At 41.4% G+C, this 72,089-nt stretch overlaps 1 long non-coding RNA gene across 1 annotated transcript; it reads right to left on the bottom strand.

Annotated features, from left to right (window-relative positions):
• Nucleotides 1-18,699: 18,699 nt before the first annotated feature.
• LOC132820882 (uncharacterized) lies at nt 18,700-51,610 on the bottom strand. Its single transcript, XR_009645253.1, has 3 exons — nt 51,580-51,610; nt 20,622-20,673; nt 18,700-18,734 (listed from the first exon to the last, which is right to left on the bottom strand). It is a non-coding gene; the product is annotated as an uncharacterized LOC132820882 (long non-coding RNA).
• Nucleotides 51,611-72,089: the final 20,479 nt, after the last annotated feature.

Here is a 72,089-nt window from a genome sequence, read left to right on the forward strand (position 1 = left end):
AAATATCCATTCTTTCTATCATTCTTCCCTCATCTACATGTTCCCTTGGCAACAACATCCACATATTTGGGTTCAGTTTCCACATGCCATGCCAATAAGAGTCAACTCTATCTCTACCTCTGACCTCATTCCATGTTGTTAGTCTGCTTGTCCCATATCTAGTGCTGAACACACAGTAACTTCTTTCAGCACATCACTGAAAGACTAATATCATCATATCCACCATAAACACCATACTGCTAGCACTGTCTCATGCTGAAACAGATTGTTCATGACTTTCGTATCCTGGTTGACCCAGAGCTGCTTCCAACCCATATGCTTTTGATCATCATAACTGAGGTAGGAACTAAGTTGATGAAGATTTCTTTTCAATAATGCTTTAAATTCTTCCTTTTCTCCAGTTGTGAAAGTGATGACTTTTCTTCGATTTGTTCCTTGTACTGGCCCTTACCAGACTACAGATAACACAAGTATAAGCTGACCACAGCAACCACTACCCCCTCACCTCGTCTCCCACTCCTGAAAGCAGAATGGTTATCCAATTCAATTTCACACTGTCATTCAACCTGTAGTATCAAGACAGGTTTAGCAATGCAGGATAAATCAGCCATTAGTATTTGAAGCAATGAACAAACTCTAACATTGCTAATTGTAAGTGCATGAAGAAGTTGTATTTTAATATTGTCCATAGTTGCAAGCTGAAAGAAACACACATCACTGGAAGTTGCTCATTATCTCATTAACTTTGCCATAAAGACCAAATAAAGCTGTGCTGAAAGTGAAATAGCCAAAAGACCATTTTCTTGCATTTAAGCAGTCACAGCTTTTACTGAGGCCATACACGTGAGATATATCAAGTTATGATGGGATAAAGCTAAGAAAAACCATTTGGAAATAAACATATTTAAAATAATTATCAACTATTGTAGCTAATTCAGTTCACAAGCTGGGCTGCCTACACTCTGGGCTGCATATGGTTTCTGCTGTAGTGACACATATTGTCATCTTGTCAGCTGTAACTGGAGATTGATCATGGCAGCAAAGAGGCCCAGCACAGATACACTTGAAAAAGATCATTCCAAATTTTGTTTTGACTCACCACAAATCCACCACAGTCTGGTTGGACTGGACCTGTAGGACTGAATTTGGCCCACTTCTTGGACTGTATTTATATGGAATCTTGATTGTCCATGTGCCCAACTGAAAGTGTCTAATCCCTTGGATCAATACTGGATGATTCTTTTGACTTACTGTGACAGTACCCTCTGACTGATGACATTCCCTTGAATTGCCTGGAGACTACTTGCATTCCAGAACAAGCTATACCCTATCAAAGTTCCAATACAGTGACAACATTAGCACGTACCTGGCAATGTGGAAAATTGTCTAAGAATTCCCTAATCATGAAACCAGGAAAAATCAAACCCAGCCAATTAGCACTCCACTACCCTACTCTCAATCATCAGCATTGTGTTGCAAGGTGCTATTGGCAAAGTTATTACCAGTGACCGTACAGTAACTTGCTCACTGTGACTCAGTTAAGGTTCTGCCAGGAACCCAGCTTGGACCTCATTACAGCCTTAATCCAGACATGGACAAAAGAGCTGAACTCAAGATGTGAGGTGAGACCAACTGCCTTTGACATAAAGATAACGTTTGACTGAGCATGGCATTGAGGAGCCTTTGCAAAACTGAAGACAGTGTATATTTAGGAAACTTCCCTGCTGCCTAGAGTTAGACATAGCACAAACGACATGCAGGCCAACAATTCAGTCCCGGTCAGCACAAAAGGAAATCTCCAGATCTCCTACTGGCATATCAATGGAAAAGAGTGGTCAAAGGAATTGGGTCAGTTAGGGATGATAAAGACGGTTAGGGACGATCACGCATTGAGGTAGAGGATGTAACTGAGGTATTAAATGAATAGTTTGCACGTTATTTCCAAGGAAGCTCTTTAGCAGGCGAAAGAGGAGGTAATTCAGACATGAGAAGGATTTCAAATTAATGAGGAGAAGCTATTGGATTGGCTGTCTGTTTTCAAAGTGTCTAAGACACAAGGACCAGATAAAATTCTTTCAAGGATTTTAAGGCAAATGATTGTGAACATTGTGGAGAAACTGGAAATCATTTTTCAGGCTTCTTTGGGTGCAGGGGTGGTGTCAGAGGACTGGGGGGGGAATTACAAACATTACACCCTTGTTCAAAAAAGGTTGATTTAACTTTAATGGTGGGGAAATGTTTGGAAACAATTATTTGAGGCAAGGTTGATTGCCTTTTGAACAAGTATGGGTTAATAAAGAATATTGGTATGGGAAAACTTTGATTCAACTAACATGCTAGAGTTTTGTTTTAAAGAGGTGACATGGGGATGATGGCAACATTAATGTGAATGTGGTGCACATGGACATCCAAAGGATACTTGATATCATGCCACACAATAGCTATAGCTCATGGAATAAAATGGCAAAATAGATACAGACTTAGCTGAGTGACAGGAAACAGACAGGGATAATGAATAACTTCTGGACTGGAGGTAGATTTGAAGTGGAATTCCCCATAAGTCAGTGTTGGAATCCTTGCTTTTTCAAATATATAGTAATAGGCAAGACACAAATTCAAAGTGGAAATATTGTGAACTTGAGGAGGCCAAAGACAAGTTGGAGGTGAAGGTGGACCAGTGGCAAATAAAGTTCAGTATGTAGAAATTTAAAGTGATTCAGTGTAGTAGAAAGAATTTACTCACTGTCTGACACTTTTGATCACCTGCAGAAAGTTATTATTCAGCCTATCAACACTCCGCTCACACGATCTTTTGACCTCTCTCTCAAACTGTGATGATGGAAAAGCACAGCCGGTCAGGCAGCATCCAAGGAGCAGGAGAGTCGATGTTTCAAATATAAGCTCTTCATCAGGAATGAGGGTGTGGCCCAAGAGGGCTCAGAGATAAATGGCAGAGGGGTAGGACTGGGGAAAAGGTAGCTGGGAATGCAATAGGGAGATGGAGGTGGGATGCATTGGTGATAGGTCAGAAAGAAGGATGGAGCGGATAGGTGGAAGGAAGTTGGACATGTGGGACAGTTCAAGAGGGCAGTGCTGGGTTGGAGGGTCGGATCTGGGATAAGGTGGGGAAGTGGAATTAAAAAAACTAGTGATATCTACATTGATCCCATGTGGTTGGAGGGTCCCAAGGCAGAAGATGAGGTGTTCTTCTTCAGGGTGTCGGGTGGCTAGACTTTGGTGTGGAAGTGGCTTAGGACTTGTATGTCCTTGGCAGAGTGGGAGGGAGAGTTAAAGTGTTCGGCTACAGGGTGGTGGGGTTGTTTAGTGCAAGAGTTCCAGAGATTTTTGCTGAAATGTTCCACAAGTTGGCGTTCTGTCTCCCCAGTGTAGAGGAGACCACACCAAGAGCAACAGACACAGTAGATGACATGTGTGGAAATACTGGTAAATCTGTGTCGGATGTGGAAGGATCATTTGGGGCCTTGGACAGAGGTGAGTGGAAATATGGGTACAGGTTTTGCACTTCTTGCAGTGGCAAGGGAAGGTGCCGGGAGTGGAGGGTGGGTTATTGGGACGATGGACCTAACCAGGGAGCCGTGGAGGGAGCCCCACTCCACTCTTATTTATCTCTCAGCCCCTTAAGCCACCACTTCTTTGCTGATGAATAGCTTATGCTCGAAATGTTGATTCTTCTGCTCCTTGGATGCTGTCTGACCAGCTGTGCTTTTCCAGCACTACACTTTTTGATTCTGATTTCCAGCATTTGCAGTTCTCCCTTTCTCCTCTTGATCTCTCTGCCTGTAGATTCTGTGCCTGTGTGCTTTTCTTCACTTCACCTGATGAAGGAGCAGGGCTTTGAATATAGAACATAGAACATAGAACAATACAGAGCCGAACAGATCCTTCGGCCCTCGATGTTGCACCAACCTGTGAACTATTCTCAGCTCGTCCACCTACCCTATCCCATCATCATCCATATGCTTATCCAAGGATTGTTTAAATCTCCCTAATGTGGCTGAGTTAACTACATTGGCAGGTAGGATATTCCATGCCCTTACCATTCTCTGTCTAAAGAGCCTGCCTCTAATATCTGTCTTAAATCTGTCACCTCTCAATTTGTAGTCATGACCCTGGTACAAGCTGACGTCATCATCCTAGGAAAAGTACTTTCACTATCTAATCCGCTGATCATCTTGTATGTCTCTATCAAATCCCCTCTTTGCCTTCTTCTTTTCAATGAGAACAGACCCAAGTCTCTCAGCCTTTCCTCATAAGACCTTCCCTCCAGACCGGACAACATCCTGGTAAATCTCCTCTGCTCCTTTTCCAATGCTTCCACATCCTTTTCAAAAAATGGCAACCACAACATTCCAAGTGTGGCCACACTAGCATTTTGTATCGTTGCAGCATGATATTGCAGCTCCGGAACTCACTCCCTTTACGAATGAATCCTAACACACCGTATGCCTTCTTAACAGCACTATCTACCTGGGTGGCAACTTTCAGGGATCTATATACATGGACTGCAAGATCCCGCTGCACTTCCACACTGCCAAGAATCTTTCCATTGGCCCAGTACTCTGCCTTCCTGTTATTCTTCCCAAAGTGCATCAGCTCACATTTAGCTGCATTGAACTCCATTTGCCACCTCTCAGCCCAATTCTGCAGTTTATCCAAGTCCCCCTGCAACCTGTAACATTCTTCCAAACTGTCCACTACTCCATCAACTTTATGGTCATCTGCAAATTTACTAATCCATCCACCTATGCCTGCTTCTAAATCATTTATAAAAATGACATACAGCAGTGGTCCCAAAACAGATCCTTGTGGCACACCATTAGTAACCAGACTCCAGGCTGAATATTGTCCATCAACCACCACTCACTGCCTTCCTTCAGAAAACCAGTTTCTAATCCAAACTGCTAAATCACCCTCAATTCCATGCCTCTGCATTTCCTGCAACAGCCTACCATGTGAAACTTTATCAAAGGCTTTCCTGAAGTCCATGTACACCACATCAACTGCCCTACCCTCATCTATGTGCTTGGTCACCTTCTCAAAAAACTCAATGAGGTGTCTGAGACATGACCTACCCTTGATAAAATCATGTTGATTATCTAAAATCAAATTGTTGCTTGCTAGATGAGTATAAATCTTATCTCTTATCTCCTACAACAGAAGTAAGGCTCACTGGTCTATAGTTACCTGGGTCATCTCTACTGCCCTTCTTGAACAAGGGCACAACATTTGCAATCCTCCAGTCCTCTGGTACTAAACCTATAGACTGTGACGACTCAAATATCAGAGCCAAAGGCCTTGCTCTCTCCTCCCTAGCTTCCCAGAGAATCCTCCGATAAATCCCACCCGGCCCAGGGGACTTGTCTCCTTTCACTCTTTCTAGAATTGATAACACCTGTTCGTAACTAACATCTAACAGTCTATTATCTCATACCTCATACTTCTCCTCTACACCATTCTCCTTTTCCTGAGTGAAAACCGAAGAGAAATGTTCATTTAGCACCTCTCCGATCTCCACAGGGTCCACATTCAACTTCCCACTTCTGCCTTTGACTGGCCCTAATCCTACCTTAGTTATCCTTTTATTCCTCACAAACCCTAAGGAAGCTTTAGGGTTCTCCTTTATTCTATTTGCTAAAGACAGCTCGTGTCCTCTCTTTGCTCTTCTTAACTCTCTCTTTAAATCCTTCCTAGCTGATTTGTATCTCTCTATCAGCTCATCTGAACCATCTTGCCTCATCAACACATAAGCCTCCTTCTTCTGCTTAACAAGAGATGCAATTTCTGTCATAAACCACAGTTCCTTTACCTTATCGCTTCCTCCCTGCCTGACAGGGACATACCTATCAAGGACACTCAATATCTGTTCCTTAAACCAGCTCCACATTTCCATTGTCTGCATCCCGTGCATTTTGCTACCCCATTCTATGCATCCTAATTCTTGTCTAATCGCACTATAAATGTCCGTGCCCCATCGATAACTCTTGACCTGTGGCATGTACCTATCCCTTTCCATTGCTAAACTAAACATAATTGAATTATGGTCCAAAGTGCTCACCTACAACTAAATCAAACACCTGGCTTGGTTCATTACCAAGCACCAGATCCAGTATGGCCTCCCCTCTTGTCGGCCCTTCAACATACTGTGTCAGGAAACCCTTCCGTATACATTGGACAAAAGCTGATCCATCCGACGTACTAGAGTTATAGCATTTCCAGTCAATGTTGGGGAAGTTAACGTTCCCAAAAAAGCTTATGGATTCAAATAAACCTGTTGGACTAAAACCTGGTGTCATGTGACTTCTGACCAGGTAGGAAGAAAATTCAGACACAATTTAAAACAAATGGTACAATTTGAAAAGGGGCATCAGAAACAGAGGGACTGGTTATTCAGTGCATAAGTCATTGAAAGTGACAGGACAGGTTGAGAGAGTAGATAATAAAGAATACAATAACTTAGGCTTTATTAATAGAGTAGGGGTTATAAGGGTAAGGACATTACATAGAATTTACATAAGCTATTAATTTAGCTTCAAATGGAGTACTGCATTCAGTTCTGGGTGTCAGCATGTTAGGAATGATGTGAAGGCATTTGGAGAAAGTGCAGCAAAGCTTCATGGGAGTTATTCCAGGGATGAGGAACTTCACTTATGAGAAAGGTTTGGAGAAGTTACAGCTGTTTTCCTTAGAAATGAGGGGATTAAGTGGAGGTATTGAAAATCATATGGGTATGAACAATGCCGACTAAGAATGAGTGGACACACAGTTGCAGTTATTGGTAAGAGAAGCAAAAGTCAGATGAGGAGAAACATTCTAATGCAACGAGTGTTTAGAGTCTAGAATAGACTACCTGAGTGTTTTAGTGGAAGCAGGTTTGACAGAAACATCTCTTTGGGAATTAGACTTGTTAAAGTCTGTTTTGATATAATGCGATCCCACGTTATAAGAAAATAGGGTAGTAACAGCACCATTTAAGGTAATGAGACCGGAGTCATGTTATAATCAGTAGGGGTAAGGAAGGGTTGCATTCTACAAATAATGGTCTAAATTTTTCAATCACTTTCCAGCCAATTCGTGTTGAAGAAACACATGTTTTAGCAGAACCAACTGTATCTGCAAACGAAGGGAAAAGGTAGGAGAATGGTATTATGTGAGTTGTTCATTTGGAGAGCTGGTACAGAGATAATGGTGACTATCTTTCTTCTGCACTGTAGCTATTCTGAAATTTGGTGATTTTGTTATCCTTCAGTCTTGATGTACAATGGCAACAATGTGCCTCATCTAGATGATGCACTGCAATAATTTACCTGGGCACCTCTGATTGCATTTTCTAAATATACAACCTCTAACACCAAGAAGGATAAGGGCACCAGGGAACACCACGATCTGCAAGCTCCCCTCAAGGCACACATCATCCAGACTTGTAAATACAGCACTGTTCTTTCAGTACCTCTGGGCCAGAAGCCTGGAACTCCCTCCCTAACTACACTGTAGGTGTACCTACACAACAGGGACCACAGCGGTTCAAGGAAATTATTCATCACCACCTTCTGAAGGCAAATTGGGGATGAGCAATAATTGCTGATTTAGCCAGCAAAGCTCTCATTATGTGAAAGCAATAAAAGGACAAATTGCCTAAAACCTCAAAGTTTTAATAAATGACACAAAAGAGATGAATTACAAAGGCAGAGAGGTTGAGGTGAGGAATTCAGAGCACAGCCAGCTGAAAACATAGCTGCCAGTTAGGAAAGGATTGAAGGCCATTATTGAGGTAAGAAAACTACTATCAACTTAAATATTTGCAACAAGATTTATCAGTGCCATTAACTTGAAAATTGTAATTGTGAAACAAGGATATTAAATTAGTTAAGTTTCTTTAGCTGGTACTAGAAGCAAATGAAAACAACTTATCATGAAACAAAACCAGTATCATGTAGTATGAACATGTTTAAACTGAGATGGTGGTGGCATAGTGGCTCAGTGATTAGCACTGCCGCCTCACAGTACCAGGGACATGGGTTTGATTCTATCCTCAGGTGACTGTGTTGAGTTTGCACATTCTCCCTGTGTCTGCATGGGTTTCCTCCAGGTGCTCTGGTTTCTTCCCACAGTCCAAAGATGTGCAGGCTAGGTGGATTAGCCATGCTAAATTGTCCAGGGATGTGCAGGCTAGGTGGATTAGTCATGCTAAATTGTCCAGGGATGTGCAGGCTAGGTGGATTAGCCATGCTAAATTGTCCAGGGACGTGCAGGCTAGGTGGATTAGCCATGCTAAATTGTCCAGGGATGTGCAGGCTAGGTGGATTAGTCATGCTAAATGCAAGGTGATAGGTCTGGGTGAGAGGGTCAATGTGGGCTGAATGGTCTACTTCCACACTGTAGGGATTCTATGATAAATTGAAGCTCTTCTATACGAGTCAGAAGAACTTAGTCTTTTTTTAGAAAAAACAATAAGATAACAAATTACAGGGTACCCTATGGTGCCATCTGTTGATCGGCAGAGAGATCTGGAAATCATTTGTCTGCCACAAGGAGGGAGTAAAACCTCTGAAGTATGGGCCTGACTAAGATCCATGAGGCTTCAGGGAACACAATCCTTGGGATGACAGGAAATCCACAGTTTTTAGGCTGCAGAGCTTGGATTTCCAGAACAAATCCTTATTCCATGGTGGACTACTGCTTGGCTTGGAAAGCACAATAAATTTATTTTCTTTTTGGTATATAATAAAAAATGCATCATATATGCAGATTTTTCTTGGCTACAACAATCCAATGCAGCTTCCAGAGAAAACCCATCAAATTCCATTGACTTCTCGTGAAAAGAAAAGATGAGGATTATATTTCGTTGGATGGAATAAGAAAATGTACATTTCAGACTGAATACTTTCACTCTCCAGCCATTGTCTTACCCTATGATATGCAGTAATGCAATACCTCAACATGACAAGAAAATTCATTTGTAATTGTCTGTTTTGTGTGAATCTATTCTATGTACAGCTGGACTATTGGAGCACGATTACTTGGAGCTGTTTTAGTCTTTGTGACATGATAATTTCAGTCAGATGGATCAACATTCCATGTCTGTTAACCAAATAGTTTGAGATGGAAATTCCCCATTTCCAAAATTAAATTTTTGTCCATCTTGCTGTATTTGAATGGAAGAAAAATATTTTCATGCAGCAAATGGTTAGGATTTAGAAAGCGCTGCCTGAATTTGGTAAAAGTATATTAAATGAATATGTTCAAGAGAAACTGGATTGTTTTCCAAAGGGGAAGAATTACTTGGTGACAGAGATAAGATGGAGGAGTAGCACTGTGTAAATTGCTCTTACAAAGACCATTATGCCGAATGTCCTCCTTTTGTGATGATTTTGTTATTCATCATTCTACAAATACGCTAAATAATCTAGGAAAAAATTCTGTTTGATCAATTTTGTCACCCCCTCAACTGCAATTACATGCACACAATAAATTTGTGGGTGGCATGGTGGCTTACAATGGCAGGGACCTGGGTTCGATTCCAGCTTCGTGCCACTGTCTGTGTGTAGTTTACACATTCTCCCCATGTCTGCATGGGTTTCCTCCCACAATGCAAAGATGTGCCTGGGGTCGGGGAGTCCAGAACTAGAGGGCACAGGTTTAGGGTGAGAGGGGAAAGATATAAAAGAGACATACAGGGCAACTTTTTCACACAGAGAGTAGTACGTGTACAGAATGAGCTGCCAGAGGATGTGGTGGAGGCTGGTACAATCGCAACAGTTAAGAGGCGTTTGGATGTATATATGAATAGAAAGGGTTTGGAGGGATATGGGCCGGATGCTGGCAGGTGGGACTAGATTGGGTTTGGATATCTGATCACATGGACGGGTTGGACCGAAGGGTCTGTTTTCATGCTGTACATCTCTATGTCTCTATGTGCAGACCAGGTGAATTGGCCGTGCTAAATTGTCCATAGTATTAGGTGCATTAGACAGGCGTAAATGTAGGGGGGGTGGGTCTGGGTGGGTTACTCTTTGGAGGGTCATTGTGGACTTGTTGGCCAAATGGCCTGTTTTCACAGTATAGTGAAACTAATCTAAAAGTTTAAATGAATACTTGCAAATAATTCACACAATTTTACAGCAAGATAATTAGCTATTTAAATCAAATACAAAGAAAACAAGTAACTACATCATTATCTCAGAGAAGCAACATTTCTCTGCTGCTGATGTAAACTAGTGTAAAAATCCCTCTAAACATTGCATTAGTCTCGCTACATAGCTAACAGCTGGGAACTGCTCTCCCTCTCACAAAGGCTCCCCCACAGAATTTGTTTGTCTCACATGTTTTCTTCAAAACTGCATACAGTTCAGCCTTGACCCTCCTCTCACCCAACAACACTCAGAAGATATAAACACGTTGGTACACATTTAGGAGGCTGTATGCCAACATGATGAAACAATGAAGGGATAACCTAATATCCAGTCTCCAGTTATTATTTCACAGTGTGAATTGATTCTGTCTGATTTCAATCAGAAAATAGTTGATGCCATTTTATCATTTACATATTTTAGAATCTAGGGTTCTAAGTTACTAACATTGTTGCTCTTGTCTGGCCATCAGGAGATAGATGAGCATCAATCTGCTATCAAAATATTGCTATCAGATATTTTCTCATTACTGAGGCTGTTTGCCTGCTCTCAGTTTGGCACCTCATCTTACATCCTCCCAAAAGAGTTGGGGGATTGAGCAATGGGAGAATCAAATACATGTTCTGCTGTTCTGTGTGATCTACTAATAATTGACACAAGTTCAACAGTCTATTCACATGTCCAACCAACAGCCAGATCCATCTACTCTACCTTAAGTATTTTAAAATAAATTTATTTGTGATTTTTGAAGAGATTACCAAGAAGAGAGATGAGGGCAGAGTGGTAGACATTGTCTTCATGGATGTTAGTAAGGCCTTCAACAAGATCCTGCATGGTTGACTGATTGGTAAGGTTAGATCACATGGGATCTAAGAGAGATAGTCAATTTAATACAAAATTGGCTTAAAGGTAGAAGCCAAAGTGGTCCCTTGATGGTAAGGGTTGTTATTTGGAGTGGAAGCCTGAAACCAGTGGTGTGCCGCAAGGATCAGTTCTGGGTCCACTGTCGTTTGTCACTTATATCAATGGTGTGAATGAGAATATACAAGATAAGGTTAGTAAAATTGGTGGTACAGTGGACAGAGAAGAAGGTTATCAAAGCACACAAAGGGATCTTGATCAGATGGGCTAATGGGCTGAGAAGTGGCATTTTGAGTTTAATTATGATAATTACAAGGTGTTGCATTTTGGTCAGGCAAACCAGGACAGGACTTACAGAGTTAATGCTAAGGTCCTAGGGAATGTTGTTGAACAGAAAGACCTAGGTTAATGATTCTTTGAAAGTTGTGTCACACAAAGGCTTTGAAAGCCTTTTTTGATTTGATTTGATTTATTGGAGTCACGTGTACCTAAGTACAGTGAAAAGCTTTGTTTTACAAGCAGTAGAGACAGATCATAACAAACAAGTACATACAGATCATAGGGTGCTTAGACAGAACAAGGGCATAAAAGTTTGCATAGGAGTGCACAAAGCAAGATCAACATTAGCAAGATTAATATTATTTGAAGTTAGAGAGATCCATTAAGCAGTCTAATAACAGCAGGGAAGAAGCTGTTCTTGAACCTGTTGGTGCATATGGTCAAGCTTCTGTATACTTTGTCTGATGGAAGAGTTTGGAAGAGAGCATTACCGAGGTGGGAGGGATCTTTGATGATGTTGGCAGACTGCCCATGGCAATGAGAGATGTAAATGGAGTCCAAAAGATTCAAGGTTGGCTTCCATGATGGTCTGGACTGTACACACAATTTTCTGTAATTTTTAATGGTCCTGGGCAAAGCAGTTGCCATATACACCTGGATAGTATGCTTTCTATGGTTGATCTGTAAAAGTCAGTGAGGGCCCTTATGGACATGCCAAATTTCCTGAGCTGCCTGAGGAAGAAAAGATGTTGTTGTGCCATCTTGACTGTCACATCTACGTGGGAGGTCCAGACAAGATTGTCAGTTGTTGTCACTCCTAAGAACTTGACACTCTCGACCCTGTCCACTTGAGCTCCGTTGGCGGAGATAGGGGCATCTCCTCTTCTTTTCTTTCTGAAGTCTTTTAGCTTGCAAACATTGAGAGAGAGATTGTACCATCACACCAAGCATTCTATCTCCTTTCTGTATTCTGATCATTGTCTGATATCCATCCGACCATGGTGGTCTTATTAGCAAGCTTACAGATGATGTTTGTACAGAACTTATCAACGTAGTTGTGGGTATACAGGGAGTACAGTACAATGCATCCTTGCTGTGTGCCAGTGGATATAGGTGTCCTTGTTGTCCAGATGTTGCAGGAATGAATGTCAGATTAGGGAAATGGTGTCTGCTGTGGATCTGTTACATCAGAAGGCAAATTGCAGGGGATTAAAACAGGCCGGGAGACTGGAGTTAATGTGGGCCATGACTAGCCTTTCGAAGTGCTTCATGATTATGGAGATCATAACCACTGGGTGATAGTCATTAAGGCACATTGCGTGTGCTTACTGAGATAACAGTTGTCTTCTTGTAACAGGTGGGGATTTAAGGTTGTAGCAAGGAAAGGTTAAAGATGTCAGTGAATACTTCATCCAGGTGGTCTGCACAGAATCTAAGTGCACAACAGGGAACTCCATCTGGGCCTGTTGCTTTTTTGGGTTGACTCTCAAGAAGACCAATCTAACATCTGCATCGGTGACCGAGGGAATAGGTGGGTCTGGGGCCGTTGGAGAGGTGACACCATGCTGCTGGGTATTCTCCTCAAACCAAACATAGAAAACATTGAGAGCATCAGGTAAGGGTGTGTTTTTGTCAGCTATGTTGCTCTATTTCATTTTATATCCTGTAATGTTGTGTAGGTTTATTTGGCACACGCCTACATTAATCAGAACACTGAGTATAGGAGTTGTGACACATGTTGTGGCTGTACATGAATTTGGAATTCTGCTTCAGGAAGGATGTTGTTAAATTAGAAAGGGTACAGAAATGGATGTTGCCGAGACTAGGGGGTTTGAATTGTATGGAGAGGCTGGGTAGGCTGGGACTTCTTTCCCTTGGAGTGTCAGAGGCTGAGGGGTGACCTTATAAGAGTTTATAAAATCATGAGGGGCACAAATAAGGAGAATAGCCAAAGTCTTTTTCCCAGGGTAGGGGAGTCCAAAGCTAAAGCACATAGGTTTAAAGTGAGAGGGGAAAGATTTAAAGGGGACCTAAAGGAGTAATTTTTTCAGTAGAGGTGCTGAGTGTGTGGAATGAGCGGCCATACTTCCATGAGGAGTAGGCCCCTGGAGACGGCAGCGTGTATGGGTTGGGAAGCCCAGAGCCGGACTTTGGCAGCAGTATGCTGTAGAAGCAGAGAAGGAAAAGTTGGACCATCTTTAAGTTACCTTTTTGAATTTTATTCGTGAATAGAACTTACATACAAGCAATGGCATACACTTTTCACTGTATTTTACATTGAATGCATGTGACAATAAAGGATATTTATATTCAAAGGAAGTGGTAGAGATGGGTACAATTTCAATATTTAAAAGACATTTGGACAAGAACATGAATAGGAATGGCTTAGAGGGATATGGACCGAACACAGATAAATGGGACTATTTACATTGGGGATTCTGGTCGGCAGGGATGAGTTCGACCGACAGGTCTGTTTCCGTGCTGTGTGATTCTATGATTCTACTAATCTCGAGTCCATCTTTGTTCTTGTCTTTTTTTTATAATGATTTTAAAATTTCTCTTGTGGAATATGGCCACTTAATTGTCCATGAACAATGGGTTCCTTCTTCAAACACTGCATTTCACCTCGTGATAGTCTTCATACAGCATTCTTAGGTAAAGTTTTCTGGACTTTAACCCAAAGCTGGAGGAAGAACAACATGTTAAGCGACTAAGAAGGGATCGTGTAAAAGGTGATGATCCTGTACACTTGCTGGCTTTGTTCTTCTAGCTAGTGGGAGTAGCAGCTTGGGAAGTGCAATCAAAGAAGCCTTGGTGAGTTGCTGCAGTGCATCTTCTGGCTGGTGCCCATTCCCACCATTGTGCATTGATGCTGGAGAGAGTGAATATCTGTAGTGGTGGGTGCAGAGCTGTTTAGACCTAAATGGTATTGTGTTCCTTGAGTGTCCTCAAAGATGCAATTCAGGGCGTATCATGAGGATGTGCGGATTTGATATTTCATCTGCTGGATTCACCATGTCAAAATATATTTGAGAAAAAAGACATTTCATTGAAACAAAGTACATCATGTGTTAAGCATTCTGGTTGTCCTTTGGATCCCAGAGGCTGGAAATAGTCATATTTTAAGCTGGAAAAACTTAAAGCTCTTTGTCTTTAACCAGTTTGCCATGCCTCAGGCGACTGACTGTGTGGAGTTTGCACATTCTCCCTGTGTCTGCGTGGGTTTCCTCAGGGTGCTCCGGTTTCCTCCCACAGTCCAAAAATGTGCAGGTTAGGTGAATCGGCCATGCTAAATTGCCCGTAGTGTTAGGTGAAGGCGTAAATGTCGGGCAATGGGTCTGGGTGGGTTGCGCTTCGGCAGGTCGGTGTGGACTTGTTGGGCCGAAGGACCTGTTTCCACACTAAGTAATCTAATGCTGCCTGGTTGGATACAGCTTAAGCTGGTGTCATGTTACATAATTGCTGGCTCTCTAGCACAGTGCCCTTGTGACCCTCTGAACAGTTTGACTTGACTGGAACACAAGTCTTCAGCATTTTTGGAGGACAGTTGCTGGGATCCAGAGGCGTTGCTGTTACGTCATGCCATCAACCAGATTCAATCAAATTGCTGATTTCTATGATGTTTGGGACTCAGAATACACCAAGATGGATTATCCAGTCAGAAAGCCTGGCTGTAAATGTTTCAGCTTTGTCTTTGAATTTACATGTTGGATCTGTTATCTTATTTTACATTCATTCACAGGACGTGGGTGTCATTGGCTAGGCCCACAGTCATTTCCCATTTCTAATTGCCCAGAGGACAATTCAGAGTCAAGCACATTGCAGTGGGTCCAGAGTCACATGCAGACCAAGCCAAAGGAGGATGATAGTTTCCTTCCATGAATGTCATTAGTTGAGGACATGGACCTCCGGAGGTAGCACAAAATGGCAGGATATGGGCCTCTGGGAGGTAGGACAAAATGGCTTCTGCAACTTCTGCATTATTAAATTAAAATTACTCTGAACCAGTCAGAAATAAGAAACCGCAGACTGATGTAATTCCAATAATAAAAACACAGAAATAACGACGGAGGTAAGGCAAAATGGTTCCCTGCATGGAAATCCTACTGTAGTCCTTAAAACCATATAAATAACTAACCACATTTGCAAGCTGCGAGATGAGGAAATACTAACTATACCTACAAACGGCGGGTCTATGTTGAGGAAATACTAAACCACATTTTGCAAGCTGTGAAAAGGTGACATAAGCCATTACAACTTAATCATTGGTTCAAATTACTGCCCATAAAGTACTTATAATTATTCATTGGATTTAAATATGCGATCATGCTCCATGTCTGATTAAGATTAATGTATTTAAACTTTATGCAAACTCCGTAAGGTTGTTGGATTCTTTTGATTGCCAAGAAGTTTTCCTACTTCTGGGCAAATCAGAGTCTGCCAACCCAGCGCTGGAACATACAATAAACGATTGTTTGCATGTTGGACAAAGAGTGGTTTACAGGTGTGTTAATTGATCGATTGTGAAACCGACTTATAGATCCTCATAGTGAGCTGGATGGGGTTTTTTTTCCTGATAATTGACAATTGTTTCATGGTCTTCACTATTCTTAATTCTATTTTTTTTAAATTCAAATTCCATCATCTGCCGTGGTGGGTTTTGAGCCCATGTCCTCAGAATATTACCTGGGTCTCTGAATTAATAATTTCATGATAATATCACTAAGCTATGGCCTCCCCACCTTATGGTTGGAGATGTTTATGGACACTTTCTCCCATTAGTTGTTTCTAACCACTGACTTGTTGTCTGCTGTATGTTACCTAATCCTCAATCCATGCTGATACTCCCAATACCATGAGCTCCCAACTTGTGCAATAACATTCTATGTGGCAGCTTATTGAACATTTTCAGGAATTCTAAATACACTACATCTACCAATTTCCTCTTTATCACTCCACTTGTTATATCCTTGAAGAACTTGGATTTGTCAAACATGCCTTCACTATCAGAAAACCAAGTTGATGCTATTTGTTTGTGTTAAATTTTTCTGTCCTGCTATTTCCTCTTTAATAACAGGCTGGTACATTTTCCCAATGACAGATGTCAGGCTAATTGGCCTAAAGTTTTCTGCTTTCTGTCTTCCACCCTTCTTGAAAAAGGGAGTCACATTAACAGTTATCTAATTCACCGGAACACTCTTAGAATCCAATGAGTTATGAAATATTTTAACCAATGCCTCCATTACCTCTGCTACTACTTTCTTTCAAATCTTTGGAGCAGGCCTCCAATACCTGGTGAATTGTTTGACTTCAGTCCTATTGGCTTGGAGAAAGTGAGATGCTGGAGATCAGAGTTGAGTGTGTGGTACTGGAAAAGCACAGCAAGTCAGGCAGCATCTGAGGAGCAGGAGAGTCGTGTTTCCGGCATAAGAGACATTCTAAGCTCTTAAATAATTCAAATTGTGCAAATACAAAATCTCTAACTCAAAGGTTCTTGTTGAACTGAGCACAGATTACTGTAGAGACCTATGAAAAACAATCAGTACCCTAGCTGCAACAAGAAGGTGCAACATAAAGTATTACCATCAACAACGGATCCAATCAAAGCTCTGCAATGTTTCATGAATGTTGGTGGTTAATGGAACTTCTCCAGGTTGGAAGTATGTAAATAGTGAACCCTCACAAAGCTCAGACATTGGGCCTCAATTATTTATTATCCAATTAATGAATTGGAATGTAATGCGTTCATTGTTTCAAATAAACCAACCCAAGGAGTTAATTAATTCTGCTAAGTGATTGTTTATTCAACCATTATTAACATGGCAAGGATTACAGATCTTTTTATTCTGGATTTGTTAAATCAACCAACTGGATTTAAGCATAACCTGGCCCTGAGGAATTTTGTCTGCGGATCATTAACTTAGGTGCCTGGACTACTAATTTATGGCACCTTTCCCAACAAATTAGTTTTGATATCACAATCTCTACAGGTCAAGTATTCTCCTAGCTATAATTAAAGTCCAATATAATTATGGCTCTCCCTTTCACTATTGTACTTTTTATTTCTTCAAATAAAGCCATTTCGTTGTCTTCTTCTTGTCTCTTTGGTCAACAGCAATTCCCAGCTTTTAATTTACTTCCTCGTGTGTCGCATCCAAACCAGTTTGGTGGAAATCAATGGCTCAGAGGGCTAGGAATTCATAATTAGAATTATTGAACACCAAGACAACAAAATGAAATTCACATAGAATTATTTGAACAAATAAGAAAGGGCTTCAGCAAAATTGTGGGCAATAATTATAGTGAATTTAATTAACAGAATTAGATGAAAATAGGAATGTCTACTGGCAGAATTACTTTGACATGACAATGCCAGGAAAACTACCATTTCATTTCACTCCAACCAAATCATTACCTGTCATAACACACTCTGGGACTGTATGCTGCTATTAATAGGTTAATTAACCTTACCATGGGAACAAAAGCCCTCGCAGTCTTATGCTGCAGACACTCCAACATCACAGACAGTGTTAACAGGATTTCAAACTTCACACTTTCACCAGCACTGCCCATTAATATATATGTTCCAGCCTGAATTACCATTCATGGAGATACAGACTCTGGGAAGGAGCGTATTGAGCACTTTAGTGCTTGAGATCCATATCTAAGCGTTGATATGGATGTGGGTTTTGTGTGGGGAGGTTGAGGGAATTATTATTACCTCTCAGAATTTAATTGTAGAACACATTTAAATTTAAGTTCCAGCCAGTGGGCATCACATGTCAGGTGGGAGGTGGTTTGGGTGTGAAGCTTTCTTCTCAGGACTGAAATCTATGAAACAATTAAATGGAGGAGTGAGCGAGTGTCATTGGGGAGGTCGGGTGGGTTGTCAAATTGTTGAGGGAGGACTCAGTATTGGTCGGTGGGGAGGGGTGGATGATAGCCGCACAGCATTGTGACTGATTGGGTGGAGCAATTCTCATGATGGCCAGGGAGGAAAAGTTCATGGTGGGTAGGGTTAGACGGTAGCTAGGATCTGATCTGGGTGGTCATGGGTGGTTATGTCAGATGGTTGTTTGAGATTAGGAACAGAAATTTTGTGGCTATTGGTGGGATAGCTAATTGCACAACGTTTTGGATTATTAGGAGTACTCCCACTCATGGCCCACAAGCTGTGCTGTAAAGGCACTTTTACCTCATGCACTCAATCCTTTCTTTCTCCTTTAAACTGCCTAGTATCCCAAACCCAAGGCAGCACCTGGAGTTAAAATAGAATGGCTGTGAAAATAACAAACAGCTACAGAAATGAACTCACCTCCCACAAGCTGATTGCTTGCCTACTCCTCACCCAAACTTCATTAAAGCTGGAAGTGGGTGTCTCGAGGCCAGGTGGGATCCTGTTTTAGATTTCGTTCAATTTAGCGTCTAGTATGACAGCCAACTCACCTGCATTTGGAAGTTACAATTCAGATTCAAGATTGGAGAAATGGTGTCTGCAGAGTCCGCTAGTTGTAAATGTTCTATAAATTTATCCAAACTCATCACAAGTGAATGTGTCAAACTTAATGGAACATGACCTATAACATAGATGTCCTTATTTTTGTGCTGATTGACATCTTGTTCAGAAAGATCACTGTGGAAACGAAAAGCAAATGCCATGTAAGTGCAGTAGGCTAACTTTTCTCAGACAGGGCTAAAGAATTTGATGATCTACCAAAATAAAACGAGACATGCTTATACCACACCTATGAATAGTTGAGGACAATGAATGCCTGACATGTGAAGAATTTCTTTCCCACCAGGATTCAATAGCGAGAAAAGTGTGTTGACATTGTGGGCAAGCAGGTTGGTTAACAATATGCTAATTCTTCCAACACATTCAATATGTTTTCCAAGGTTCAGAGTTCAAGCAATGATGTGACTCACTGAGGTATATCTGTGAGACAGTGAGCTAAGTTCAGAAAAGTGGTCACACCATAAGGCAGAGCAAGTGGGCAACTAGGGGAATGGGTGATTAGGCAGTCCAAGATAAACAGGCAGATAGTGCTGGAGTCTCCAGAAATTCCATTCATTAACCAGTTTGTCATTCTGGATATTAGTGAGGGCATACATCGAGGAGTGTGGCAAACTCCAAGCCCATGGCAATGTTGATGGCCCAGTTATATGGCACAGGAGGATGAAGATCAAAAAGGCAGTACCGATAGGGAATTCATTAGTTAGGGGAACAGTCAATCATTTCAACATGACTCCAGGCTGGTGCAATGCCTCTCTATCAGGATGTTCTTATGGTGGAGGATGTACAGCCAGAGATTGTGGTCCACGCTGGCACTAATGAGATAGGTAGGAAAGAGGACACAGTACTGGGACTGATTCTGGGGGAGCAAGACACCTGGACAAGGTGAACAAAGTTGGGACTGAGTTTCTCGTGGGGTGTTTTGTCATGTTGTCTTAATTAAAAGGCATTCAGAAAAGATAGGAAAACAAAAAAGGAAGAGGGGTAACACTTTTGATCAAAATATTACAGCACTGGAGAAAGTGGATGTTTCAGAGGGTTCAAGCACAGAATCAATTTGGCTGGAGTTAAGACATAGGAAGATGTAGTCTATAATCACCAATTAGTGGAAAGCATGAGAGAAACAAATCTGCAAGGAAATTACAGACAGCTGTAAATGTCATAGAGTAGTTATAATGGGCGGCTTTAATTATGCATTTATAGACTGTACAGTGGTAATCATAGAATCCCTACAGTGTGGAAGGAGGCCATTTGGCCCATCGAGTACACACTTCCTCTCCAAAGAGTATTCCAACCAGACTCACACCCCCAGCTATCCCCTAAAGTCTGCATTCCTATGGTTAATTCATCTACCCTGCAAATCCATGGACACTATGGGTGACTTAGCATGGCCAGTCCACCTAACCTGCACATCTTTGGACTGTGAGAGGAAACCAGAGCACCCGGAGGAAGCCCATGCAGACACAGGGAGAATGTATAAACTCCACACAGACAGTTGCCTGAGGGTGGGAATCAAACTCGGGTCCCTAAAGCTGTGAGCCACTGTGCCACCCTGTGGTAATGTCAAGGGCAGTGAGTTCCAGGCATTCCTGGATTGTGTTCAGCAGAGTTTCATACACCAGTATGTGTCAAATCCCACAAGAAAGGAGGCCCTGCTAGAGCTGGCTGTTGGGAATGAGGTGGGCCAAGTAGATTCAGTACTCCTGAGGAACAGTGATCATTGTACTGGAAGGTTTAGGATTATGATGGAAAATAACATTGGTTGATCCAGAGTAAGAGTAATCAATTAGCATAGGTTAGTGGGAGAAATAGTAACTCACCAATGTTCTACCTTCAAAGATGGGATTATTTGTACACAGTCAAAGTTTATTCCTGCAAAGGAGAATAAACAAATTAGGATCAGCAAAACCAGAACCCTCTAGATGACAAAGGAGATAAAAATTAAGTTAACAAAGAAAATTCAAGGTGGAAGCTCTTCTCTCAGAGGGTGGTGACTCTGTGGAATTCTTTATGCCAGAAGGCTGTGGAGATCAGGTCATTAGATTAGATTCCCTACAGTGTGAAAACAGGCCCTTCGACCCAACAAGTCCACATCGACCCTCTAACTAATGCAACTAACACTGTGGGCAATTTAGCATGGCCAATTCACCGGAGCACCCAGAGAAAACCCACACTGATCCAGGGAGAATGTGTAAACTCCACACAGATAGTCGCCCAAGGCTGGGATCGAATCCAGGTCCCTGGCGCTGTGAGGCAGCAGTGCTAACCACTGAGCCACCTTGTCACCCCAGCATTCAAGAATATTCAAGTTTTGCATACAGAAATTTTTAATCAGTAAGGCAATCAAAGGTTGTAGGGAAGAGTCAGTGAAGTGGAGTTGAGGATTATCAGGTTTTATTGAATGGCAGAATAATTCAATGGGCTGAATGGCCTACCTCTGCTCCTATACTTTACACTCTTACAGCTATAACTACAATTGAGAACCATGTTGGATACAGAAGGAGGTGAAAATGTAAATACAAGAAGCAAAACGGGATTATGAGAAAACACTGGCAGTTAACATAAAAGGGAATACCCCAAATCTTAATATTGACATCTTATGGAAAAGATTGGTTAAAAAAGAGTAGGGTCCAAAAGGAAATTTTACATGCAGGGGAGAAAAGCATGAGGTAGATGCTGTCTTGGCTAAGTCGATAAAGGAGCAAACTCACTCATAAGAAGGCTGGCTTAAACTCACCTTTACCATGCTTCCCGACTGTGTATTCTGGATCATTTACTGTGTGAAAATATTTTCCTCACTTTACATTTGCATCTTTTTTCAAAACAATTTAAATTTGTGCCCAATCTTTTTATGAGTGGGAATAGATTCTCCTTATCTGCTGTGTCCACCCCCTCATGACATTGAAAACTTCTGACAAATCTCCCCTCAGCCTTCCCCTTACCACTTTACCAAGGAAAACAGTCCAAACTTCTCAAATCTAATCTTATAACTGAAGTTACTCATCCTTGGTGCTGTTCCTGTGAACACTTTCTGTCCTATCTCCAACACATTCTCATCTTTTCAAAAATGTGGCACTCAAAACTGTGCACAATACAATCTAACCACTGTCCTATATAGGTTCAGCATAACCTCCCTGCTCTTATACTCCATGACCCTATTGATGAAGCCTAGAGTACTGTATGCTTTACTAACAGCTCTCTCTTCCTCTCCTGCCACATTTCATGACCTGTGCATAGGTCTCTCTGCTCAAACACATCCTTTAGAAAAGTACTCTTTAGTTTATATTTCTCAAAGTCTTTGATACCAAAAATATATCATATCACACTTCTCCACATTGAATTTCACGTCACCCATCCATCAATTTCACCAAAGTGTGGATTTTGCCCATTGAATTACTCTGCCATTCAATAAGACCTGATAAACCTCAACTCCACTTCTTTGACTCTTCCCCATAAACGTTGGTTGCCTCCTTGATTAAGGAGGGCATTGGATGAGTATTCACACAGAAACACCATGCAGGGTTATTGGGAAAAGGAAGATTTTTACCACTAAGTCAAAATACTCAGAAAGTTGCTGCAGACACAAAGCACTGAATGGCCTCCATCTGCATTGTAACAATGCCATAATTCAGAGATGTGATGGAAACAATTGGAGCCTCCACCATCATTACTCATAGCCCCAGTGTACAACCTGGGTTTTGTGTGATCTCTGATAATGGGATCATTATAAGATCGGTCACTCATAACATAACAACGAGAGTGGCAATTAAATAGATTATTTATTTCCTGGCCTTGAAATTCCAGAGCAATGTGAACAAATGCAACTTAAATTTGAATGTAAAAAAAAATCTTACAAGGCCTAAAAAAGGGTGGCATGGTGGCTCAGTGGTCAGCACTGCTGCCTCACAGCACCAGGGACCCAGGTTTGATCCCTGCCTCGGGTGACTGTTTGTGCAGAGTTTACACTTTCTCCCTGTGTCTGTGTGGGTGTGCTCCGATTTCCTCTCGCTGTCCAAAGCAGGCCAGGTGAATTGGCTGTGCTAAGTTGCCCATTGTATTAGGTGCATTATTCAGGGGTAAGTGTAGGAAATGGGTCTGGGTAGATTACTCTTGGGAGGGTCAATGTGAACTTGTTGGGCCAAATGGCCTGTTTCCACACTGTAGGGAATCTAATCAAACCTTTTTCTTAAATACTACATATTAAGGCAGAGTTCATGACTTAAGAAGCAGAACACGAAGATGGAGATGTAGGTCTTGATTTTTTTTTGCCAGCTTGGATACACAGAGGTGGAAGAAATCCAGACTCCACAAACCTGACCTTTAAAAATGGCCACCTGTAATCTATGACTAGAAACGGGTCATGGTAAAAGCTAAGGAGGTTGAGAGTTGCTGAGACAGGCTGGACCAAAAGCATTCCTCCAGCCCTCACCCCTCACACACCGTCACTTCCTCAGCCATCTCACACTCCCCATGCCCCAGCCTCCATGGCCCTTCATACACTTGAACTATTCTATTCCCTCTACACTTCCCCAGAGTACCTCAGAATCTTGACAACATTCCATGTCTCCTCCACCCATCCCATAGAGTCCCTCCTGATACCGATACCAACTTCAGGCCCACTCATGCCAATCTTTCACTTAACAGGAGATATTGGAACAGGTAAGCAAATATTTGGTCAAAGAAGTAAACTCTAAGGATGAGTGAGCACAGAGAGTTTCACCGAGAATTCCAGACTTTGGAGCCCAGGCTGAGGGCGCAATTGCTTAAGGTAGAGAATTTTAAAAATCAGGGATACGCAAATGGCCAGAATTGGGGAAGTGCAGAATTTTCAGAGGGTTGTAGTCCTAAAGTAATTACAGAAACAGGGAGAGCCAAGGCCTTTGAGATTGGGCATTTCTAAAACACGGATAAAGATTTTAAAGATTCAAGAATTGCGCAGTCGGAAGTCAATACAGGTTAGTAATCACAAGGATGTTGGAATGACAGGACTTGCTGCAATTTGGAAACAGTGCAAGAGCATTATGTATGTGTTTGAGTTTATGGTCAGTGCATTTGGAAACCCAGTGGAGATGTAATAAAGTCATGGATGAGGATAACGGCAACAACTGAGAAGTTGACTATCTCAGAGACTATAAGTCTACCTTTGTGTTGTGATTAAATCTGTAGGTAAAATCTGTCTTGTGTCATACCTGAACTAAGAGTATTTAGGCTTGATGCCAAAAGAGGAAGAGTATTCATTTACTCAGCATGTGATCAGTGTAAATCCCCAAAACCAATCTGTGTTCCTATCAGACTATCAACAGAGCAAACATACTGTAACAATGAAATCTTAATATGTCTGGCAGCTGCCAGTCAACGGATTATACTAAATGCTCAGGGACAAAATTAGAATTAGGTTGTCATTCCAATCCAAATGTGCGTTTAAATTGTTTAATAGTTGGGGATCATTCAAGACAATGAACTGGAATATCATATTAGCATCACACCTGAAGCCAAGAGAAAGCTTCAGAGTCGCAATGGGTCATATTATTATTAATAAAAAATAAATAATTTCTTTTTTTAAGAATTCCTATGGTGTGAAAACAGGCCCTTTGGCCCAGCAAGTCCACACTGACCCTCCGAAGAGTAACCCACCCTGACCCATATCCTATTGTCTCCATATTTACCCCTGACTAATGCACCTAGCCTACATATCCCTGAACACTATGGGCAACTTCGCATGGCCAATTCATTCTAACCTGCACATCTTTGGATTATGGGAGGAAACCGGAGTCACCACGCAGACACGGGGAGAATGTGCAAACTCCACAGGCAGTCTCCCGAGGCTAGAATCAAACCTGGGTCCCTGGCACTGTAAAGCAGCAGTACTAACCATTGAGCCATCGTGCCACCCTTCAAATATTATATGTTAGGATTCCAGACTACTTTGTTTTGCACTTGAGATTATTTTCTCCAGTTGGAAGTCCATGATACAAAACCAACCATTGAATTTTACTTCACATATTTCTAATTTATAGCGGAGATCATCAGCATCGAAGATAATCTTTCAACCATTGTCAAGATTTCATCTTTTAAGCATTTCTATTGTAGTTTATTAAGCCTTCAATTAGAAACTTTATACAAACGTATGCATCGGGAGCAGGAATAGATCATCCAGTCCCTCAAGCCTGTTCTGCTATTCAGTAAGACCATGGCTGATCTGATTATACCCTCAAATCATCATTCCTGTCCATGCCTGATGACCATTCACTCCCTTGCTTAACAAGAATCTAAGAAGGGGAATTTCTTCAGCCAGAAAATTATGGTGATCAAGTCATTGAGCACGTTTAACAGAGAGATGGATAGGATCTTGATTAGTAAAGGGTTCAAAGATAAAGGAGAAAAGGCAGGAGAATGGGATCGAGAAACATATCAGCCATGACAGAATAGCAGAGCCGACTTCATGGACCAAATGGCCTAATTCTGCTTCTATATCCTATGGCCTACCTATATCTTATTCATATTCAAAGGCTCTGCTTCAGCAATAGGAAGAGCACTCCAAAGACTCACAGTCATCTGAGATAAATGTCTTGGTTCACTCACATTACTTACAGTGTGGAAACAGGCCCTTCGGCCCAACAAGTCCACACCGACCCGCCAAAGCGCAACCCACCCAGACCCATTCCCCTGCATTTACCCCTTAATTAACACTACAGGCAATTTAGCATGCCAATTCACCTAATCTGCACAGTTTTGGACTGTGGGAGGAAAACAGAGCACCCAGCGGAAACCCACGCAGACACAGGGAGAATGTGCAAAGTCCACACAGTCAGTCGCCTGAGGCAGGAATTGAACCCGGGTCTCTGGCGCTGTGAGGCAGTTCTAGGATTCCCCATAAGAGGAAACATTGTCTCTACATTTACCCCTCAGGATCCTATTTGTTTCAATCAAGTCATTTCTTACTTATCTATATTGCAGGAAATAGAAACTTAGCTTGTCCAACCTTTCCTCATAAGACTAGCCTCTCAATCCAGGCATTACTCTGGTAACCTTCTCTGAATTGTCTCTGACCCATTTATGTCAGAGAACACACACCGGATCATCAACGCCACACTCACAGGAATCCGATTCACAAGAGAGGAAGAAAAGGACAACCAGCTCCCATTCCTAGATGTGATGGTACAGAGAACACCGAATGGAGAATTCACCACGAAGGTATACAGGAAAGCCACACACACAGACCAAGTCCTGAACTATGAAAGCAACCACCCCAACACACACAAACGAAGTTGCATCAGGACATTATTCAAAAGGGCCACAACACACTGCAGCACACCAGAACTACAAAAAGAGGAAGAAGAATACCTATACAAGGTGTTCACCAAAAACGGATACCCGCACAATTTTATCAACAGATGCCTAAGGGAAAGACAATGAAATGAGGACATGCCACAACCCAAAGGACTGGCCACACCACCATACATCAGGAGCATTTCTGAACTGACAGCCAGACTGCTGCAACCTCTAGGACTCATAACAGCACACAAACCAACAGCCACTCTCAGACAACAACTCACCAGGACAAAGGACCCGATACCCAGCATGAGCCAAACCAATGTAGTGTACAAAATCCCATGCAAGGACTGCACAAAACACTACATAAGACAAACAGGAAGACAGATAACAACTCGCATCCACGAACACCAACTAGCCACGAAACGACACGACCAGCTATCCTTAGTAGCCATACACTCAGATGACAAACAACATGAATTCGATTGGGACAACACCACTATTATAGGGCAAGCCAAACAGAGAACAGCCAGGGAATTCCTAGAGGCATGGCACTCATCCACAAATTCTATCAACAGACACATCGACCTAGACCCAATATACTGGCCACTGCAGCGGACAGCAACTGACAACCGGAAGCGGCAGATTCAAACCACTATAAATGCCGGAGGAATCAGCACAGAAGCACTTCACAGGAGGCTCCCAAGCACTGAGGATGTCACCTAGAAAGGGGACTGCAACAAAAACTCCCAGCTCGGCGAACAGAACCACAACAACGAGCACCCGAGCTACAAATCTTCTCCCAAACTTTGAATGTCCTTCTTTAAATACTTATGCAGTACACAGAGATGTACTCTAGATGGGGTCTTCCCAGTGCATCTAATAACTGAAGCATAATCTCCCTACTTTTGTATATAATTATCCTCTCAACACGTGATAATATTCTATTAGCTTTCCTAGTTACTTGTTGTACTTGCATACTCACTTATAGCAATTCAAGCAGGAGGACACCTAGATCTCTCTGCACCTCAGAGATCTGCAGTCTCTCACCTTTAGATAATATCCTTTTCTAATTCTTCCAGCCTAAAAGACCTTTCACATTTTCTCAAATAATGTATTCCATTTTGCAGATCTTTGCCGACTCCATTACCCTGCTGTGCCCTCTTCACAATTTCCTTTTATGCCAATCTTTGTGTCATCTGCAAATTTACCAACAACATCTTCCATCCCTTTGACCAAATCATTTACATAAATTACAAACAGGTGAAGTCCCCAACTCTAATCCCTGTGGCATATCGAACCAATCTGAAAATATGCAATTGAGTGGGGTCGTAACTTGACCTCTGAGAGGAGGCAGCAAGTCTCATTGATGTGAGGCCATTTTAAAGGGAAACATTACACATAGATACATGTTGTGTAAGGGGCATAGATCTGTGGAGTTCCTAATTGCTGACTGTTCTAATGCATTGGTCCTCTGTTGCTGCAAATCTCCCGACCTCAGACATTGCTAACCAACTCATTTGCAACAACACTTTTGGACACAGATGTCAGGAGAAAAAATAGGTATGTTGTACAAGAGGGACTAATGATGTGAGCAGGGTCCATTGTTCTGTACATGCCTTGATCCTCTTGCAAATGCTGCAGCTGGCTCTCAATACAGACATTGATCCATGAAATATCCTGTGGGGACATGGAGTTATACTTCATACCGGAACTGTTACATTCAGGGGCATTCAATACACTGCAGCTCAATCAATAAGAGGACTGTTGTCCAACAAAAGTTTCATTTTTAATTCAGTCCTATTGGAAATGTTATTTTCTTTCTTGCTGGCCCATTTTGTACAATGTACAGATGGAGGTTTAAAAAGTGTCATTTGCCTCTTTTTACCTCAGAGGTGGACATATTGTTCTGATCCCAGCTGATATTTTCACTGGACATGTCAGTTCTCAGAATAGATAATATTTGGTTTTATTTTTAATATACAAGATGGTCTTTCACTGAAACGCAAGTCCAAAATAGATTTGGTTTCAGCAATAAAACAGAAGTTTATTACATAAAATAAAGAGATTAAATAGAATATACCAAGTTATTTACATATAACCCAATTTTCAAATTTTGAAAACACACAGAAAATACAATATTCCATCGAGCACAATCCCTTTAATATTACTTAAATACCAGAGAGAATTCCAATTCTTATCACGTTGATAGGTTTGACTTAAGTGTTACATTTAATTTCCAGTCTTAAAAGTTTGATGGCCTTCTCCATGGGGATTCATACTGCTGATCTTAGACTCACTCAGCTGTGAATAACCCATTCAGAGTTCTAACCAAACACTTTTGATCTGGAATATTAAGGCTAAATCCTTATATAGAGTTAATTTATTTCTAACTTGTCTGACCTAACTCCTTGCTCCAAGAGATATTATTTCACATATCCAGCTTCAACCAAGACGTCTGCAAAATAAAATGAAAAGATTTAGAAACTATGGATGCTCTCCTAAGCAAACAAAAATTAACTCTGAGTCCTTCTAACTGAAAGCTCTCTAATACTGTTAAATGTTTATTTTGTCTGCTCACAAAACTATCCCAGTGCAAACAAATTCCCATGAGCACTCCACAAACTCTCTCTAATATACTGGCTTTTAAAAGTGGTTTCAAAAATACTGACAAGCAATTCATTAAACTCCCTCACAAACACAGATCAAAACCCGCATGCCACTTGTTTAAAATCCAAACTCTAAAATAAATGATTATACAATGGCTTCCTCGGTACCCACCGCTATGTCCCTGTAAAATCCAGTTACAAACCATGAAGACAATAACATGATCTTTGGTGCAGTGGAAGTTGATGTCTAAATCAAATTTCAAAGACATTTTTTCAATAAGATGTTTCAAGTTCATGAGCAAATCATACCTTTTTAACTGAGGAATCAAGTTAAATTAGTTAAATAACTCTGACTGTTATACTAAAATAAATGAAGTGTTCAAAGGAACTTTACACCCTTACACTTAATGTTTGTTCATGCTGGTGATGATAACAGTGTTTATTGGAATATTTGGTTTGAATTAAAGCAAACATTTGATTCTTATCCAAAGCAGATCTAAAGTATGTACACTAACTGCCTGTGTACCTCAGAAAGCACACAGTGCAGTGCAAGCTATGGTCATACATCTGCTGTATCATGAGATAAAGTAATGAGACCTGGAGGAATGCTCTGTCATGTACAGACAAATAACTGGAGCTTCACATTTCACAGTTTGCAGGACTTCAGGAGCAACTAAACAAATACACCTGGCCTTTCCAGCTCATGTAGATCTACATTGACAAATATAGCCTGCCTGCCAGTATATTTTAATCAATTATAGAAGCTTTGCTGTTTTGCCCTGTTCATCTGTAAAAGATTTCTTCCCTGTTTCAAGCTATCTCATTTCAATCATAATTGGGCATAATTTCCCATTTTTAGTTTATATGTCAACTGATATAGTGGCCTGGTCTGGAATAGCTTGGAAGCCACTTTCATTCAGTCATCCATTCTTCACTTCTTTAATTACGCAATTGGCCTGTTGGGTGTTTTTCTCTGGGAATCACTTGGCTGGAGAAGCTAAAGTGCGTGTCATTTTTGGGATCTTCCAGCATTCACAACTCCAGCACAATATTAAAACCCCAGCACATACCAGTTCAGACACTGCGACTCCCTCTCAAACTGTGCTCTTTGACCATTATTACCAAAACACATTGCCCAGAGGAAAAGCAAGCTATCTCCCCACTACATAAACAGGGACCTCGAGGTGTCGGAGAGTCATAGAGTCATAGAGATGTACAGCATGGAAACAGATCCTTCTGTCCAACCTGTCCATGCCGACCAGATATCCCAACCCAATCTAGTCCCACCTGCCAGCACCTGGCCCATATCCCTCCAAACCCTCCTATTCGTATACTCATCCAAATGCCTCTTAAATGTTGCAATTGTACCAGCCTCCACCACTTCCTCTGGCAACTCATTCCATACACGTACCACCCTCTGCGTGAAAATGTTGCCCCTTAGGTCTTTTTTATATTTTTCCCCTCTCATCCTAAACCTTTGCCCTCTAGTTCTGGACTCCCTGACACCAGGGAAAAGACTTTGCCTATTTATCCTATCCATGACCCTCATAATTTTGTAAACCTCTACAAGGTCAACCCTCAGCCTCCGACACTCCAGGGAAAACAGCCCCAGCCTGTTCAGCATCTCCCTATAGCTCAAATCCACCAACCCTGGCAACATCCTTGTAAATCCTTTCTGAATCCTTTCAAGTTTCACAACATCTTTCCAATAGGAAGGAGACCATAATTGCACACAATATTCCAACAGTGACCTAACCAATGTCCTGGACAGCCACAACATGACCTCCCAACTCCTGTACTCAATACTCTGACCAATAAAGGAAAGCTTACCAATGCCTTCTTCACTATCCTATCTACTTGCGACTCCACTTTCAAGGAGCTATGAATCTGCACTCCAAAGTCTCTTTGTTCAGCAACACTCCCTAGGACCTTACCATTAAATGTATAAGTCCTGCTAAGATTTGCTTTCCCAAAATGCAGCACCTCACATTTATCTGAATTAAACTCCATCTGCCACTTCTCAGCCCATTGGCCCATCTGGTCAAGATCCTGTTGTAATCTGAGGTAACTCTCTTTGCTGTCCACTACTCGTCCAATTTTGGTGTCATCTGCAAACTTACTAACTGTTATGCTCGCATCCAAATCATTTACGTAAATGACAAAAAGTAGAGGACCCAGCAACGATCCTTGTGGCACTCCACTGGTCACAGGCCTCCAGTCTGAAAAACAGCCATCCACCACCACCCTCTATTGTCTACCTTTGAACGAGATCTGTATCCAAATGGTTAGTTCTCCCTGTATTCCATGAGATCTAACCTTGCTAATCAGTCTCCCATGGGGAACCTTGTTGAATGCCTTACTGAAGTCCATATAGATCACATCTACTGCTCTGCTCTCATCAATCCTCTTTGTTACTTCCTCAAAAATCTCAATCAAGTTTGTGAGACATGATTTCCCACGCACAAAGCCATGTTGACTATCCCTAATCAGTCCATGCTTTTCTAAATATATGTACATCCTGTCCCTCAGGATTCACTCCAACAACTTGCACACTACCGAGGTCAGGTTCGCTGGTCTATTGTTCCCTGGCTTGTCCTTACCGCCCTTCTTAAACAGTGGCACCACGTTTGCTAACCTCCAGTCTTCGGGCACCTCACCTGTGACTATCAATGATACATATATCTCAGCAAAAGGCCAAGCAATCACTTCTTTCGCTTCCCGCAGAGTTCCTTGGGTACACCTGATCAGGTCCTGGGGATTTATCCACCTTTCCCTGTTTCAAAACATCCAGCACTTCCTCCTCTGTAATCTGGACATTTTGCAAGATGCCACCTTCTATTTCCCTGCAGTCTATATCTTCCATATCCTTTTTCACAGTAAATACTGATGCAAAATACTTGTTTAGTATCTCCCTCAATTTCTGTGGCTCCACACAAAAGCTGCCTTGCTGATCTTAGAAGGGCCCTATTCTCTCCCTAGTTACCCTTTTGTCCTTAATGTATTTGTAAAAACCCTCTGGATTCTCCTTAACTCTATTTGCCAAAGCTATCTCATGTCCCCCTTTTGCCCTCCTGATTTCCCTCTTAAGTATACTCCTACTGCCTTTATACTCTTCTAAGGATTCACTCGATCTATCCTGTCTATACCTGAGATATGCTTCCTTCGTTTTCTTAACCAAACCCTCAATTTCTTTACTCATCCAGCATTCCCTATACCTACCAGCCTTTCCTTTCATCCTAACAGGAATATACTTACTCTGGATTCTCATTATCTCATTTCTGAAGGCTTCCCATTTTCCAGCTGTCCCTTTACCTATGAACATCTGCCTCCAATCAGTTTTCAAAAGTTCTTGCCTAATACCATCAAAATTGGCCTTTCTCCAATTTAGAACTTCAACTTTTAGATCTGGTCTATCCTTTTCCATCACTATTTTAAAATAAATAGAATTATGGTCGCTGGCCCCAAAGTGCTCCCTCACTGACACTTCAGTCACCTGCCCTGCTTTATTTCCCAAGAGTAGGTCAAGTTTTGCACCTTCTCTACAAGGTACATCCACATACAGACTCAGAAAATTGTCTTGTACACGCTTAACAAATTCCCCTCCATCTAAACCTTTAACACTATAGCAGTCCCATTCTATCTTTGGAAAGTTAAAATCCCCTACCATAACCAGCCTATTATTCTAACAGATAGTTGAGATCTCCTTACAAGTTTGTTTCTCAATTGCCCTTTGACTATTAGGGGGTCTATAATACAATCCCAATAAGGTGTTTATCCCTTTCTTATTCCTCAGTTCCACCCAAATAACTTCCCTAGATGTATTTCCGGGAATATCCTCCCTCAGCACAGCTGTAATGCTTCCCTTATCAAAGATGCCACTCCCCTTCCTCTCTTGCCTCCCTTTCTATCCTTCCTGTAGCATTTGTATCCTGGAACATTAAGCTGCCAGTCCTGCCCATCCCTGAACCATGTTTCTGTAATTGCTATGATATCCCAGTCCCATGTTCTTAACCATGCCCTGAGTTCATCTGCCTTCCCTGATAGGCCCCTTGCATTAAAATTAATGCAGTTTAATTTATTAGTCCTACCTTGCCCCTGCCTACCCTGACTGTTTGACTCGTTTCCGTTCTCAACTGTACCAGTATCAACTGTACTGATCTCTTTCCTCACTATCTCCCTGGGTCCTACACCGCCCCCCCCAACACGCCTTCATAGTTTAAATCCTCCCGAGCAGTCCTAGCAAATTTCCCTGCCAGTATATTAGCCCCTTTCCAATTCAGGTGCAATCCATCCTCCTTGTACAGGTCAGTTCTACCACAAAAGAGATTCCAATGTTGAGGGGGGGAGTCAAAGGAGGCCTTCATAGCCAAGCTGGACACAGATTGGAGCCTGGACCAGATACCAATTTCTCCTCCACCTCTGAGGAAGAGGCTAAAGACCCCTCAAAGAATGCACCAGAAAGGCAGACTCCTGCACCTTCTGTTAGCTCTGATGTTGACAACCCAATGGGCAGTGTAGCTAGATTAAAGTTGGGAGCACATTCTGGTCAGTACATCATTGACACACCTACACAGCTGGCCAAGGAGGAGACAACCCAGATTGATGGCACACGGAGCTCTGCCAGATATCAGGCACCTGCTCAAACCCAGAGAAGAGAAGTTCCCGTGGTATCAGCCATTAATATTATCATTGCAAATACAGAGAAGGGCAAATTTAGAGTCATAGAGTCATAGAGATGTACAACATGGATACAAGCCCTTCAGTTGAACTAGTCCATGCCAACCAGACATCCTAACTTAATCTAGTCCCACCTGCCAGTACCCGGCCCATATCCCTCCAAACCCTTCCTATTCCTATACCCATCCAGATATCTTTTAAATGCTGCAATTGTACCAGCCTCCACCACTTCCGCTGGCAGATCATTCCATTCACATATCACCCTTTGCATGAAAAAGTTGCCCCTTAAGTCCCTTTTATATCTTTCCCCTCTCACCATAAACCTATGCCCTCTAGTTCTGGATTCCCCCACTACAGGGAAAACACTTGCCTATTTATCCTATCCATGCCCCTCATGACTTTATAAACCCCTATAAGGTCACCTCTCAGCCCCCAACCTCTAGGGAAAACAGCCCTAGCCTGTTCAACCTCTCTCTAAAGCTCAAATCCTCTAACCATGGCAATATCCTTGTAACCTTTTTCAGAACCCTTAAATTTCACAACACCTTTCCGATAGAAAGTAGACCAGAATTGCACACAATATTCCAATAGTTACCTAACCAATGTCCTGTACAGCCGCAACATGACCTCTCAACTCCTGTACTCAGTACTCTGACCAATGAAGGAAAGCATACCAAATGCCTTCTTCACTATCCTATCTACCTGTGACTTCACCTTCAAGGAGCTATGAATCTGCAATCCAAGGTCTCTTTGGAAACACTCAAGAAGCTAAACCGAAGATTGCAGAAGTCTACCAATGTTATCAGTACTGAGCCAGGGCTCTGGCAAGTGAGTGTCTCCATGGACAGGTTGGTAGATGCTAACCAGTAGAACATTCACTAGTTGCTGGAGCATGCAGACCTGGGACTCAGCACAAACATCAAGGCAACAACAGTTGAGGGATCTTGACCTCAGTCCAGGTGTCTGCTCCTCTCAGGAGAGTGGCAGCAGAGAGGCAACTGGAGAAACTACACACAGCATCCCCCCCCCAATAAGGAATGTTCCCTTTCCTTTGCTTTATGTATCTCCAAGTTCTGTGCTTCTGGAAATGGAAGGTTTGCTTCAGCATGTTGGGAACATCACACCTTGGAGCGAAAGTCATTCAGGAGATACCGGGCCACTCCAACTTCACTTTGCCCGTGACCCTCAAGACTGTCAGAGGTCAATTCGAGAAGGGTGAGCCTAAATTTAACTCCACCCAACACTCCAAGGCCAACAGGCTCCACCATTGAACAAGCTCAGTACATGCCCCCCCCTCAAACCTGTCTCCAGCTGCACACCCCAGGATTACTCCCAGACATGCAGGAGGGCAAGACAAAAGAAAACTTTAGTGGCATAATTATATATGCAATATGCATTCACTTTACACTATCACCATCATCTGAGTGATCAATTAACATTTTAGCTGTAACTATAAGAAAACAGGTAGAGAGAGTAGTTATCCATGGCTGAAGGATATTTTCCCCAGGGTGGAGGAGTCCAAAACTGGACAGCATATGTTTAAGTTGAGAGGGGAAAGATTTAGATTAGATTAGATTCCCTACAGTGTGGCAATAGGCCCTTGGGCCCAAAAAGTCCACACCGACTCACCGAAGAGTAACCCACCCAGACCCATTTCCCTCTGACTTATGCACTCTGGGCAATTTAGCATGGCCAATTCGCCTCTCCTGCATATCTTTGGATGGTGGGAGGAAACCGCATCACCCTGAGGAAACCCACACAAACACGGGGAGAATGTACAAATTCCGCACAAACACTCACCCAAGGCTGGAGTCAAGCCTGGGTCCCTGACATTGTGAAGCAGCAACGTTTGCCATTGTGCCACCCTTGGAAGGGACATTTTCATGCAGATGGTGCTCCGTGTTTAAAATCACTGCCAGAGGAAGTCGTGGAGGTTGGTACAATTACAGCATTTAAAAGGCATCTGGAATGGTCTGTGAATGGGAAGGGTTTAGAGGGACATAGGATATCTGCTCAGCATGGACAAGTTGGACCAAAGTGACTGTTTCCATGCTGTACAGATTGATGAGTCTATGACTCTAAGTATGGGGTCAAAACTGTGCACAGTACAACAGAAGCAGTTTGACTAATGCTCTGTACAGTTGCAACAACAATTCCTTTCTTTTTCCCCTATTCCTTTTGCAATAAATACCAAAGTTCCATCTCCCTCCTTGTTACCTGCATATTAGCTTTGTGCGATTCATTCACGAGGATGTCCAGATCCCACTGCACAAAGTATTTTGAAGGTTTTCTCCATTTAGATGATAAGTTGCCTTTTTATTCGTCGGTAAAAATGGATAACCTTACATTTATTCACATTAAACTCCAACTGCCAAATTTTTGCCTATTCACGTAACCTAGCAATATCCATTTGTAAATTTATTATTTCTCCATTGCAACTTACTTTGCACCCAGACTAGTGCAACTTGCAAATAATTTTATCCCTATATCCCAGTCATTAATATACATCAGAAACAGTTGGGGCCCAAGGACTGAACCCTCTGACACCCCACCAATTACATCTTGCCAAGCAGAAAATGATCCATTTATCCCAACTCTCTGCTTTCTATTAGTTAACTGATCCTCTGTCCAAGTTAGTATATTACCCCTAACATGATGTGGTCTTACCTTGTGAGTTAACTTTTCATGTAGCACCTTATCATGTAGCCTTTTGGAAATCCAGATATCCCACATCTACAGTGACACCAAATTGATGATATTACTGAATCAGTGGAGGCATAGAGTCATAGAGTTGTACATCACAGAAACAAACCCTTCAGTCCAACTCGTCCATGCCAACCAAATATTCTAAATTAAACTATCCCATTTGCCAGCATTTGGCCCATATCCCTATAAACCCTATTCACACACACACCCTGATGCCTTTTAAATGTTTTAATTGTACCAGCCTCCACCACATCCTCTGGTAGCTCATTCCATTCATGCACCACCCTCGGCATGAAAAAGTTGTCCCTTAGATCCCTTTTAAATCTTTCCACTCTCACCCTAAACTTTTTGGACTCCTCCATCCTTGGGAAAAGACTTGTCAATTTACACTATCCATGCTTCGCATGATTTTGTAAACCTTTATAAGGTCACCCCTCAACCTTCAATGCTCCAGGGAAAATAGCCCCAGACTTTTTGTCCTCTGTGTATAGTTCAAATCCTCCAACCCTAACAACATCCTTCTAAATCTTTTCTGAACCCTTTCAAGTTTCACAGCATCTTTCCTATAGTAGTGAGAACAGAATTGCACACAATATTCCAAAAGTGGCCCAATCAATATCCTTTAGAGCCACAACATGACCTCCGAACTCCTATACTCAATGCTCTGACCAATAAAGGAAAGCATACTAAGTTCCTTCTTCACTATCCTATCTACCTGCGATTCAACTTTCAAGGAACTATGAACCTGCACTCCAAGGTCTCTTCGTTCAGCAACACTCACTAGGACCTTAACATTAAGTGTGTAAGTCCTGCTAAGATTTGCTTTCCCAAAATGCAGCACCTCACGTTTATCTAAATTAAACTCCATCTGCCATTCCTCAGCCCATTGGCCCATCTGATGATTATTATAATTACCCATTGCACAGCCACAAAAATCCCAGACTTTTAGTCCATTCTAAAGAAAATGGCAATAACAGCAAAAAATTTATAACATACAAGAAATTTATTACTTAGTTAACTTTTATTTCAACTTGGCATAGTTCCTACTTCAAGATAGTGTGAGTGAATAGTAGGATCTGCCTATGACCCACAAAATTACCCCCATCCTTCATGTTCCCTTTTGTGTTGCTGTCCCAGTATCCTCTCTGACATTTCTAACTCCCCTGCCATGCTTACATAACTATGAATGCCCCATCTTACCCCCAGAGTCTGTTCCCTAGGAAATTATCATGCCCAGGTTGGCCCTCCTCATGTAGAAGTCAAAGTCATTGTGCACTATTTGAATTCCAACTTCTGAACTTCTAGTCCCTCCCCATTCACTGTGAGGTCCCACCCTACTATTGGCAATGACCATTCCCTCAGTAGCCCAATACAGTGAAGCTCCTTCCCACAATGAAATTTCCCACTTTCCCAAAAACTCCATGGACTGCTTCCTGTCAAGTTCCTCAAGCATTACTGATCAAACCTCCAGAACTGACCATTTTGCATGTCCATCCAGGTCTGACTGGGCCAGACAGCGCACCTCACCATGGCCCACGCCATGGGCTGGGGGCTGCATAGCATCCTGGCTGCAATCCAAGTACTATTTGCACTTGACCTGCAAAGTAAACCATGGCCCAGTTCCCAGACTCCAAAGACACTGATTCCCAGATTCAAATAGGATCAAATGCTAAATGACCATGGCCAACTCACTGTAGTATTGGAAATCAAGAACTAACCAGCAGTTCTGGGTGTCATTAAATTGGTCCCAATCTCTCAATTATCTTAGATTTAATAGTAACTATTTGTTTGCCCAGGATTATTTATAATGGTTTCCTTGATAAACTGCTTCTTTATGATATTTTCTAATGTGTGAGCCCTTCACTCTCAATATCATTTGAGCTCCTCTCATTTCAATCTCTACCTTTCCATGTTTCTCTATTCTTAATGGAACTGACAGTAATTTTACCCCAACCATATTCCAAATGTTCCCCAAGCAGAGTTGGCATCCTTTCTTTCCACCACTAGGAAGAAGCAATTTCTGCTATGTTTAAATTGCAGTATTCCTCCACAACGCATTCACAATATGGGCTATACAGTGCAAAGGGAAAATCTTCTTCTATAGAAGAAGGAAAGGAAAGTAATTTGTGCTCTCTTGTTATAATATCAGTGCATCCCTGCTGTAATATAGAAAATATGTGTAGTATAATGTAAAATTAAAATGTTAATAAAGATAATATAAATGAAGAATTAGGGATTTTCCTGACCCACTGGAATGTCTCCATTAAAGATTCCACAAGACACGTAAATTTTATTTGTATGTTGAGGGGAGGGATTGCTTATTGAAGAGATTTGCACCTGACAACCTTGGAAACAGAGCATCAATGGCAATGTAGGTAGGCAAGTGCTGAAGTGTGCTGCCGGGAGCTGGCAGGTGGGACTAGATTGGGTTGGGATATCTGGTCAGCATGGATGGGTTGGACCGAAGGGTCTGTTTCCATGCTGTACATCTCTATGATTCTATGACTATGACTCTAGCACTCTGTCTAGTTGTGTTAGATGGTGTTAGGCTATCTAGCCCTCACCTTTTATACATGCATGGTCTATATATCTTCAATGTCAACTCATGCCCTCTCAAAAATCTCACTCATGCTCCCTTATATTGCCCATGCCTCCAAACTACCCCCATGGCCCCTTACATTGTTCATGCCAACTAAATTGCCCATAGTGTTAGGTGTATTAGTCAGAGGGAGATGGGTCTGGGTGGATTACTCTTCGGAGGGTCGGTGTGGACTGGTTTGGCTGAAGTGCCTGTTTCCACACTGTAGGAAATCTTAAAATCTTAAGACATCATTGACATCAGCGTAGCAAAGAAGGCGAGAGAAATGTATTGAAGACTTGAGAGAAATACAGTGCCAAAGAACTGTGTTCAGAATGATGCACATCATATTGTAAGTAAAGAGTTTACAGCATTACTGAGAGTGTGAGAGACTTATCCAAAGTTAAGGATGATCTAGGGTGCAAAGATACCCAGAGATGTAGCATCTAGCCAGACAACACAGCTTTTAAGATGAAGTACAGACATTCCACATCCAAGAGATCTCACAGTTGAAAGGCTCTGTGAAGGGACAACCAGACAGTCTTGAGTCTATGTGAGAAGCACAATGCACTGACACTGCTGCAGCAATCACTAGCATGTTTACCACAGAATTCTCTCAGAAAAACATAGAATTCAATTTTACACTTTACTGGATTCTAAAAACAACCATGTCATAGTGAACAAACTATCTATTCCAGTATGTGTTGGGGAATTATTGCTGAATAAATATTGGCAAAAAGATCAGTGACAGTTTTATTGCTCTTCTTGAAAAGAGTGTCATGTCACTGGAGAGATGAGACCTCAGTTTAATGCCTTATCCTAAAGATGGCACTGCTGACAATGCAGAAATCCACTACACTGCAGTGTGAGCCCACACTTTATGATGGAGGGCAACATAACCCTCAACATTCTTACTCAAAGGTAAAAAGCACGACCAACTGAGCCTTAGCAATCATACGAAAGGCTGTGTATTTAATTCTGTACAGTTTTAAAATAACAAGCTCCAAAAAGGCAGTAGTTTTACAGCTCAAGTTTTAAGCAAAGGTCAGATAATAAAGTCATTAAGTGACTATGCCACACAGGCTCATTTTGTAAATTGGAAGGAAGCAGGGGCTTTATTTAAGGTACAAACTAAATTATATATCTTTATGGTATTAGTACTTACAAAAAAACCCTGCCAACAAATAAACAAAAGTTCCTTGGATATTTTGTAATAATTAAGAGGAGGCGATGGCTCACTGATATTATCACTGGATTGTTCATCCAGAGATCTAGGTAATGTTTCGGGGCAAAAAGTGAGGTCTGCAGATGCTGGAGATCAGAGCTGAAAATGTGTTAATGGTTAAAGCACAGCAGGTTAGGCAGCATCCAAGGAACAGGAAATTCGACGTTTCGGGCCAGAGCCCTTCATCAGGATTCTCTGGCCTGAAACGTCGAATTCCCTGTTCCTTGGATGCTGCCTAACCTGCTGTGCTTTAACCAGCAACATATTTTCAGCAATGTTTCGGGGCCCCAGGTTTGAATTCCACCATGGCTGATGGCAAAACTTGAATTCAATAAAAGTCTGGAATTAAGAGTCTAATGATGACCATGAATCGACTATTAGGAAAAACCCATCTGGTTCACTAATGTCCTTTCGGAAAGGAAACTGCCATTCTTATCTGCTCTGGCCTACATGTAACACCAGATCCACGATCCTTAACTATCCTCTGGGATGGGCAATAAATGCTGGCCCAGCCAGTGACATCCTCATCCCGTGAATGAATGTTAAAAAATCCTACTATAAACTGTCTTTAATCTGGACAGCTGAGAGATCTGATTTCTGAAGCTCTTGTATCGATCATTACGAGGGAATTCTCCTGTCACATTTAGCTCCAGCAGGAAACAGGTTTCCCCCATCTACATATAGCAACACATCTGGCGAGATTAGCAAATGAAAAACATTTGTTTCATCCAACAATCCATCAGACTCTATAGCGAGCAAACATTACAATTGTTTCCTTGTAATCCATTCACCTGATTTCAACTACCAAGGCAACTGGCTCAAATTGGGGATTTTCCTGACTCACTGGAATGGCTCCATTAAAGATTCGACAGGGCATGTAAATTTTATTTGTATGCTGGGGTGGGGTGGGAGGGGAGGGGGAAACGGGGTTGCTTATGGAAGATATTTGCGCCTGACAACCTTGGAAACAGAGCATCAATGGCAATGTAGGTAGGCAAGTGCTGAGGTGTGCTGGTTGAAAGGCCCACCTCAGTTCTCTAGCACTTTGTCCATTTGTGTTAAATGATGTTAGGCTATCTAATCCTCACCCTTTATACATGCATGGTCTATATACCTTCAACGTCAACTCATGCCCTCTCAAAAATTCCACTTATGCTCCCTTATATTACCGGTGCCTCCAAACTACCCCCATGGCCCCTTACATTGTTCATGCCAACTTAATGACAACTCATATCCATTCTATATCTATTCACACATATAGTAATATTGGCAAATGCAAAACTGCTGAGCAAAAAAAAACCTAACACTATAGAGGTATAAATTAAATAAACCCATAGAGTATCAATAACGCAAGCTTCAAACACTTCACCCCTAATATTGTCAAAATAACCATTGAGACTTTGACAAAAGAGATCACAAATCAAATGACTTATAATTACTGAAAGATATCAATCAAGCAAAGTCAAAAATGCATCTCCTGCTGAGCTAATAATTTTAAAGGTCTGGCCTCAAGGTCAACCAGCTGCAAGAACTCATTCAAAATAAATGATTAAAATAGGCAAAGGACTATTATATAAATATGATAATTTCACCAAATGTAATTACATCTAATTTTCCAGCTGGTAGAGCAGGACTTATTATTCTGTCCAGAGTATTCAGCTGGATTTTGTGCTAACATTTAAGCAAAATAACTTGGCACTGACTTTGAAGAAAACTGCTGATAACAATTTAACAATCTCTTTTGCACTGAGCTGCCCTTTCTGGATGCCAGATTGAATCTGACGCCAATTCTGAGGGATCTCTAATCATTCAGAAACAATAATGTCAACAAGTATAACAGCCAGTCACATTGAAGTATTCACATAGATAGCAAACCACACACTGATTCCTTCACATTTAGTTTATAAATTTTACAAATGACCAAATAAACTTTTCAGACATGTACAAATGTTTAAGTTTTAAGTTAGCATTTCATTAAAATATTTTTACAATGTATAGTTTTAAACGTATTACATGATTTCTTTTATAATAGAAAAAAATTGTTATTCAATAAATAAAATATTTAGACTTTAAGGTCCATGATTCTGTTTAGCTGTAATAATGAACTGAATATGGTGTTTAAAATCCCAGTACACCTTAAACAATAAAGTTTACACTTTACATGCGTTTTTAAAGTGAGATGAAGAGAATAAGAGTGGAAGTTTTTAATTAGTTCAATGTTTCCAATTGACAGCAGTCTAGGTGACTGAAGCAGTATAGAATCATTGACAGCAGCCTCTGGACTTCCAATTTACTCTACATATGACTGGACTCCTGAAATTGCTGTCCATGTGAATGAACTAATGACAATGAATACTGACCCACTCACCACCATTACCACTACAAAATCCAGGTCAATTACTCCTAACCATTCCAGTTAAGTAAAATGCTTGAAATTATTCACAATTCTGCCACTGCGGTCTGCAGTGTTTCATTTGACAAAGTAAATCACACACCATATATTTGGGAGCTTTGATAACAAGTACTGTATGAGAAGTAGAGTAACAGATGTCCCTGTTCTTGAAACATTCCAAAATCTTACACCTGCTCTTTCCTTAATTCTAAATGCATCAACATCATTCCTTTCTTTGGAGGTGGGATGTGATTTTTGTCCACAGCATAGTTAACAAGGGAAATTTAAATTTTGTTAGCCTGAGTTTATTGATGCAATGGTGTTGCAAAGTGGAGAAATAGCTGTCTATACAATTTAGAGAACTCATTGTCAACATCTATTTTTATGGATCAGACCAAACCCCCCACAAATATATCAAGAAGGTGGCCCCAGACTCCAACCTTTATCCTATTTAAAGGCAAGTGTAAGGTGCTATGTTCCAGATGTAATTTGATTGATTACACTGCTCAGCTTTAAGGAAAACACACTTTATTCTGACCCTATATTTAAACAACAAATAAAAGAAAGAAGAATCGGAATAACTTAACCCAATTGGAAAACTTAACAAAATAATGTATTATTTAACTACTGAACAGCAACTTTTCCAATATAGTAACATCTCAAAAACACATCCTTGGCAAAAGCAAAGTCAGTAAAAAAGATTGTCACATGCCATTCTGGCAGAGAGAAAACCTAAGCTTTTTAGCTGTAGCAGAGAAAGAGAAAGAGAAAGAGAAAGAGAGACAGTTTTCACAGTCAACTCCCAAACCACAACAACTGCTAAAATCTAAACTAAAACCCTGGGTCTGTGCGAGCATGACTCCACCCATTCATGCCACTTCTATTGTTCCAAGTTTAAAAAAAACTAAGGCCCTACAAGTTGTTTACTTTGGTGGACTGGAACAAACCATCTTTCACCTCTGTCTCAAGCTCTCTTCATTAAAAAAAGTGCAAAATGCACCTGTTAAAGTCACAGCATTGTCACACCATCAAGTTTACAGGAACATTGAAAAGTATTGTTCTTGAGGATCACCTGCCCTGAAACTCCATCTGTAACTTGGTGTCACATTGCGTTTGAAGAACTTTAGGAGAGTTTACTATGGTTAAAGGCATTAAATAAATGCAAGTTGTTGACCTCTGTAAGTTGATTTGCTGTCTTATATGTGAGAATCTAGATCTATGCAAGCTTTTTAATTGTCAAGTATCTCTCCCACTAAGATAATCCCTGCCTTCATTTTTAAACCACAAATTGAGCTTTTCCACAAGTCAGTGAGCAGAAATAGGAACCTGGCTGATGTTTCCCCTCCCTGGCCCACAGATGCTGAAGCTAATTGTGGCATATCTATTGCCAGCTTGACTGTAATCAAGCAGTTCTGCAGAATTCAAGACTCGGACCTGGGGCATGTCAGCATTCAGTTTCAGATTTGCTTCATCAACTAAAAGGAAAGAATTAATTATTTAATTACAACTTAACCATGATCATTAGATACTATTGAAGTTTTATGTATCCTTTGTCAAAACTACAATGCTATACACAACTTGCATTGAAAGATGTATGGTATATTCTAATATATTAAGCTAAGCTTCTTTCAATTGCTTACAGATGGAAGCCCACAGATTGTGCAATAAAAGAATTTCCAGATGTCAATTCTAAGTCCCAGATGTTCTTGAATATCGGTTGGTGGTGTGACCATATCTGTTAAGGCATAAGAAATTTCACATTCTCACATGTGGGAATAGAGAGGGAAGTAGAATAAATGGCAGAACTCTTAGAAGCATCACATACAGGGGGATCTAGGCATATAGGTCCATAGTTCCCTTGAAGTGGCAATGTAAGTAGATAAGGTGGTGTATAAAGCATATGGCATGCTTATCTTCATCAGTGGGGTATAGAATATAAACTAAAGAATGTTTTTCAAGGAATCTCAGCTCTTGCAGTTGTCCAACAGTAATGAGCTTCTTGCAAGGGAGGAGAATGAAGAAACAGACCATAACCCCATGGTACAGGGAGCCATTCAAGTGGTGTGAGAAAATAGGAATGCAGTAATGTTAGGGAATGATGTAATTAGGGGATGGATGCTGTTCTCTGCATTCATGAGGGGGAGTTCTGAAGGCTACATTACCAAACTGATGCCAATGTTAAAAGGCTCATGACTGGAGAGGAACTTGATGAGGGAGGGAAAGAATCCAGTTGTCGACCTTTGCTTTGTTACTAACAACATTGATAGGTCGAGAAAAGAATTCTGTTGAAAGATTTTGAACAGTTAGGAGCAAAATGCAAAAGCAGACCCTCTGAGATAACAATCTTGGGATTACTATCTGAGCCAATGACAAATGACATCGGGTAAATAAAGTCAAGGTGTTAAATGTGTGGCTCAAAGGTTAGTGTGAGAGGAATGAGTTTCAGTTCATGGGACACAGGCACTAGTACTGGATAAAAGGGAGCTGCTCTGATGGGATGGATTTGACTTGAATTGTACTGGGACCACTGTGAATCAATATGGCTCTCGACAAGGCTTTAACTTAAATTGAACAGGGAGTGGGTTTGGGAGAGGAGAAACATACACTTACAAAGCAAACGTATATGGCAGCATTGCAGGGCAGGTAGGTAATGTTGCTCAGAGTGGGACAGCAAGTGATAACATATACAAACATTTAAAAAAAGCAGAAAATAGGGAAAAGGGGGGTTAAAATGGCACAAACATAAAAGTAAAATGAATGGCCCTTTACTTAATGGATGCCATATTTGGAACAAAACAAATTAATGACACAAGTAGAAGTTAATGGATATGATTTTATTGCCATTACAGAGGCATGGTTACAAGGAGATCAAAGCTGGGAACCAAATACACACAGATATGAGACATTTTGAAAAGATAGGCAGAATGGAAGGTGAGGTGGGATAGCTCTGTTAGTGTGTGATGGAATAAGTACAATAGCAAGAAATGGTCTTGCATTGGAAAAGGTAATCCTTATGATGGAGATAATAAATAACACTGTGAGAGTAGTTGGGAGTCCCAAAGGATTGCAACACCCTCTTCCCCACGGTGAGCCTGTTCAAGATCCACATGACTAAGGTGCACCAAAGCAAGAACATCCGAATAAAATGTTCATGCTGCAACGAAGCAGGAGAGTACCACACAATCTCCTGCAATTACTCCAAATGCAAAGGTAAGAAACTCTCTCCAACAGGGCACTTCGCATGTAGCGCGTGTGACCTATGGTTTACAACTCAGGCGGGACTTTGTCAACACGAGAGGCATTAGCATCCTATTCTATGGAATGAAAAATGCCTCAAAATTGCATTCAAAGTCAAGGGCAAACCAGGGACAAGTGATTGCGTATGGTCACAGAAGGAGGTAGCACACCTGAGGGAATTAGAAGTGGAATTTGCAGGATGCAAATTCATTAATAAATTCTTAATCCTTAAACTGAAAGTACCCAGGAAAATCTCAGAGAAATGCAGATGCCTTGTAGACATCCCGATGGAGGTCCAAACCCTGAATGAGTTGAGCATAACTAACGACTCGCACAAATCGGAGGCGGAGAGTGACTGGGAAATTTCCGATGATCCAAACCCACGCTAGAGAGCCAGCCGCACAACACCAGCCTCAATTCCGGAGCATAGGGACATAGGTGGACGTAACACAAGCTGAGGAGCTCTTGAGCGCGTGGAATGACCCGGATACTCTTGCCCTAGAGGTTGGACTGATGGAAAGTATTAACGACCTATTAGTAGGGAGAGACAGAAAAAATGAAGTAAGCCTGTTGTGGAAATTAAATGGATTTGACTCAACTATTAGCAAGAGCAACCAAAAAGCTTTATTAATTTTTTTTAACCTCTGCATTGCAGAGGGACCACATGCACTTGACAAAAATGCCTTGTGCAAGGGCCCTGAGCATAATTCAGATATTCGCCTTATACTGTTTCATATCACACTCTCAAGGACAAAGACTATGAAGATTTGAGTTGTTATTCTTTTGTTGTGGACATACTGTTCCTATATTTTTCCCTTGTTGAATGTTTACAAAGTTCCGCAGAGATTTGCTGTCCCTCGACTGCAGCCTTCAGCAAAGTGTCAGAAAGTTTTAAATTTAGTAAAGCATTGTCTTTCAGATTTCAGAGTAAATGGATTTCAGAGAAAATGTTAATTTTGTTAATTTTCCATTACAAGCCTCAAAAAGACCAGGCTAAAAAATACAAAAAGACCGGTAATAATACCGGGGCAAAGAAAAGATGGGCAGCACATAGAGTGCTGTTTAGAGTGACACAGCAGCTCTACAAAACCAACCAGCGCCAACTAGCTCGCGAGATCATGGGAGCGCCAACTCATCTGCGTGTCCTGTCTCAAAAGAGAAACTGGAGACATGTTTCTGAGAGAAACTGTCGATACCAAACCATAAATCAAATATCAGTAAGTATGCCCCATATACTGGGAACGTAGATGACGGCTCCTTGATGAAACCCATAGAGGTAGAAGAGGTCAAGGCGGCCATCAAGGGGATAGACAAGCACATTGCCGCTGGACCAGATGGCCTGAAACTGAGCAAGTACGATCAATTCACGAGGAGGAGGAAACTCGTCTACCCTGGCTCTTCTCCCTATGGCTCAAATCAAACATGATACCTGAATGACTGAAAAAGAGTCGAATGGTCTTGATTCCTAAGTGTGAGGACCGCCTGAAAAACCTCGACAACTGGCAGCCGATAACTATTGGTTCGATGTTGCTATGACTGTTCACGAAAATAATGACAAAACGACTCAATGAAACAGTCGAAATTAACACAGGCAAAAGCGTTTTTAGATGTGATGAAAACATTGTCATCCTTGAGAACATCATTAAGGGAGCAAAGCATAATCGCAAGGACCTTGCAGTTGTCTTTGTTGATCTGGTGAAAGCATTCGACTCGATTGGCCACAAGCTAATACTGAAAACTTTACAAAGAGCACAACTTCCCAAAGTCTTTGTAGGTCTGATCAAGGATCTCTACACTGGCAACACAACCGGGATGGAAGGGAACGGTAACTATACCACCCCAATAAACATTGAGAGGGGCGTAAAGCAGGGCGACCCACTCTCACCAATATTATTTAACATTGCTCTGGATCCTCTCTGGAGAAGGCCAACTCAGGGGTTGCCATGCCTCCGGGCGGCAGAAGAGTCAACAGTTCGACTTTGGCCTTCGCGGATGACATAGCCGTTCTGAGTGACTCTCACACCGGAATGGCGAGGAATCTGAAGCTGCTCCAGTCATATTGTGACCATACAGGTCTCAGTATTAACATCGCAAAGACTAAGGGCTTCCACTTTACATTTAAGAGGAAGGCCTTCCTATACAACCACTCCGTTAACTGGAAGCCGTGAACAAATCCATAGCTTATATACCCACAGGCAATACAGAGAAATACCTGGGTGCCCGTATTAATCCGTAGGCAAGATTGTCAGAAGGAGAATGGGAGGAGAGGCTTAAGACCTGGGTTAAAGGAATACAGGCAGCATCTCTCTGACCAAGGCAACGCCTAGAAATCCTAAAAACACCATTCCCTTTGATCCTATCCATAGCAGCTCAATGCACACTTATAAAACTGGACCAGATCATCCATAACGCCACAAAAGAATTCCTCCACCTTCCACCTCATACTGCTGATGGAGTCCTGTATGCCAGCAACAGGAACGGTGATCTCGGCATCCCAAAACTGGAGGCGCAAATTCCATCCGCAATTGTTCACAAATGGGAGGAACTTGAGATGTCCAGTGATGTGATAATTCAGGCCTCCTTTCAGTATAAAGGAGAATACAACACACACACTATTGCGGGACTGCACAAGCTCAAAGTCCTTAAAGAAATTAAAGATTTCCTACACAGCTGCCAAGATGGCAGCGAAGGGGAAATGGACCCAATGACCCACATCCAGGCCATTATGCCAGCACTCCAAAAGGCAGACGCCGGGCAACAGAAACCACTCAACAGGTATGCAGGATGGTGAGAATGGGAATTTGAAAAGTGGCGAAAGCTGGCATGTTAAGGGGCAGGCATCCAGTATTTCAGGGATGACAGGATCTCTAACTCGTGGTTGAAGTCAGCAATCCGACAGAAATCCTCACAGTTTACAAACAGCTTGCTCTTGCAGTGTAATCTGTACCCAACAAGAGCTATCCTATCAAGGGGAAGACCGAATAGAAACAAAACTTGCCAAAGGTGTGAGATGGCAGTTGAGACCGTCTCACACATCTCAGGATGCTGGCAAAAACGCTCAGATAAAATGCCATAATAAGGTCGCAGACTAGCTGCAAAAGCATGTCAGTAAATATGGCTGGACATCATACATTGAACCCAGGTTATTTGCAAAAGACAGCTCACTGTGAAAACCCAATCTCATATTCAAGAAAGATCAAAAGATAGCGGCAGTCGATGTCACAGTGCGGTATGAGAATGACAGCAAAGCAGTGGAAATAGCATGGTGTGAGAAAAGCAAGAAATATAAGTACCTTAATGCCGAGATAACAGTATTGACGGGAGGCTCTGAACCCAAGTACTTTGGCTTCATGATAGGCACATGAGGTGCGTGGCTGGGCCTCACAAATGTCTTTGGCATTGAAAGATTCAAAAGCTTTGCCCTAAACACATCCAGACTCACATTATCACTGACACTCAAAGTATTACAACTCTTCAGTGATAAGTGAGCAAACTACCGTTAACCAGCTCTGGCTGGAGACTAGGACTGGCCAACTGCCACCAAAAAAAAAAATAAATAAAAATAAAAAAAGGGGGGGGGGCCAGTCCAGATACCAAACTGATGGAAGACCACCAATACCCAAGCCTCATATAACACCTGTACCACCCCGGCCTTTGGCCTGTGGTGATGCTAGAGAGTTCAAAATGTTGACGGGTAATGTAAAGACTCGAAAAAGGCACTCTTGTGAGTATTTAAAAATAGCTCTAGTGTAGGATAGAGAAAAAAATTCTGAGAGCACATGAAAAGGCACTATATTAATTATTTAATCTACCTGTAGAGTGGAAAAATTCAATTGACAGAGGTAGCCATAAGGAAGAACTCATAGAATGTATTGTGAATAGTTTCTGAGAACAAAATGTTGTGGATTCAACCAGGGATCAGGCTATTTTCGATCTGGCAATGTGTAGTCAGGCAGGTTCAATAAAATCCCTCAGAATAAAAAGTTCCCCAGGACTGAAATGACCATAATGTGGCAGAATTTACCATTCAGTTTGAGAGTGAGAAAGTCGGGTATGGAGCCAGAGGGTAATTACAACAGAATGAAAGTAATGTTGGCTGGAATGGACTGGGAAAGAAGTTTACTGAAAAAGATAGTGAAAAATAATGGCAGACAAGTTCCAAGTACAGTTTGCATTAATCAAAGAATCATTAATTATACCTTTTACCATTTGTTCTCCCTTTGACCCTATTTTCTACTATTTTTTCAAAGTCATCCTAGGATATTAAGGGAGATAGTTGCTAAGATTGTGGGTGCACTGATAGTAATCTTCTAAGTATCTTTAGATTATAGGAAAGTCTCAGAGGATTGGTAAACAGCCAATGTAACACCCTTATTCCAAAAAAGGAGGGAGTCAAAAACACAGGTAACTATGGGCAGTTAGCCTAACATCTGTCATTGGAAAGTATTAGAGTCTATTACAAAAGATGAAATAGATGAACATTTAGAAATATAAAAATATAAAATATATAATATACTCAAGCAAAGTCAGCATGGTTTCATGTAGAGGGAGGCATGCCTGGAAAATTTCTTGAAATTCTTGAAGGATAAACATGCAGGATAAATTCAGTAAAAGGGAACCAGTAAACAAAAGGTATTTGATGTAAGGCTACTTAACAACTAATACTCCATGGTGTTGGGAGTAATATAGTGGCATGAATTGAGGATTGGGTAATGAGTAGAAGACAGGGACTTGAGGTAAAGGCATGCTCAGGATGGCACCCTGCATCTAATGGTATGCCCCAGGAATCAGTGCTGGTGCCACAGAGATTTACCATATATATTAATGACTTGAATGAGATAAGTGAATGTACTTTCACTGGATTATGCAAATTAGATGGGAAGACGTGATCAGCATGACACAAAGAGTCTACAGAGAGATACAGACAGGTTAGGAAAATGGGCAGAAACTTGGCAATTGTGTATAATGTGGAAAAATGAAAGGTTATGTACATTTGGAAAGAAGAATAAAGGTTAGTCGAATATCATTTAAATTGAGAATGACTGAAGAAAACTGCAGCATAATGAGATTTAGGGGTTCCTATTCATAAGTTACAAAAAGCTAGCCTACATGATCAGCACATAATAGGGAAGGCAAATAAAATATACAGCTTAATTTCAAAGGGAATTAAGTGTAAAAATAGGGAAGTCGTGCTAAAACTATACGAGGCAGTAATCTGATGACATCTGGAATCTTTTGAACAGTTTTGGGCTGCTTATCTGAGTAAGTATGCACTGGCATTGGAGGCAGTCCAGAGAAGGTTCATTAGGTTGATCTCACATATGGAAAGATTTTTCTTTGTGGAGAAGGTGAGTAGTTTGGGGCTGGACTCATTGGAATTAGAAGAATGAGAGGCGACTTTATTGAAACATGAAGGATTCTTAAGGGGCTTGACAGGATAGGTGTGGAAAGGTTGTTTTCCCTTTTGAGAGAGTTTAGGAGCAGAGGGTACAATCTCAGAATAAGAAGTTGCCAATTTAAAAGAGAGATGAGGGGAATTTTGTTTCTTTCAGAGAATAGCGAATCTGTGGAATTCTTTGCTGCAGAGGAGTGTGGAGGTTGGGTCACGTGGTAGGTTCAAGCCTGAGTTAGACAGATATTTAATTGGTAAGTGAATTGCAAAGTGCAAAGTGCAATACAAAATTATTAGATATGCCATGATCTCACTGAATGGCAGAACAGGCTGAATGGCCAACTTCTAGTCTATATTCCTATCTATCTATTTATGTTTCTTCACAGCAAGCAGATTGTCAGTGAATCTCTGCTATACACTTTTTAAGGACTTTATACTTTCGGACAGCTCGAATGCAATATTCTAACTACAATTCATTAACGCTTCATAAAGACTTATTGTAAACTCTCTTTGTTCTGTGCCTCTTATAATTAAAGCTAGAATTCCACCAGGTTTTTTTCTATCAGTTTTACCAAGCTGCAACAGAGGGATTTATTTGCTCAATAGGCGAACTGGTTAGAGCATGGTATAGATTAGCAACAACTTTATAGTTCATATCCTGTATTTGCTGAGCTAGTTCATGGAGCCTACCTTTTGCCTTGCCCCATAGCGATATCATTGGCTGGATGGGTGCAGTTCTAACAATGCCCAAGAAACTTGGCACCATCCAGTACATAGCAGCAGCTTGATTGGAACCACATCCAACAGACACCCACATCCTGGAAATAAATGTTAAAAAAGCAAGCCTTAGACAAGCCAGCAAAAAAATTCCAGGATGAAAAATAATACTTGGAAATTAACCATCTGGTTGTACTGGAGCTCTGTTTTGAAGTACGTGAGATGAGACTGATCAGTATGTGTCATTCGTAAGTTTTATTGGTTTTTGTTTGGTATTGTGGAGACTAAAAAGCAAAATGCGTTCTTAATATCACGTGATTTTTTTCATTTGTCCTTAGCACCACGCCCCTTCCATAAATATACAGTACATGTTTTATTGTCTGGCACCTATGAGACCAGGAGTGTGCAGGAGAATTTCACAGAATCAAGAGGTCTGCTTAATCAAAGTCAAAATAAGAAATATAGAAACGTAATTCAGGGGATATACACATCACTGTTATACCTTATTTACAGCATAAATCATTTAAATAATAATGCAACTTTGCCTTAAATAAAGCCTACTGGCAAAGAGCACCCTCAGCTGACCACTTGGACATCGTAGTAGATCACACTATTTGAGGAGAAATTGACTTGAAATTTAATCAATTAGGAATTCCCTTAGGAAACAGTGACCATAACATGGTAGAATTGATAGGAAGGAACTTGGATTGGGAACAACTATCCTAAGTTTAAATAAAGGCAATTACTAAGAAATGAGGACTTTGGTATCTGGAGTGGACTCAGAAATGAGCTTAGCAGCAAAGACACTTGAGGAAAAATGGCAGATGTTTAAGAAAATAGTTTTTGGCTCTGAGAAAATACATAACTTTGTGAAAAAGAAGAATGCTTGGACAGATACAAGCTAGCTATGATTAACCAGGGATGTCAATTATGATTAACCAGGGAAGTTAAGTATCACATTAAATTGAAGGAAAACAACATGCAATGAGGCAAAGATTAATGGTAAGACAAAGGTTTGTGAGAAGTTTTGTAGCTCGGGTGCTACACACCCACACACGTGGATGACAAGCAACATGAGTTTGACTGGGACAATACTACTATTTTAGGACAAGCCAAACAGAGAACAGCCAGGGAATTCCTAGAGGCAGGGCACTCATCCACAGATTCTATCAACAAACACATCGACCTGGATCCAATATACCGGCCACTGCAGCGAACAGCTGGAACTGACAACCGGAAGCGGCAGAGACAAACCATTGTAAATGCCAGAGGAAACATCACAAAAGCACTTCACAGGAGGCTCCCAAGCACTGAGGATGTCACCTAGACAGGGGACCGAAATGTCTGCAACACAAATTGGCGAACAGAACCACAACAGGTAAGACAGAAGATTGGGAAAGTTCCTAAAACTAACAAAAGAAAACCAAAAAAAAGGGAGAAGGTAAACTTCAAGGATAAACGTGCAAGTAATGGCAAGATGGACAAAATGATCTTTTTTAAACATATAAAAATGGAAGAGAAAGGCCAAAGAGAACTAGCTTGAAAAGTAATAATGGGGATCCAGAAATGACAGAGGAGTCGATTAAATATTTTTCACCAGTCTTCATTGTAGAAGGCATTAATTTCATTCCAAAGTTCCTAAATATTCAATAGGCAAAAGAGCAAAGGAAATGAACACAATAACTATCACTGGAGAAAAAAATGTTAGGAAAACAAATGGGAATAAAGATCACTATAATGGGATGCATCTTTGGACATTAAAAGATGTAGCTACAGATATAGTGGATGCATTGGTAATAATCTTTGATATATTCTGCAAAGGTCCCAGAGGATTGGTAAACTGCAAATGTAACATCTTTATTTAAAAAGGGAAGAAGAACAATAAAGGTAACCATAGGCTCATTAATGTCTGTCATTAGGGAAATATTAGATTCAAATATATGGCCAAGTATTTAGAAAAACATAATAACATCAAGGAGAATCCAACAGGGCTTCACAAGGGGGAAATCATGCGTGATCTGAGGTAACTTTCAAGGAGGTAACAAGCAGGATAAATAAAGGGGAAGCACTGGATGTAACATATTTAGATTTTCAGAAGGCATTTGATAAAATACCACATGTTAGGCTTCTTAATGTTAAAAAGTATTCATGGTGCTGGGCGTAGTATGTTGGCATTGATAGAAGATTAGGATTAGAGGAAAGGTGAGATAAGGAGGACAGTTCAGGATGGCAACCTGTAACTACTGGAGTGCCAGAGGGATCAGTGCTGGGACCACAATTATTTACAATACATATTAATGACTTGGATAAAGAAAATGAATGTACAATAGCCAAGTTTGCAGACAACGCTAAAACAGATTGGTAAGCAAGTGGTGAAGATAATTCTAAGAGTCTGCAAAAAGATATGGACAGGTTAAGCAAGTGGACAAAAACTTGGCAGATTGACTATAATGTAGCAAAGTGTGAGGTTATGCACTTTGACGGGAAGAATACATGAACTGATGATTATTTAAATTTGGAAAGATTACAGAAAGTGACAATACAGAGAAATTTCAGAATCCTGATGCATAAATCACAGTATACAAGCATTCAAGTTCAGGAGGTGATAAGGAAGGCAAATGGAATGTTGGCCTTTATTTCAAATGGAATGGAGTATAAAAGGTGTGGAGGTCTTGCTAAAACTATATAAGGTACCAATCAGACCACAGCTTAGGGCCCCTTCTCTAAATGAGGATAAGCTGGCTTTGGAGGCAGTCCACAGAGGTTTCACTAGACAGATATGGAGGGACTGTCTTGTGAGGCAAGATTGAGTAATTTGAGTCTGTAGTCATTGGAGCTTAGACAAATCAGAAATATATTGAAATATGTAAGGGATTTGACAGGATAAATGCAGAAATTATTTCACTTGTGAGAGGGTCTGAAACCAAAAGGCATAATCTCAGAGTAACAGGGTCACCCACACACATATGAGCAGAACTCTTTTCTCTCAGGGGTAGGGAGACGGAAGAGGGAATAGGTCTGTAGATGTTGGGTCACTAACTATATTCAAGGCTGAGATAGACTTTTAATCAACGAGGGAATCAAGATTTATGGGGAAAAGAAATGGAATTGGAGTTGAGGATTATCAGATCAGCCATGATCTTATTGATTGGAGAAGCAGATTCAGTGGGCTGAATGACCTACTTCTGTTCCTATTCCTCATGTTCATATAACTAAATTCTTGCTCAATCCAGTTAGCAGGTAAAGTTCCAATAGTGAACTGTGCAGGCCACTCTGTAAAGATCCCCTTAGCTCTTAATCTCTGCTTGCTCCCTTCTAATTCTGTTCACCATATTCCTGCTAATTCTATGTGCTTGAAGTCATTTTCTAGATTGCACCATGTCAAAGGCTTTCGGAGACTTTATTTTTGCTACATCAGCAGCATTTTACCAATCTACAATGTCCATTACACAGTTAAGGAATGCCATGAGGTTTGTCAAACATAGCTTCTTTAAACTTATTTCTTTTAATGTATTTCTTTAAATGCATACTAGTATTATCCATAATGACCACATTTTCATTCCTATAGATGTTAAGCTAACTAGCCTTTCTATCTGTGTTGATAGTTGTTATAATAACTACACATCTGGATTAGTCTTTTCCACTTAAGGGTCGGTAGGCCTTATTAAATAGCAGACGTGTAGTGAAATCCTAACATAGCGATGTTCAGCCTGTTTTATGTAGTCATCAACCTTAGGAGTCAACATAAAAATACATCTCATTGACCACAGTTTGTATGCTTCTGTGGAAAGTAATGTCCTCTACAGTCTATCAGATGAACTTATAAACACTGAAGTAAACTGAAGCAAGAACAACAATCCTGGCTTCTTAAGGACAACAGATAATAGGCAATAGGTGCAGGGGCAGGCCATTCTGCCCTTCAAGCCAGCACACCATTCATTATGATCATAGCTGATCATCCTCAATTAGTATCCTGTTCCTGCCTTATCCCCATAACCCTTGAATCCACTATCCTTAAGAGCTCTATCCAACGTTTTCTTGAAAGTATCCAGAGACTTGGCCTCCACAGCCTTCTGGGGCAGAGCATTCCACACACTCACCACTCTTTGGGTGAAGAAGTTTCTCCTCAACTCTGTTCTAAATGGCCTACACCTTATTTTTAATCTGTGTCCTCTGGTCCGGGACTCACCCATCAGCGGAAATATGCTTCCTGCCTCCAGAGTGTGAGATGAGATACATTTCAATAACTTGCAATATTTTTCAGGTTTGGCATCAATCAGTATCAGATCCAAGGTAAAATGCGTCACCTACTTTATAAATATATTTTAAACTTGGGCCTAATTGCTAAGTTATGTCACATATACAACAGTCATCATTAGTACTTTAGCTGGATCCAACCAAAACTGCTTATAATGCTTGACTTTCAACTCTTGGAAAGCTTTCTTGGCCCAATACTTTGCTAGTCGCTTTAAATGGCCTCTCATGTTTCTTCCATGGAAAGAGAGGGGAGGCATTAAGACAGCACCATCTTGATTGAAATACTAAGGACTTAAATTGATTCAAGGTAGTCTTATAGAATATAAGATTTGATATTAATCTCTGAAGAACAAGCATAGGTTTATCAAATGTCCTATAGCATTGGAAGCAGTTTTCATTTTATTTTGGCAAGCTTGATGTTTTCCAGATATATCACTTTCCTGAGACTGTATTTTCATTTTGTAATTGCCAGCAATTTCATGGCCCTTGTATGAGATATATACATCCAACTCTGACATGGTGCCCCTTGTTGTCTCGTAGTTAAGTATGGGGTTTTTTGAGGTCTGCATTATATTTTTTTATAGGATTAGCACACACCAAGAGCACCCTACTTGTTTAATATCATACTGTAAGTTGAAGTCTGAGAAAGAGGACAGTTAGTATGATATTAAACTTCAACTTTTTACTGGAAGGAGCTCCACAGAACTCACATGATGGGAAAAAATCCAACTTATGGTTTATTTTTATTGCAGTGGTGAAATCCAATCTTTTGCAAAACACTTCAGACTGGTTTCTCTCCATATAACTTTGCTCAAACATTTGAAAATAATTGGTTTATGGAATACACTGCCACCTAGTGCAGTACCTGTATATGTTACTTAGTTAAAGCTCTTGAAAGGGAGTCATATCAATTCATTAGGGAATTAATTTATTCAGTTACAAAGCATCAGGGATGGAGAGAACAAAAGGGTACAAAATGGTCAGGTACCTTCCTAATGTAACAGTTGAGCAATAGATTGTGTTTGATGGTCTAAATAGCCACTTGTCGTTCCTGCATTTTACGGTCTTGTAATGGCTATAGCAGAGAAATTTTAACTGAAGTTCTGTAGTGACTTGGAATTGCTCCTGAGCTATACTGCCACATTCCAGAGCACCTGGAAATGCCTCAGGCAACCCTCCCATAGTCGCAGAAGAGGAAAGAGCTGTGATGTGAGCATATGTTCAGCAGAAAGCACAGAATACTTATCCTCAGGAACCAGCTATTTCACGAAAACCAAATCTTATAACTTTTCAAAAACATTAACTTCAGTGTGCCGCGGCCTACTCCACCCCATTTGGAGGCCAAACTTCCTCAGCCTCTGCACTTTTAAATATGACCATTTTAGCGAATGTTCTATCCTGTAATATATAGAATTGTTGATAGGGTATGTTCCTTTTGAATTGAATTAACTAATGAACATCTATGTTATTTTCTTTTATCAGTCACAGAAAATGAGATAAAGTAGGACAGATTTTGCTTGATTTAGCATGTTTTCTATGTACACACTTCTCCTGTAATAGGGCCCTCATACTATTGCTTTCAGAGTTGCAGTTTAAGTACTATCTACCAAAAAGGCACCATGATTCAGATTCTATTGGGGTTGGTCACTCTGCAAAATATGACATTAAACTATTTCCCACACTGCTCAGCTTGAAAGTGACTATGTGAACTTACAATAATGCCACACGGTATTTAGGACATTAGTGAATCCTGCCTCACGGCGTATCTTTTTAGCCAATGAGTTTAATCTCGTACAAAAAAGTGAAACAGAGGGCAGAAAAGAAGGTAAATAAAGGATATACAAAGGAACAATAGAGAAAAGAATATTAACATTTTGACATGTATAAATTCTCTAACATGAGATTTTGCATTTTAATCTTTTCTGGACTAGGGAGGTTGGTTGGTATTGCATTAGAAACAATTCTGTTGTTCAAAAGCTACTCCACAGTGTTAATTGCCAGTTTTAACATTGTGCAGTGGGTTTACTGTGCCATTAATTCTTGAATCTTGTGCTTTTTGAAAAATAAATAGGGAAGTTAAATAAGATGCCAATTGTTTGAATCAAACAACAGAGTGGTGTCAATCAACAGCATGTTCTGTACATATCTCGCGAGCTATCTCTTACTCCCATTAACTTGCTGGATGATTTGCTAATCAATATGGCATGCATCATCCATGCATCATTATTTTTCATAGAGTTATACAGCATGGAGAAGGTCCTATCTGTCCAACTCATCCACACTGACCAGACATCCCAATTTGACCTAGTCCTATTTGCCATCATTTGGACCATATTTCTCAAAACCCTTCTTATTCATATACCCATCCAGATGCCTTTTGAATGTAGTAATTGTACCAGCCTCCACCACTTCCTCTGGTAGCTCATTCCATACATGCATTGCTCACTGCATGAAAAAGCTACCCCTCAGATCCTTTTTAAAATTTTACTCTCTCACCTTAAACCTGCGCTCTCTAGTTTTAGACTCCCTTACCATGGGAAAAAAGACTTTGGCTATTCACCCTAATGATTTTATAAACCTCAATAAGGTCACTCCTCAGTCTCCGATGCTCTAGGAAAAATGTTGCAACCGATTCACCCTCTCCCTATAACTCAAACCCTCCAGCCCCAGCAACATCAATGTAAATCTTTTCTGCACAGTCTCAAGTTTAGCAATATCTTTCCCATAGCAGGTAGACCAGAATTGTATGCAGTGTTCCATAAGTGGCCTAGCCAATATCCTGTACAGCCACAACATGATATCCCTACTCCTATACTCAATGTTCTGACCAATGAAGGCAAGCATGCCAAATACCTTCTTCACCACCCTGTCAACTGCGACTCCACTTTCAAGGAACTATGCACCTACAACCCTAGGTCACTTCGTTTGGCAACGCTCCCCAGGACCCTACCATTAATAGTACAAGTCCTGCCCTTGTTTGCCGCACCAAAATGCAGCACCTCACACTTCTCTAAATAAAACTCAATTCTGCAGCTCATTGGCCCATCTGATCAAGGTCCCATTGTACTCTTAGATAATCTTCTTCACTATCCATGACACCACCAATGTTGGTGTCATCTGCAAGCTCACTATCCATTCCTCCTATATTTACATCCAAATCATTTACATAAATGATAAAAACCTTTGGACCCAGCACCAATCTTTGTGGTACTCCATTGGTCACAGGCCTCCAATATGAAGAGCAACTATGCACCACCACTCTTTGTCTCCGACTTTCAAACCAATTTTGTATCCAATTGGCTAGCTCCCACTGGATCCCATGTGATCTAACCTTATTAAACAGTCTACTATGCAGAACCTTGTTGAACACTTTGCTGAAGCCCATATAGACAACATCTATCTAGCTCTGCCTCTATCAATCTTCTTTATCACTTCATCAAAAAATTCAATCGAGTTAGTGAGACAAGATTTCCCATGAACAAAGCCAAGTTGACTATCCCTAATCAAGTTTTTACCTTTTCAAATGCATGTAATCCTGACCTTTCGAATCCGCTTCAACAACTTATCCACCAGTGACATAAGGCTCGCCGATTTATAGTTCCCTGGTTTTTCCTTACAGCCTTCCTTAAATCACAGCACATAATAATAGCCAACCTCCAGTCTTCTGGCACCTCGCCTGTGGTTGTCAATGATACAAATATATCAGCAAGGGGCCCAGCAATCCCTTCCCTAGTTTCCACAAAGTTCTGGAAAGTCCCTGATCAGGTCCTGGGGATTTATCTACCTCTATGTGTCTTAAGACATCCAGAGCCTCCTCTGCCATAACAGGAACTCTTTTCATGATACCATTATTTATTTCCCCAAGTACCCTGGCTTCTATGTCCTTCTCCACAGTAAACACTGACATGAAATATTTGTTTAGTATCCCACTCTACAACTCAGATCCAGCCCAATATTATCACGTATTTCAAGACTTTTTTAAAACTGGGTTTGATTATTCTGTAATTGATGCAATGGAACTGTGCATTCAGTTGTTTGGATTGTCTGATTAAATTGATATGTGCAAGTTTATGCACATACATGTGCATTTAAGTCACTGTGATATTGAATTTTAGTATGGAAAAAGTGCGTTATAAAATGTGTAAAGATTATTTTATGTCATTGCAGTGGGAGTAAGATCATACTCTGAAATATCATAGATGATTTTTCCAGGGTTTTCCAGGACTGTAAACAAGCTGAAACATGAATGAAATAAAGGCATCTGAACTTGACCAGGAGATGTGTTTCTATATTTTGACAGTGACTGTGTATGAAATATGTGATTACTTAATACTGTTTCATTCCAAATATGAAGCTGTCTTTTAGCATGATATGGTTGATTCCTGATAAATAGTTACATGTTTGCCAAGAAATGTTCAGCTCAACTCAAGATTTGTATGACCTATAGATTAAAATAGCCAATTGGCATATCTTTGCAGCAGAATTCATTAATCATTTATTCCACAATTCAATGTTAATCAAAAAAGTAACAGAAAGCACTTAACAAAACCATACATTTTATGCAGTAATGACTAGACTTCTAAAAACTTATTACTATCCCTAGATTAACTTTGGCAGTCAATTGGCTTAATAGTGTGCTGAGCATCAGAAAGTGTTTTCTGCTTGGAGAGCGATTTTGTTTTTAACTATTTTGTTTGGATCAGGACATGTTATTGTATTAATGAATAGGAAATAGTTTAATACACTGGAATCTTTTGTTTGGATCAGAGTTCCACTTGAATCAGAAATGCATTTAATCTGGGTCCACGTAGAATTGTTTTTTTAATATTTCTGGGTAGCCTCATAGAACATGCAGAAACTGAAACACAAATTAAGTTTTGTTTTGGATAATTTCACCTGATAAACTTTCCTACAGGACAGGTTAGGAGTTTTATTTAAAAAGTGCACTAATTTCTTATTTGAGATGTGTTCATATCATTCTGCCACATGTAATGGCTGCCACTAAAATTGATGAATGTTACCTAAACCTCATGTCCACCTGGAATCAAAATGTGAAAGCTATAGCTTGACATAGCTATTTTTTAGTGATTTGCAGAATGGGGGCATTGCTGGCAAAACTGTTATTTATTGCTCACTACCACCTTGCCATCCTGAGAAGGTGGTAGTGAACTTTCGCTGCTTGAACCAATTGCATTCATTGAACTTGACTACAACTGAGTGGCTTACTGTTCGTTTCAGAGAGCAGTTAGTGTGGAACCACAGCCACACAGAGACCAGACAAGGTACCAATAGCAGATTTCCTTCTTCCACTGGGAAATAACTGGTTCTTTACAAACCTCTTCATAAACAACACTTCATGGTGCCTTTTACCAATGCCAGTTTTCATCAGCAGAATTCAACTTCTCAATTGTAGGAGCACTTAATCACTAAAATGCCAATTGAAGAGAAATTGTACATGGCTATTAAGAAAGGAGAGGTGCATTTTGAGTGTGAAGTACGTTTCTTGAAAGTAATTTTATCCATCATCTACCTGGTAGGAGAAAGTTCAAGCTGAGTAGTTTTGACAATGGCAAAATGAAACTACCTGAGTTGCACTGATTGGAAAGGAGCCTGGGATAATATAGAACATAGAACAATACAGCGCAGTACAGGCCTTTCGGCCCTTGATGTTGCGCCGATCCAAGCCCACCTAACCTACACTAGCCCACTTTCCTCCATATGCCTATCCAATGCCCGTTTAAATGCCCATAAAGAGGGAGAGTCCACCACTGCTACTGGCAGGGCATTCCATGAACTCACTACTCGCTGAGTAAAGAATCTACCCCTAACATCTGTCCTATATCTACCACCCCTTAATTTAAAGCTATGTCCCCTCGTAATATCTGACTCCATACGTGGAAAAAGGTTCTCATGGTCAACCCTATCTAAACCCTTAATCATCTTGTACACCTCTATCAAGTCACCCCTAAACCTTCTTTTCTCCAATGAAAACAGCCCCAAGTGCCTCAGCCTTTCCTCATACGATCTTCCTACCATACCAGGCAACATCCTGGTAAACCTCCTCTGCACCCATTCCAGTGCCTCCACATCCTTCTTATAGTATGGCGACCAAAATATCTATTTAAGTATCTATTTAAATATCAGAGATAGGTCCAGAATGGCAAAATAATGATCTCTATTCACTTTTAAATTTCAAAAGGTAAACAAAACTCCTGGACTGGTACTGAGGGAAATCTCAACTCTGTAGTTTTCTCACCAGCTTATCCTCCCTCAATAATCATAGACCATTTCTGAGATGGACTGAAATTCCACTAGAAGCAAATCCTTCCGGAAACATTTTGCTCAGGCTTGATATTTGATATTTCTGGATCTGAGGCCACTTTCTAAGCCTTACACTGCAATCCTGATCAATGTACATTAAGAGTGTGCTGGACAAGCAGACTATGGTGCTCTGACTACTCAATGAGGAAACCCTACAGTGGTCCAACAAAATAGACAACATCAAGGCAAATGATCCTGTAAGCAGTATGTGTTTGACAAATTCAATCAGTTCTGATTAGGTAAATATTAAGAACTATTAACTATAATATAATTACAGAAAATGTTTAGGATTTGGAAGCAATTTTAAAACTGTTATGATTGAATTATATGAAAATGTTATGATGGAAATAAATGGAAATTACTTTGTATTGGGTTAGTGTGATGATTTTTATATAACTATTTTTTAGAGTGGGATTTTAAACTAGACACTGGTGGACTGTTAAAATTAGAGTGTGTTGGATTATTTTTGTGAAGACTGTTAAAAATTAAGTATAACACCCTTTTTGGGACCATGATTTTAAACAGTATGTCTCCAAGACGGTTAATGGTTGCTTGTTTATTAAGAAACTTGGACATTATAGGGAAACAAAATATTAGCTTAATAGAAGATGTGATGAGCAATTATTTTAAAATTTAATTTAAAAGCTTTTGGCCAATTTGAAGGAGACCTGACTAGGGTCAGAACCAAGAATTGGCTCTCCTTGGAAAAGGAGATTGTTCAGATCAGTGAATGCAATAAGCTACCGTGATGTGCTTTATTAGAATTCTGTACAGTTTTAAAAGACTGAGGAAGTCTACATTCTGGTGTGAGTGGTCAAGGGAAAGGGCTCATGGGATAGGAATCTGAGAAGAAGCAGTTGTCAAAGCTGCAGATTTAATAGGAAAGGGAAATTTCTCTGCAGTTCTGAAGGAGGGCCACTGGACCCGAAACATTAACTGTGATTTCTCTCCACAGATGCTGCTAGACCTCCTGAGTTTATTCAGCAGGTTATGTTTTTATTTGTGTTTGTCATTTCTCTTGTTTTTAAGTAACTGTAAAGTGACTTCCAGTAAAAACAGAGAAAATGGTAAAAGGGGGAGGTGTGACATTGTTAATCAAGGATAGTATTACTGCAACTGAGATAACTTTTGAGGACTCATCTGCTGAGGTAGCTTGGGCCGAAGTTAGAAACAAAAAAGGAAAGGTCACCCTGATGGGAGCATTCTATAGACCTCCAAATTGTTCCAGGGATGTAGTGGAAAGGATAGCAAAGATGATTCTCCATAGGAATGTGAGTTCAGGGTAATTGTTATGGGGGACTCTAACTTCTCCAATATTAACTGGGAATACTATAGTTCAAGTAGTTTAGGTGGATCAGTTTTTGTTCAGAGTGTGCAGGAGGGTTTTCTGACACAGTATGTAGACAGACCAACTAGATGCAATGCCATATTGGATTTGGTATTGGGGAATGAACCCAGCCAGGTTCCAAGGGGTGTGTTTAGGGATTAGATTAGACTTACAGTGTGGAAACAGGCCCTTCGGCCCAACAAGTCCACACCGACCCGCCGAAGCGAAACCCACCCATACCCCTACATTTACCCCTTACCTAACACTACGGGCAATTTAGCATGGCCAATTCACCTGACCCGCACATCTTTGGACTGTGGGAGGAAACCGGAGCACCCGGAGGAAACCCACGCAGACACGGGGAGAACGTGCAAACTCCACACAGTCAGTCACCTGAGTCGGGAATTGAACCCGGGTCTCAGGTGCTGTGAGGCAGCAGTGCTAACCACTGTACCACCGTGCCGCCCACAACCACTGTACCACCGTGCCGCCCACGACCACTGTACCACCGTGCCGCCCACAACCACTGTACCACCGTGCCGCACTTTGGCGATAGTGACCATAATTCAATTACGTTTACAACACCAATAGGCAGGGATAGATATAGACTGCAGGGAATGAGGTACAACTGGGGGAAAGGCAATTATGATGTAATTAGGCAAGATTTAAGATGCATAGGATGGGAAAGGAAACATGAAATGTGAAGCTTATTCAGGGAACAGCTACTGCGGGTCCTTGATAAGTATATACCTATCAGGCAGGGACGGTAATTGTCAAGAGGGTGATCCATGGTTGACTAAAGAAGTTGAAGCTCGTGTGAAGAGGAAGAAGAAGGCTTATCTGAGGATGAGGCATGAAGGCTCAGTTATGGGGCTTAAGAGTCATAGGTTAGCCAGAAAAGATCTCAAGAGAGGGCAAAGAAGAGCCAGGAGGGGACATGAGAAGTTGTTAGCAGATAGGATCAAGGAAAACCTTAAAGCCTTCTATAGGTATATCAGGAATAAAAGAATGAACTCAATAAACTTATGGCCAATCAAGGATAGTAGTGGAAAGTTGTGGGTGTAATCTAAGGACATTGGGAAAGCGCTTAATGAATACTTTTCATCAGTATTCACATTGGAAAAGGGCAATGTTATTAAGAATACGGAGATACAGGCTACTAGATTAGATGGGATTGTGGTTGACAGAGGAGGTTTTAGCAATTTGGATGATCTGAAAATAGATAAGACCTCTGGGCAGGATGAGATTTATCCTCGGATTCGCTGGGAAGCCAGGGAGGAGAGTGCAGAGCCTTTGGCTTTGATCTTTATGAGATCATTGTCGACAGGAGTAGCACCAGAAGACAGGAGGATAGTAAATGTTGTTCCTTGTTCAAGAAGGGGAGTCAGGACAACCCTGGTAATTATAGTCCAATGAGCCTTACTTTGGTTGTGGGTAAGATGTTGGAAAAGGTTATAAGAGATAGGATTTATAACCATCTGGAAAGGAATAATTTGATTAGGGATAGTCAGCATGATTTTGTGAGGGGTACGTCATGCCTCACTAACCTTTTTGAGTTTTTCACGAAGGTGACAAAACAGGTGGATGAAGGTACAGAGGTTGATGTGGTGTGTATGGATTTCAGTGAGGTGTTTGATAAGGTTCCATACAGTTGACTCTTGCACAAAATACAGAGTTTCGGGATTGAAGGTGATTTAAAGGTTTGGATCAGAAATTGGCTAGCTGAAAGAAGACAGAGGGTAGTTGTTGATAGGAAATGGTCATCCTGGAGCTCAATTACCAGTGATGTGCCGCAAGGATCTGATTTGGGGCCACTGCTGTTTGTCACTTTTCTAAATGATCTGCATGTGGATGTAGATGAATAGGTTAGTAAATTTGTGGATGACACTAAGGTAGGCAGAGTTGTGGATAGTGCCAAAGGATGTTGTGGGTTACACAGTGACATAGATAAGATGCAGAGCTGTGCTGAGAAGCGGCAAATGGAGTTTAATGCGGAAAGGTATGAGGTAGTTCACTTCGTAAGAAGTAACAGGAATGCAGAGTACTGGGAAAAATTCTTGGCAGCGTAGATGAACAGAGACATCTCGGTGTCCAGGTGTATAAATCCCTGAAAGTTGCCACCCAGGTTGATAGCATTGTTAAGAAGGCATTTATTAGTAAGGGGGATTGAGTTTCAAAGCCATAACATCATGCTTCAGCTGTACAGTGATAAGGCCGCACCTGGAGTATTGCGTACAGTTCTGGTCACTGCATTATAGGAAGGATGTGGGTTCAGAGAAGATTTACTTGGACATTGTCTGGTATGGAAGGATGGTCTTATGAGGAAAGGCTAAGGGAACAGTGGTTGTTTTCGTTGGAGAGAAGAAGGTTGAGAGGTGAATTAAATGAGAAGTATAAAATAATCAGAGGGTTAGATAGGGTGGACAGTGAGAGCCTTTTTCCTCAGATGGTGAAGGCTAACATGAGGGGACGTAGCTTTAAGTTGAGGGATGATAGATTTAGGACAGATATCAGGGGCAGTTTCTTTACTCAGAGAATAGTAGGGGTGTGGAACAGCCTGCCTGCAACAGTAGTAGACTCGCCGACGTTAAGGACATTTAAATGGGCACTGGACATACATATGGACAATAACGGAACGGTGTCGGTTAGATGGATATCAAATTAATTTCACAGGTCAGTGTAACATCGAGGGCCGCAGGGCCTGTACTGCGTTGTAAAATTCCATGTCCTATGTTCTTTGTGACAATATGAGGAATATATGGGGCTTCTTTTGTTGTGTGTTTTGAAACGTTTTGGTTGGGGCATGTTCCTTTCAGGAGGATCCAGAGGGAGAAGCCTATAGCAAGGAAGATTTAAATTTGAGTGTGAGCCTAGTTTTGGTTCAGGCATGTTCCTTTCAAAAAGAGACAGCAGCCACATTCCGGGGAAACACTCTGCAGATGTCGTAGGGGAACAAGGGGCACGGTTTCTGATTGGTCGGTGCTGGTCAGGTGCTAGTTTATGTTAACCCATCCATTCTCTGGTGCTGCACATGAAGTAATCTCATTGCAATACAGGGTAACTGTGGCTCAGTCTTCTAAAGGGTTAGTGCAGTTAGTTCATCCTCTAGTTAGCACAGGGAGTTCAAATAGTCAGTAAATTAGGGGGTGCTACTTGTTAGAAAGTAATAACTGCAATTTTTAGGTAACTAATTAAAATTTAACTTGTAAACTAACAGCTAATAGAGGGTTAGTCATGTCAGTTGGTGCGGTTTTATGTTCCACCTGCAAGATGTGGTCAGTCATGGACACTGAGAGCGTCCCTCATGATTACATCTGCAGGTTGGATACCAGCTTCAACTGCTCACCAAGTGAATAGATCAGCTTGAGCGGCAATTGCAGACAGGAAGGAACCATAGTTATAGAAACATGGTCACACCCAAGGTCCAGGAAGATAGATGTGTAACCACTAGACAGAGCAGGCAGTCAGTGCAGAAGTCACCTGTAGCTGTCTGTTATCCATTTTGGATACTTATTAGGGTGACAGAAGCAGCAACCAGAACAGTGGCACCTGCTGTACAGAGGGCAGGGACAAAGTATGCTAGAGTAATGGCAATTGGAGATTTGATAGTGAGGGGCAGACATAGGTGCTTCCATAGGTGCTTGTAAGAGAGATTCCAGGATAGTATGTTGCGTCCCTGGCACTAGGGTCATGGATATTTGTGAGCAGGTACAGGGTGTCCTAAAACTGGAGGGTAAACAGACAGAAATCTGTTTACAAAGGCTAATGTCTTAGAATCATAGAATCATAGAGATGTACAGCATGGAAACAGACCCTTCGCTCCAACCTGTCCACGCCGACCAGATATCCCAACCCAATCTAGTCCCACCAAAGTCCTTGGGGGAGTTTTTGCTACTGCTGTTGGGGAGGGTTTAAACTAATTTGTCAGGGGGCTGGGAACCAGAAGAGAAGACTGGTAGACAGTGAGGTGGAAACTAGAGACTATAAGGAACAGAATCATGAAGTTAGCATTACTAAGGGGAAGAGTAGGCAGAGAGCAGATGACTGCAAAGGAACTGGTGGTTTGAAATGGATGTGTTTTAATGCAAAGAGTATAGTGGATAACGCAGACAAACTTAGGGCTTGGATTGGTGCTTGGGAATATGATGTTATTGTGATCACAGAGACTTGACTGAAGGAAAGGCAAGATTGCTAACTAAATGTTACAGGATATAAGATGTTACAGGACAGGGATGGAAGTAAAAGTGGGGGAGGAGTTGCATAATTGGTCAGGTATGATATCACGACTGTGCTAAAGGAGGACACTATGGAGGGCTTGAGCAGTGAGGCATTATGGGTAGAGCTGAGAAATAAGAAGGGTGCAGCTACATTGTTGGGGCTGTATTACAGGCCTCCCAACAGTGAGCGTGAGGTAAAAGAACAAATCGGTAAACAGATTATGGAAAGCTGTAGAGTCAACAGGGTGGAGGTGTTGGGAGATTTTAATTTTCCCAAAATTGACTGGGATACACTCAGTGTCAGAGGTCTGGATGGGACAGAATTTGTAAGGAGCATCTAGGAAAGTTTTCTAGAACAGTATGTCAATAGTCCAACTAGGGAAGGGGCCATATTGGACCTGGTGTTGGGGAATGAGCCAAACCAAGTGGCAGTGGGGGATTTTTTTGGGAATAGCGACCACAATTCCGTAAGTTTTCAGATACTCGTAGACAAAAATGAGAGTGGTCCTAAGGGAAGAGTACTAAACTGGGCCAAGACCAATTATATCAACTTTCGACAAGAACCGGGAAATGTGGATTGGGGGCAGCTATTTGAAGGGAAGTCCACATTTGATATGTGGGAGGCTTTCAAAGCTAGGTTGAAGATATTGCAGGATAGGCATGTCCCTTTGAAAACAAGGGATAGAAAAGGCAAGACTCGTGAACCATGAATGACAGGAGAAATTGTGTGACTAGCCAAGAGGAAAAGGGAATCATACATAAGGTCCAGGCAGCTAAGAACAGAACAGGCTTTGGAGGAATATCAGGAGAGTAGGACCCATCTTAAAAGAAGAATCAAGTTGGATAAAAGGGGTCATGAAATAACTTTAGTGACCAGTATTAAGGAGAATCCCAAGGCATTTTATTCATATATAAGTAAGAGGGCAACCAGACAAAGGGTTGGTCACTAAAGGATAAGGAAGGATGGTTGTGTCTCGAACCTGAGAAAATGGGTGAGATTCTCAATGATTACTTTGCATCAGTGTTCACTGAGGAGAGGGACATGATGAATGTTGAGATTAGAGATTGAAGTTTGTTTACTCTGGATTACTTTGACATAAGGAGGGAGGGTGTGTTGGATAGGCTAAAGGATATTAAGATGGACAAATCCCCAAGACCGATGGAATCTAACCCAGGTTACTGAGGAAGGCAAGAGAGGAAATAGCTGGGGCCATGACAGATATCTTTGTAACATCCTTAAACACAATTACAGTGCTTGAGGACTGGAGAGTTGCTAATGTTGTCCCCCTGGTCAAGAAGGGCAGTAGGGATATTCCAGGTAACTACAGACCAGTGAGCCTGACATCAGTGTGGGAAGGTTGCTGGAGAAGGTGCTGAGGGATAAAAGCTATTTATATTTGGAAAAGAATGGGCTTATCAGTGATAGGCAGCATGGTTTTGTGTGGGGGAGATCATGCCTTAGCAACTTAATAGAGTTATTTGAGGAAGTGGCCAAGTTGATAGGTGAAGGAAGGGCTGTAGATGTCATATATATGGACTTTAGTAAAGCATTTGGTAAGTTTCCGCATGGTAGACCAATGGAGAAAGTGAAGTTACATGGTGTGCAGGGTGTTCTAGCTAGATGGATAAAGAACTGGTTGAGCAACAGGAGACAGAGAGTAGATTAGATTACTTACAGTGTGGAAACAGGCCCTTCGGCCCAACAAGTCCACACCGACCCGCCGAAGCACAACTCACCCATACATATACCCCTTACCTAACACTACGGGCAATTTATCATGGCCAATTCACCTGACCCGCACATCTTTGGACTGTGGGAGGAAACCGGAGCACCCGGAGGAAACCCACGCAGACACGGGGAGAACATGCAAACTCCACACAGTCAGTCGCCTGAGGCGGGAATTGAACCCAGGTCCCTGGCGCTGTGAGGCAGCAGTGCTAACCACTGTGCCACCGTGCCGCCCTCAAGTAGTTGAAGGGAGTTTTTCAAAATGGAGAAACGTAATCAGTTGTATTCCAGGGATCAGTGCTGGGGCCACTGCTGTTTGTAAGATACATAAATGATCTAGAAGAGGGCATTGGTGGTCTGATCAGCAGGTTTGCAGGTGACACAAAGATTGGTGAAGCAGCAGAAAGCATAGGGTACTGTCAAAGAACACAGGAGAATATAGATAGACTGGAGAGTTGGGCGGAGAAGTGGCAGATGGAGTTCAATTTGGGCAAATGTGAGGTGATGCATTTTTAGAAGTCTAATTCCAGAGCGAACTATACAGTAAATGGAAGACCTTCGGGAAAAATTGATGAGCAGAGTGATGTGGGAGTTCAGGTCCAATGTTGCTACACAGGAAGATAGAGTGGTCAAGGAGGTATATGGTATGCTTGCCTTCATCGGACAGGGTATTGAGTATAAGAGCTGCCACATCATGTTAAAATTGGACAAGACTTTGGTTCGGCCGCATTTAGAAGACTATGTACTGTTCTAGTCGCCACATTACCAAAAGGATGTGAATGCTTTGGAGTGGATGCAGAGAAGGTTTACGAGGATGTTGCCTGGTATGGAAGGTGCTAGCTATGAAGATAGATTTGTTTTCATTGGAAAGAAGGAGATTGAGGGGGTTCTGATTGAGGTCTACAAAATCATGAAGGGTATAGACAGGGTGGAAGAGATAAGCTTTTTTCCAGGGTGAGGAATTCAATAACGAGAGGTCACGTGTTCAAGGTAAGAGGAGAAAAGTTTAAGGGGGATACGCATGCAAAGTACTTTACACAGAGGCTGGTAGGTGCCTGGAACGTGTTGCCAGCGGAGGTAGTAGAGGCAGGTATAGTAGATTCATTAAAGGTGCATTTGGACAGATGCATGAGTAGGTGGGGAGCAGAGGGATACAGATCCTTAGGAACTGGGTGATAGGTTTAGGCAGTGGATTTGGATGGGCACAGGTTTGGAAGGCCGAAGGGCCAACTCCTGGGCTGTAAATTTTCTTTGTTCTAAGTCATTGTCCAAATTGGCACAAATGACACAGGTAGGAAGAGTGGCAAGATTCTGCAATGACAATTCGGGGAGTTAGGTAGTAAGCTAAAAAACAGGACTTCTGTGGTAATAATCTCAGGATAACTCCCTGTGCCACATGCGACTGAGTCTAGGACCAGAGACAAAGCACAATTGAACACGTGGTTAAAGAGTTGGTGAAGGATGGTGGACTTCAGATATATGGATCATTAGGATGTCTTCCAAGGGAGGAGGGACCTGTACAAGAAGGACAGGTTGTATCTAAACTGGAGGGGCACGAATATTCTGGCAGAGAGGTTTGATAGTGCTACTCAGGCTGGTTTAAACCAATGTGGCAGGGGGTGTGAACCAGAGCAGCAGGTCAGTAAGTATGGAGACTGGGAACAGCTTGAGTCTAAGGCAAAAGCAGCTAAGAGGAATAGCAGTCATTGCTGAGCTCAGCAAAACTAAAGGCTTGGATTGTATTTGCATCAATGCATGAAGTATAACAGATTAGACGGATGAACTTAGAGCCTGGGTCAATGCAAGAAATTATGATGTTGTTGCTGTCACAGACATAATGTGGGCGGCACGGTGGCACAGTGGTTAGCACTGCTGCCTCACAGCGCCTGAGACCCGGGTTCATTTCCCGACTCAGGCGACAGACTGTGTGGAGTTTGCACGTTCTCCCCGTGTCTGCGTGCGTTTCCTCCGGGTGCTCCGGTTTCCTCCCACAGTCCAAAGATGTGCGGGTCAGGTGAATTGGCCATGCTAAATTGCCCATAGTGTTAGGTAAGGGGTAAATGTAGGGGTATGGGTGGGTTGCGCTTCGGCGGGTCGGTGTGGACTTGTTGGGCCGAAGGGCCTGTTTCCACACTGTAAGTCTAATCTAATCTAAACTAATCTAATAATGGTGAAAGAGGGACAGGATTGGCAGCTAATGGTCTGGGAGGTCAATATTTTCAATGAGACAGAGAAGGAAGCAAAAGAGGTGAGGGAATTACTGGTTAGGGAATATATCACAGCTGTATTGAGGAAGGACACCCTGGAAGGATCTTGCAGCAAGGCACTATGGGTAGAGCTCAGGAATTGGAAGGATGCATTCACAATCCTGGGATTGCACTATAGACCTCCCTGCTGCCAGTGGGAGAGAGAGGAAGAGATACGTCGTCAAATTCTTGAAATGTGAAAACTACATGATTGTTGTGGTGGGTGATTTTAACTTCCCCATGTTGACTCTTGGTGCTGGGGTTTGGATGGGAAGCATTTGGTTAAATGTGTCCAGGAGGGTTTTGTGGTTAGCCCAAAGAGGGAGTGGGCCACATTGGGCCTGGTATTGGGAAATGAGCCCAATCAGGTGATCAGCGTTTCAATG

This window comes from Hemiscyllium ocellatum, chromosome 12 (genome assembly GCF_020745735.1).
Source record: "Hemiscyllium ocellatum isolate sHemOce1 chromosome 12, sHemOce1.pat.X.cur, whole genome shotgun sequence".
NCBI lineage: Eukaryota > Metazoa > Chordata > Chondrichthyes > Orectolobiformes > Hemiscylliidae > Hemiscyllium > Hemiscyllium ocellatum.